The following is a 60,948-nucleotide window of genomic DNA, read 5'->3' as shown; positions in this document are numbered from 1 at the left end:
AACCATTTGAACGTGTTGATAATTTAGGACAAACGTAGATAATAAAACATTTCGTATTCATAAATTTGCGCCCGCCTTTATATGGTCGGATAAAAGCATTTCTATTTTTGAAGGTTCTATGGTTCCAAAACTTGGTTTTAGTTGGAAAACCCACTTCTCCTCTTATAGTTAACAAAGAAAGTAAACAGCCCTACAAAATGGCAAGCTGCAATTCCGCCTTTGTGTTTATATGAAATCTGGTCTAGAGATTAAGGTGGAGATGTCCGTCAACTCCCATCTAAATGTCGTTTACAAACAAAGTCTCAATTTATACCAATTGATGTCTGTACATATTTCACATACTCAGACAAGTACTCTTACCTTACAGCTTGGCCAAAAGAAACTAAAGAAGTGGTTGGTAAAGGAAATGGAAAATATAGACCAAATACATAAACAATCCCTAAGTTGTCCCATCTTTTCATTTAAACACCCTATATTATCTGTTGGTGATTAGACACCTACCGCATGCCCAAAATATGCTATTGAACAATCAGCTACTACCGTTTAAAATAAAAACAAAACAGCAGAAAAAAGCGTAGAGAGAAAAAGGAAACGAATCTATTAGAACCAGTACAACGACCGCTACATGTATGGAAGAAAAATCTTTCAAAATCCAGGTCCTAAAGAAGTTTATACTCTTCTACTTGAGATTTGAATTTGTCTAAAGATTAAGGCATGTGAGGCATGCCATGAGACATCTGTTGTATGTATTCAACCTGCGAAACAAATGAGAATAGCAAGCTATGATTCCAGAAGTTGTGCTTGCTCCTGCATGCGTATCCCAACATTTCATCATGTTCCAAGATGTCCATCGTTCAACTCTCAAGTCTTTCAAAAAAGTAGAGGTATCCCATGTCCAGAGGGGGATTTTTCGAGACCCCAACTTTGTCATCATTGAAAATCACCCACCGACCATCTTTGTGAATATGAGCGACATAATGGCCACACTGGGTGGATGTGCCGATGTGGCTCACAAATCCAAGGAGCCTGTATTCTGTTTATCATCCAAGAAAAACTTGGTCAGACCAAGTAACATAAAATAATATAGAAGTAAAACCCAAATCTCACCATCAAGGGTCGTGATTTTGCATTGGATGAAATATATAATACAAATTAAGTATTACAAGCCTTTGAAAGAGAATTAGGAACTTCTCTATCATCCTAAAAAGGTCGTGATATTGCATTGGATGAAATACATAATACAAATGAAGTATTAAAAGCCTTTGGAAGAGAATTAGGAACTTCTATCATCCTAAAACTTTGGGTTAGGTCAAGTCCCATTAGTCCTTACTCTTACACGTTCTGGATATACGCAGTTGATCCAAACAAATAGTGGTGACTTTTCTCTAAAAGAGGTCAAGTATCAACAACGCAAAACCAAAGAAACAGGAGCCATAAAATAAATAAATTAACTTTATCCAATCTAATTTGCAGCCCTTGAAAAGAATTTGGTTTAGTGAAAGCAGCTTGTGCCCCCTTCAACCAAACAACTACTCCTGTTTCCAAATAAGAAATTAGAAGTTCAGATCAAGAAAAGCATATGGAGCATCTATCTTGACCATTTTCCAACCACTAGAAAGTAAGAACCGATGGAATGAAGCTATATGGTAGAGCCGTCTCGTCAGACAGTTAATTGGAGGTTTGAGACCCCAAGGGGCAAAAAGTGAGAAAGCATGGCAAAGAGCTACCAAATCACAAAAAAGAGAAGAAAAATAAATGCTTAATGCATATGCGGCCCCCTAAAATTGCATTTTCTCTAAAAGCGTTGTTCTATGAACCACTGAAACCCCGGTCAAGTGTGTATCAAACACAATTCGACTTACATAAAACTTTGCAAAGAAACAGGATTTCCGTCGAGGGGTTCAAAATATAAAAAAGTAAAATAAAGGCCTAAGGGGGTTCAAACTATATATACATAAAAAATAAATAATGTTTTTTTCCAGTTCGGATGAACACCCTCGGAATATGGTTTAGTATGCGAAAGATATCCAGTTAGTTTCATTGGTCATTTTCATTACCAAACATGTGCCAATTCCTGATCATTGATTGAATTGACTAATAGGTGTTACTGCTTTGTTGCATTTAGGTAGTCAAATAATTGAAAATATTCTAAAGATTTTGTTGCGGGGTATCTGATTTTAGTAATATGAACTACATGGGATTTACACTTTACAAAAGACAATCCTGTCTGAAGAATCTGGAAAGAAAGAAAAATAAAAAATATATGGAATTTGGGTTTAAGATGGTCCATCGACCAGATGGACAGTTGTGTAATAGTATGCTTAGATAGTCAAGGAAATGGGTTCATATCTAATATTTGAAAAATGCTATGTAAGTCGGATTGTGTTTGATAGACACAAAGAGCGGGGTTCAATAGGAACAACACTTCAGGTGTCAAAATGGAAAAAAGGTGCAAGTTTAGCATATTCATTAAGCCAAAAATAAACCTACTTCTTCTAAGCAGACAGATTTAAAGAATTTTCAAAGAAAGGAGACCAGAAGGAAACTAAGCTCAAGTGTGAGTGACGTTAGACAGTAGACCATAGCATTCCACATCTAAAATCCCTGACCAAGATGATTAGACCAATGAAAAGGTGGGTCTATAATTGGAAGCTTAATGGAGAAACTTAAGCAGTAGAACTAGCATTCTATATATAAAATCCTAGACCAAGCTGATTAAGCAGGATCAGAAATATGGAGCTAAAGAAACATATTAGTAATACTCTACAGAGGCTCTTCACCTACACCACTTAAAGGATAATGTCCATTGCCTCATGGATTTGCTAAGAATATATCATCGGATCTACATAAAAGCAAAAAAGCTGTCTATCAACTAGTAGAACCAGAGATAGGGAACTAACTTCCTCCTCCATCAGGCATCAAGGGATCAACTGCAGCTTCACTACTAGTTGTAACATCCATGTCTGATGCAGTACTAGCACTAGGGTTGCTGAATATCCATTCAGTAGCTTTTTCAACATCACCTCCCTGTGAACAGATAGAAACAAGGAAAGGACAAACATTATATAATAGGCAGTGAATAGCAAGGAACCTTTCTTTTAGCTCTAAATGTCAGTAGAAGTGAGAGATTTACCGATGTCTTCAGGGCCTTACGGGCAAGTTTCTCTTCAAAACCAAAGGAAACTAGCGTATCAACTTTAGATTGATCAACGTCAGGATTTTGCGTGTTTTCTGATATAGGAGCATCAATATCTGGGGAGGAAATATGCATCAATATACCCTGTATCTAGTTAAAAAAACTTGGGCAAACCTTGCTTGAAAGGAACATCAATGACTACCTGGATCATTCATGTGATTAAGTAACCAATCCATTGCGGCCTCTACTCCACAGTTGGAGGTATTGATTGCAGCCTTCTGACAATGAAGTAGATTAAATCCCATTGAAACAAGTTGTGCAACAATATCCTCGTCAGCCAGAATCTTTATTGACTGCTCCTGCTCACCAGCCCCAGCAGCTGTACATGGACAAGTAACGAAAAATAGGAGCAATTTAGTACTTCTAAAAGATGAGACAAAAGTTTCAAACCCTAAAGGAACTTGACATAGAAGTAGCACCTATAGCTAAAAACTTCTTATGTTAATTTATGCGATGATCACACACCCACTAAAAAGCTGTTAAGACAACCACCCTCAAGCTTGCAGATCCCCAGAATTAGAACAATCATTAGCTGGGAAACTGAGCCGCGACACTAATTACTCGCTTACTAAAAGAAACTATTACTTAGAGCAGGAATTAGATTAAATGGTGACTGGAATTCTATTTCATAAACTATGTATTTCTGAGTATATACTGTCCGTTAAATAGGCTCTATGCATACACAACTTTATTCTATCGCTACTCCCGCTCATATAGAAAAACTAGGACATAACAAAATATCACCTTCCAAAACACTTAAAGTTGACTACATAACAAAAACAACTGACCAAAAAGTCAAAATAAAAAATGAATATGATGCCAAATCATTTTTACATGTATGATCAGACAAACTAAATAAGGCTAAGCGATGTTCAATGTTGTCTAAACAAACAAAAACTGAGCAAGCAATTCACTGATTGGTTGAGAGAAACTAACGCAAGCTAAAGAGCAAACTCATATGATTCAGAATTAAAACACATAGCAGTGTGCAAATAGAAACAATAGCCTCGAATACAGACAACAGAATAGAATCACAAACAAAAAAAAAAATGTCGAATGGGACACATACAAGTCGGATGCCCATATGGTACATCTTCCACACCAAAAAGACAACAAATATTTCTTATGAGAAAGATCCCACGCAATTACTTTTATTTCCAAAAGGTCTTTGCCACACTTTTTCTTCTCTCAAAAAGCCAAGACTTCATGTGCTCATCATTTAAGTATAAGAGTGACAGTCCTAATACTACGAAGTAAGAAAAATTCTTGAAATAATTGAGTAGCTACAAAAGGGCGGCAAGGCAGAGAATAAGAAATGTGACACAACCAGATAGACATGCTCATATTATTATTCGCGATACAGCACCATCGGCTGAAATGGAACAAGATCGCTATGAATTTAGTAAGAGACAAGGTGATTCATACCACTGTCAGGCAACAGCTCTTCTCCTGGTTGAAGACCATTACTTCGCATGCCGCTTATGTCAATGGTTTCAGGGACATCTATGTAGACATCTAGAAGGACCGTCACAGAAAAAGATTAGCAATTTAACAAGATGGAGCAGTAGGACTCATTAGAATTATTTCAATAAAGCAGAAGTAACATACCAAGCTTCTTTGGCACCCAGCCTTCCTCCATAACAAATTTCCGCATATGCAAAACCAGATAATCTGGAAAAGAAGTCAAACCTGCAGTTCTATTTACATACAAAATTAAAAAGGATAAAAAGAAGTAGCCTCATCAGGTACGACGGTCAAGCAAATAGATAAAGCTGACAGACACTAGCCATCCACTGCTTAGAACCAACAACAACAACAACAACATACCCAGTGACTGCTTACAAACAAGACATCTATAATTTCTACAGCCAACTGTATAAGTAGTATGGAAGCCAAAAAGATAAGGTACTGGGCACTCTCAACTTTTTAACCAAACCCTACTAAAACGACAGAAGAAATGCAGGTAAACTAAATTTGAGATGCCGTAAGCAGACTGAGAGGAAATTGAAGAAATTAACTTTACAGGGAGAATAACAAGCTTACTTGATAGCTGTTGTCTTAGCCGTTAAAGCTGTGCTGTAAAAATCATGCACCTCCTCAGGAGCTGAAAAACAATCTAGGCAATCCTTCAATGACACTCTTGGGCGAACAATTTCATCAGCAGACCTGCAAAAAACATACATTTAGCTAAAGTACAGGAAAGGCAAGCATGTATTAGTCACTCAAAACTCACAGTTCTTTTCCTTCTGCAGCTCTCTCAGCCTTTAAATTTTGGAACTCTGCTAGTTCTTCTGAAATTACATACAAAATGAATATAAGAAGAGAGGCAGTATTGGAAACTAAACTATTCGTTAATATCAAGCTCTGCTGGTTATAATTTACAAAATATAAGAACTAAGGTCAGGAAGAGAGCATTAGATAAAAGAGAAAACTCACTTTTATTTACAGCCTTTTCCAAAGGAATATTAAGAGAGAGAATATAATCATTCCTTTTGTTGTACGTAACTTTGCCTGAGGAACATTGTAGGCGTTCTTCAATACCGAACTTGAAGCTCCTCGATGGATCAAAATCAGGTGTCCCAGAGTTTATCCGTTCAACTTGATCAATAAAATGCAGGAAGAACTCTAAGGCATCCTAGACATAAGTTGCTATCAATAAACCATAAGAACAGCAATAGCCATGGCAAGGACAACAAACTAAAATGAACGTAGTCGCAAGACAGAAAGAACAACCCACTGGGTTTTAAGGGCAATGAAGCGAAGGACCATGAAACTAGTATGAGCATGCACAACAGTTCTGACCATATCGGTGGCGGACTAAAATGAAAAGAAATTTGGTAGATGTAACCATCAAGCTAGCCAGACAGTGCATCAGCTGAATGAAAAGAGCTAAAATGGAATTTTAAAGCGTGAAGCAGTACCGAGAGATTGCCGGACTTCTTTTAGTAGTGAAGGATTATCATGCATTAATCTAATAATCTTAAATTAAAAACAATCGTCTAGGAATAGAAGATTCCAAGAATGTCAGCGTACCTGTTGTCTCATTGTTGAAAATTCAGGGTGACTAGCAGCTATTACTGACTTGAACATTCGAGGGCGGATACCCTCCTGTTTCTGAAAAATGATGAGAGCAAGTACTTGTAAGAAGAATAGGGAGATAGATAGGAAGTGAAAAGACATGCGATGAAAAGAAAGAGAAGGGAAAAAAAAACTTGTATGAGTTGAGTGCTAAAATTATGAAATATGCATAAGAGGAATATAGAAAATGCCTCACACCTGAAATCCCATGTAACATTAACAAAGCAGCTAACGATGTTACAGTTCGACTGCACTATCTCTAAGTAATGAGAAGCATCTTAAAAATTATTTTGCAAATTACTTAAAAGAAGTTGTCAATGAACCAGATACCAGAAGTTCTGGGAAAAGATTTGCAGTCAACTTCCACTTTTAAGGTATTGTCAACTTCCACTTTTAAAGTATTGTCATCAAGTTCAAGGCAAAATACATCTAATTACTAAACGGGCAGCAAATTTATATCAAGATTTTAATTAAAAATAAATGCTATGGATCACTCTACAAGTCCACCATGTAAATGAAATCATCATATATAAGTTCATAGGAGAGAGTTTACCTGTGAGCTAGCAGCATTCGCCGTATCATCCTTCTGAATCACCAATAATTAACTATAAGCGATGACGGAAAAAAAGATGTGACAAAAAGAAACAAAATGCTCACACATACCTCCAGAACAGGAGCCGAATATTTACCAGAAAGCAAGCCATGAGCCAGCTTTGTTCTGCCAAAATACAGGTCAGCCGTCAACAAGTTGAGCGCGCAAGCAAAATTCATAAAAATAGCTGCTATAACGTGATCTCTACCAAATATGAACATCGAAAGGCTCTCTACAGGGATCAGTGTTTATACTAAGCAACTACGCCTCAATTCCAAACTAGTTGTGTCGGCTATACGAGTCCTCACCTAGGGATGAATATGTATTGCACCAGAAAATTCAGCTAACAGCAAAACTCTAACATAATAAGTATGGTACAGCCTGAATTGCAGTTACAGGGTATGATTAGAAGACCTACTGGATAACCCCCCCCCCCCCCCGGGCGCGTCCTGATAACAAAACCTAAACAGAAAAGGAAAAACGGGAAAGAAGGTGGGGGTTGGTATCATTAATTCAGTCAAATCTGTTTTGCTGAATGCATAGTGTGTGCAGTGAGTAGCTTCCTGTAACAATGGGAAACTTAAGCACAACTCAGTATCAAACATGACACATTTTGTTAAACAACGTATTTTGCTACAGCAGAGTGCACTAGATGAGATGTAATGGAAATGGTAAACTGGTAAATGAACAGATCCAAGTTACTCACAGCTGCATGTTAAGGTCTACAGTCGGATCAGCAGGAGCTGTACTGAAAGCTTCTTTCAGACGTTGATTCAAGTAGTATCTGATAAGGATATCACATCAGATGATAAGATGTAAAGAAGGAGGAAATCCTAAAACCATTTTAACTTAAATGACATTTTTCTCCAATAAATGAACATCAAATACAATTATCACGGGTATATTTATCTTACCTTGAACAAAAGGAACGCGTTGAGAACATAACCTGCATTGTAGCAGCCAAGTAGCAACTGTACGAATGATATACGAGACCAGAGAATTTCATATGTTTCTTTCTTCAAATGAAGGTAAGAAATGCTATGTTGGCTAACCAGCATTAATAAAAAGTTATCCGCACCTGTTACCAAGATTGACTAATCCAGTGTAACCGGGGCCGAAAAGTGGTTCAACATCTTCACCCGTTTCTTGAATCCGGTTCCAATCATAATTAATATTTTGGTCTAGTTCTCTCTCAGCAGTCGTCATTTCAGTCTGGGGAAGCAAAAAAGGATTAGTCATAATAGTAGGAAGAGAAGTAACGATGGGACTATTAACGTATTACTTGGTTTTCCATAAGAAATATTGCATAAGTTTTTTTTTTTTTTTTGATAAGTAAAAGTTTTATTAACATGGTACAGGACCAAGTACAAGACAAGGCTATCACATCTCCACAATCATACTACATCCCCCCCCACAAAAACCACCCAAACCAAACAGAAATATTGCATAGGTGATAGCTCAATCATGTCAAATAACAATGACCACAAAGTAATGTAACCCGTTAAAGGATAACTTTATTTAAATTTACATAATATGAACTGCTGTAAGGGAAAGAAATCACGCAAGGGAATGTCATTGAATTAGTTGGCATCTTACTCAGATTTGGGATGAGCAACTCCAAGTGAAAGACTCATAAAATGTTGACCTTACTCTAAGGCCCGATTATTTTGCATAAGAAATATAGCAGAATCGAGAATACACGTGTAACATTTGGTTAGGCTTTAGCCATGCACATCATGCACACTTCTTAGAAGAGTAAATACAAAATGTTCATCTATCATCTATGCAGCTGCTAACCTTTTGCAAAGATGAGAAGTCGATACCAAAATGTGCTAGATGTTGTGCTAAAAGTGGGTCAATAACGCTGTCATCCTCTGGATAGGAGAAAACATCTGAACTGCCAAAGTTTGCAACAATTAGTAATCATTCAAGAAAAAAAAGCACTACATCACATTATAAACAAGGTGCTATCACCAATGTAGTAACCGGTCCAGCAAAGTCCAGTTACAGGGCCACAGTCCATTACCAGGATCTTTAACTATATACTTCTGCATGGCACGTCTAAAGCACATGTACAGAGCAGTTAATTCCAATTCCATGGTGATGAAGTTAGATATCTACTAAATACATAGACAGACAAAGTAGCTCGGTCTTTAGATTCTTTTTTTTTTTTTTTTTTTTTGGGGGGTGGGGTGGGGGGTTGAATGTGGGGTTCGAAAGTCCACAATTTTGGGAACCTCCACCTTACAACAAAACTGGAAATCTCTACAAGAAATCAAAACCAAATCACATCCAGAATGACAAAATTTAAACAGTCCAGCAAGCTGTTAAGTTCCAACCCAATAACTAATGCCTTCATTTGACTATAGGCTAACTAGAAGTATATGACTAAAGGCATTGTCATACTTGGAGAGCAACTTAAGTCTTCAAAGCTCTCTTACTTTGAATTGCGATTGCAAGGACTACGCTTTCTTGACCAAACAACCACAAAGTAACATCAATCACAAATCATAAACCAAGCAGCTTTGCAGTTAAAATAATTGCAGTAGTTGTAGTTGTAGATGAACCAGGAAAACTCCGGAACAAAAAGAAACAAGATAGGATGATATTGTTATCATGATCAACCAAAACAAAAAATAAGAGCCACAAAGAAATTTCAGTCAACCAAAACAAATTAAGAGTTAAGATGCAACTGTGGTCAACCAAAAGAAAAAGAAGAGCTAAGCAGCGAATCCAGTCAACCAAAAACTGAAAGAAGCAGCAACTTTCTCAGTAAACAACTTCTGAGCATAGATACAACTTATAAGATAGCATTACCTGCCCCCTCCAAATCAGCAGCTATGGTCCCAAGCTTTACAGCAAGTGGATAACCAGTTTCTCTGTAATGGTTAACAGCATGGTCATTACCACCAGTCCCATCCCAATTTTTCCTACCACATAGGATAGTTCCATCAGTTAGATTCAGCCAAAGATTCTCAGTCTTATCACATTTGGCACATTTCCAGCCCACAGGTGGAACAGCAACACCATTGTCAAGCTGTTGAAGATCAGTGGCATATTTACTGACAAGCTTCTTGTCAGCAGTCCAGGAAGCAAGTTGCTCTTTTCTCTCAGCACCTTCAGCTAGTAAAATAGCATCAACAGCCAATCTTACCTGCAGAATTTAGATGAATGTAAGCAATATTTAAATATTTCACTTTACTCTAAAACAAATGGAAAACTGTGAAAAGATATTCAAGAGTAAACATACCTTTTCAGGCAATTCCACTGATGGGAAAGGAAGAGTGACATTATCAGGCAATATAACTATTTCATAGACTTCTTCGTACTGGGGTTCACTATTGTCAAACCCTCCGTCAAGACCTAGAAGGAGAAAGGATAAGCTAAGTCAATTTATCAACAAGCTCCAACGCCAAACTAGTTGGGATAGGCTAAATTCTGTCAATTGATAGATATAAGAAGATGGAAACTAATATGGTTCTTTGTTCTCTTCTTCTTTTTTTTTTTTTTTTTTTTTTTTTGGCCGAGTTTGGAAGCTTGAAGCTATACTACATGTGAAGTTTGTAAGTACCTATAGCCAAGAGAGTGGGTTTTTTGGAAGGTCTATCTTCAGCATCTGTCTTCTTTGTCTGCGTTATATGCAGATAAAGTGGGTTCCCAGTCTTCTCATAGTTCCAACCAACATAATCCCTTCCAAATGCAAGAAAAGTATTCATATCAACAAACAGCCCGCCCTCGGATTTCTGGAAAAACAACAACGAAAACGTTAACAATTGTAACTAAATCAATAGCAACTCCTTCATAAGTGAATATATATATCCTAAATGAGCATGAATGAACACAGATGTAAAGATCAACCTAATAAACACAGCACCGGCATGGCATTTCATAGCGACTATACCATTACTACTATGTGTCAATCCCAAACTAGCTGGGATTGGCTTTATGAATCCTCTATATCTATTCCACTATATTTGACCCTGTTCTACAACTTCATAGCTGCTTTACGAAAACAAATCACTCGCAGTACTTGACTGATAAAAAAAATAAAAAAAACACTCGCAGTACTAATCAATTGTGCAGCCGTCTAACCAAATTGAAGTGAACCATAAATTGTTGTTGTAAACCCTTAAACCTTAAGGGATTAGCATGCACTGACCTTCCGAAAAATGGCACAAGGTTACGAATTACAACCTTGAAAATTGAGTGGACGACTTCTATTTATTAGTACTAGTTAAGGACTATGCGTATGAATCTTCTATATCTATTCCGCTCTATTTTGACCCTGTTCGACAACTTCATAGCCTTTTCAGGAAAACAAATCACCCGCAATACTAATCAACTGCAAGCTTCTAACCAAATCTGAGTGAACTACAAACCCTAGAAAACCTTGAAAATTGAGTCGACGACTTCTATACACACTAGTTATTATGGACTATGCGTATCAATCTTCTATATCTATTTTCACTCTGTTCTACAACTTCATTTAGGAAAACAAATCACTCGCAAAACTAATCAACTGCAAGTTTCAAACCAAATCGAATGAACTATAAACCCTAACTCATACACTCTACGGGACTAACATGAACTAACCTTACAAAAAATAGCACAAAATTGAGTCAACGAGCGACGACTCCAACTAAACTCTATAATCACAACAAATTCCAGCAAATAAGCAAACGATAATGAAGTAAAATTAAAGCGAAATGATAATTTCAGTTAGGAATTTCAGATTACCGGAGTATCAAAAGAAATGCAGCATTCGTGCTTTTAGTGAACTATAAAAAAATCAGTCGCAATACTAATCAACTGCAAGCTTCGAACCAAATCAGATTGAACTATAAACCCTAGACGAAACTCATAAACTCTACAGGGTTAACATGAACAAACCTTACAAAAAATAGCACAACGCCAATAACTACAACCTCGAAAATTGACTCCAATTAAACTCTATAATCGTAACAAATTTCAGCAACTAAACAAACGCTAATAATTTAGTAAAATCAGAGCGAACTGATTATTTCATAGAGGAATTGAAGATTATACCGGAGTATCGAAAGAAATGCAGCATTCGTGCTTGTAGATACGAGTAGTTGGTTCAGGAATACGAACACGGGAAAGGTTCGATCGAAGGAGCTCCATAGGGTTTTCGATTTTTCTGTTACAATCGCAAAGAGTAAGGGTGGTATATAAGAGAAATGAATGAATTGTTTACAACAACAAGATTCTTTGCTTAAATGTTGAGTAACCGCCTTTCTCCCCAAGAATGAAGAAAGCAAAAGCTAAAGGAGTAATGGACTTTGTTATGTACTAGTCTTCGATTTATTAGGTGTCTCAAGACCCACTAAAACACTTGTGCCTTTCTCAGCCCCCAGAATTACCTAAGGTGCTTTGCATTTAAGCTAAGCTCAATTTAGCCAGGTTAAAATGGGGACTAAATTAATAATTTAACAAAATTTTATGGGTTAATTTTGGTTATACACTTAGCTCAAATTAGTTTAATTTTTAGATGAAGAGCTTAATTTAAATTGGTCAAAAAAGGCTGAATTAATATATGAATGAGTCAGTTTGAAGGGTTAGATAAATTATATTTTCATGAATTAATTTTATTTTCCGTAGATACGTCTTCGAGCATCAATTTCTTTTTCTCCTGAAAGATCTTTTTTTTTTCTTTTTCTATAACTATAATCTTAAATACTTTTGAATGTAATTAACATAAAATCTTGATTTATACTTTGTAGTATTTTAATGTAACTTATAAATACATAGACATTTCTTGTTTCGCTAATCTTGACGAGACAAATGTTGTTATTTTCATAATTAACTTTTTTTTTTTGGGCAATAAATTTGAAATATTATCATCCACAAATTATACTTTATACTTATATATAAGCAAGAATCTTAATTTTTGTCGACCTAACAGCCAGCCCATAGGAACCAACAGGGGTAATAAAGTTGCATAATTGGCTGTCGTTGTTGCTTTCTCACTTTTGCAAATTATCAGAGCATACGTGGCCTTTGTAATTGGTCATATTGATATCAAAGTAACTTTTTGTGAATCTCTTTTAAATTATTATTACTCTTCGTCTCAAAAATACTTACATGTTTCACTTTTCGAGAATTAAATTACATAATTTTAAATAATATTTTCTTTTAAAAATCATTATATTGTTAAAAGTATTGCAATTCATAGTATTATTCATATAATTTTTTAATATCTAAATTTTAAAATATTGAATTAATCTAATCCAATATAACTCTGAAGATTAGTCAAATTGCCTTCCAAAAACAAAACGTGACAATTATTTTGGGACGGTGGGAATATATTATTTATTTTTATATGTTTTAGAAAATATTAGGCAACTTTAGAGTCTTTTTTATTTTTTATTTTTTATTTTTTATTTTTTTTACAGTTAGAGCATGTATTAGGTCTTACTATATCTTTTATTAAACCTCCAGTATTTTGCTTCTTTAGCGAGCTCATATGAGGTTATAAACATCTGTCCTAAAATTATGTTTAAGTATAGTTTTAAAATCTTTTACTTTATTAATGTACTTTAATTATTATTTATTAATATTCTTGTAAGATCGTTAGGTTTATTTGTGTAAAAACTTGAAACTAAGATTATAAATATTGTAATATGAAATTGGAGTTATTGAATTTTTTTTGGTGTATTAGATGATTCTAGAAGATGAAAACATGAATTTTTCTAATACAGGTGAAAATAAAATACATTATTAAATCTTAAATGAGTTCAAGATAAACACGAAATGAGTTTAAAGAGAGAAGCGAGTTAGAATGTCGGCTACGGGTTTGGTCGGATTCGGTAGCGCTTTGGTTAAAAACTTGTATGTGTCTTAAAAATTCATTGAGTATGTATAGATTATTAATTTATAACTAAGTAACTTAAGAAAATTATGATTCAAAACTCATTCAAATTCTGGCTCCACATCTGATCTGAAGTAAATAATTTTATCAAAATGAAAGTTAAAGATGTTAAAAGGAGTTAAATGAAAGTTTTCCTTTTATATATTGAAAATATTTTTGTTTGAAATTTTAATTATTATACAGTAAGAAGTGTAACAAATATTATATTTTTTAATTAAAATATCTGTGTTTATATTTTAAGTTAAGCCTGGCCTCATAAAACTAATAAATTAATACACTTAAAGAGCACCTAAAGGCTAAAGTCATGACCACCTTCCAGGAAGGGTGCTATGAGCACTTAGGCCTCTAGAATACTACACCTATGAGCTTTCTTGAGCCCCTCAGAATACTAATTACAGATTTCTTAATTGGATTTGTCATCATTAGATTATTATGTAACTAGTGCACCCTGTCAAAAGATTCTTGAACGGAAACCTCTTCTTATATACTAAAATAATAAATATTAAGTTAAAAGAGACTAATTTGTGAAAGCTCAGTGAACGGATTTGAAATACTAATGATATCAAGAAGGCCATTGTTAGAGGTCTTGAACCCAAAACCTCTAATTAAAGTGAATTTTTTAAAGGCCAAACCCAAAATCTCTAATTAAAGTGAAATTTCCATTTAAAACTTCAGGTGGGTCATTCGTATTCCACTTAGACACTTTTTGCACCGTTATCGAGCAAAACCAACACCAAAGGGGGCGCCACTCAGCACATCCTAATTTTTAATGATCAAAACTCCACGAATTTACAAATTAGTAAATTTACAAATAAAATGAGGACACAATTTAATTGAGTTGGACTCAATTTAATTGGCCACTTATCCACGAGTAGGAGAGCGGTATTGGTTTTACTTCGCATATAATGGTCGCAAAAAAAAATGTCTTCATCAAGGCTAAATTTGCCTTTTTAAAATTATTTCACCACAGTCCTTGATAGTGATAGGGGAGGAAGGATTCATGATTATGGAGCAACTTCATCAAGGCTAAATTTGTTAGTAGCTCAGTCATTTGGTGTAAACTTGGTTGAGGCCTAGACACTATAATATTTGGGCAAAATTAATGGACATTAGAGCCAATTTGGAGGAAATGATTAGTATCCGAGTAATTGAACTTCTTATTTTGTTTTTATATGTCATGTTTTCTAGCTTCCTTTTTTTCGGGTTGATAATTGAACAATTTCATCAATTGTATCAGTAGTCATGATTCATGAATATCAAAAGTTGTAGACTATTGCTATGGTGGAACATATTTAAAAACAGTGTTGTGGCGAAGTTAACATATACCACAGCATAGAAGAAAACATTTGAAATATGAAAATGAGTGGAAGAACACAAAAACAAACACTGAGCACATTTTTTTTTATAATACAAACACATTCCGGTTTCAATACAACGTCAACCTTATTTTTCTATAAGCCGTCAAAATTGTGTATACATTGGCTTTCCTCTTTTTAATTTTTTCTCTACATCGTTCCAATTTTGTCGGATATCCCAAAGGAAACGCATATTGGCACTCTTTATCTTTCCTAAATTCGCGACATAATTAGTCCAGAGACCTTTTTGTCTTTCTATGCCTATCTCCTTCCTTCTTGCAACGCCCATCTCATTCTATATATGTTTTATACATTGGTCATGGGCAAATGGCAAAATTAACAAAAAATCGAGGAAGGAGTAGGTTTTTCAATTGTTGTAGATCACCCGTAGTTTTCAACGATGACACCACCATAATTAAACGGAGTCATGCATATAATTCAAAAGAGCTATCTAATTTGAAGCGTGTAAAATCACAAGAAAAGTTGGATACAATGTTGGGAAAAGATTTCACCAATATTTTTCGACAGAGTCGAAAGGAGAACGTCTTTGGCAGGAGTTTCTCTCATGCATTCAAAAATGTGTTTTCTGAAACATCATTGGTAAGTTGGAATAATAATAAGAAGAAAACATAGAATGAAACTAGAAAAAGTTAGAAAAACCTGTCCAGAATATGATGATATTTTTGAATATGTATGCACTTATTCTTGCATTCTTCTTTATTAACGATCATAATTGTATTTTTATTAGTATAATTTTTTGATAATTGAGAAAATCTCAAAGCGCGGTTTGAAATCAGTGGATAATGATCCGAGAAATTTCCAGGGATAATAGCTCACCGTTTGAAACACGGTGGCTAATGGCCCGACAATTTTCTACGACAGTGGCGCACGGTTCGAAACTCACTGGACAATAGACCTACTCTCTACCATTTTCCACTTAAATACCAAGTTTTTATCTGCGACAAGGTCCTAGCCTGTGACGTGTGCCGACTCCACAAATCATTGTTGCGCTTTTACCATTAGACCAAATTAAATGTTGTATCATTTTCGTTTGGTGAAACTTACAATTTGTATCATTGTTATGTAAGTTGTTACAAATGAAATTGTTTTACAGGGGAAGAAATGCCAGAGGCCTAAGTGTTCATTTGGATCATGTAAGAAGTTGTCAACAAAATTGGAGAAGTTATTTCATTCTATGAATGAAAAAAAGTCTTCATCAAAGGATTTATCAAATATTAATAGGATGTCCAGAACAAGCACGGATGATTTTTCCTTATTCACGACTTCAACTGCATCCTCTTCATTTTCTTCGTCTTCGTCTTCGTCTTCTTCTTGTGCATCTTCGAGATCTTCATCGCAGAGAAAACAATTCCCGTCTTTTCACAGATCGAAATCGGTGAACAATATACAAGTTTATGACAACATAAAAGAAAAAGAAATTGCCCTGAGTTACAACAAGAATGTTGGGACCTATTCTCTTTTAATTTGTTTAGTGGTTATGATCTTTTGCGGGAAAGTTTTTGCCATCATTTGCACTTCAACGTGGTTCTACTTTGCTCCTCGTTGTTTCAAACGCATTGACTCGTCAGTTAAAGGACTTCAGTACTCATGCTCATTGGATAATGACTCAGATGAGTACAAGAGAAATGCTATCGTGAAAGAGGTTTTTGAAAGAACTCATAATCGGTTGTTATAGCACAAAAAAGTAGTATGTAACTTTGTAGGGCTATTCTCCTATCCGTCCTATCCTTTTTTTTCCTTTTTTTTTTTTTTTTCTGCTTTTCTTTTTCCGTTGTGTCATGTAAGCCTGTGCAATGGAATGGCCTTATTTGTCATATCGTAAATTGTACAAAATGTTACACAATGACAAAAAGAAGAAACAAAAATTGCATATGTGATACTTCTCAATCTTTTCATCGCAATTAATCGCCCTCCGTCCCAATTTATGTTATATAATTTGACTAAGTACGGAGTTTAAGAAAGAAAGAAAGACTTTTGAATTGTGGTGTAAAACAAATCATAGATATTTGTGTGGTTGTAAATCATTTCATTAAGGATAAAAGGGGAAGTTTTAAGTTAAATTATTTCTAAATATAGAAATGTATCATTCTTTTTGGAGCAGACTAAAATGAAAAGTGTATCACATAAAATGGAACAGAGAGATTAATTAACTGCGTATTAGAAGAGGGGATATTTATATTATGCTCACTTCTTTATCGCAATTAATATGTTAATGAGTTGCGTGTTTCACGAGCACTTTTTTTTTATAAGTTTCAGAAAGTTACATATAAGTTATAAATACAAAATCATGAAAGATCGCAGTAACCTTTTTACATGTTGTATCTTCTTACCATAACCAACTCTAGGTTGATTAGAGTGAAGAAGAATCTGTTTTTGTACATCCTATGACTTCTTGCCTTCAATATAGAACACCGTGATCGCTTATATTGATGAATTATGTTATAAAATTATCACAAATTGTGGCGGACTTGCTCCATCACAAGCATACCATTACAAATTTGTATTTTTTTTTATTTTTTTTTTTGTAGTGCATTAGATGCTTCGATAGAGAAACTTTGTAATTTTAAACTAACGGGAGAAATTAAAATGTAAAACCTTTTGTTTCATTCACTGTTTTCTTTCTACGGAAGATAGTGCTTGTTTTTCTACTTTCTATGTGATCTTACTTAATATTTATGCAAGAGACTGTTTTCACGACTTGAACATGTGATTAGAAAATCACACGTCGACAACTCTTACGTTGCGTCAAGACTCCCAACAAGATAGCACTTGTTTATTTTAAATCAATTTATCAAATTTAAAAAGATTGATGGTGGTAATGCATTTCATTAATCTAAACTATCAAGTTTGCTGAGAAGTTCAAGGTGTTAGCCTGCGTAAATGTGTAGTAGTGGGCTTCATATTTCGAGCAAATGAACTAAGTTTAGGTGGCCCACGTCTCAAATCTGTTTCTAAATTCAGCTATGGGGACATTTTACCTTCTTTTTTTTAAAAAAAAAAAAAAAAAAAAAAGAGGCAGTTACACATTTAGTTGTATGCCAATTATTTTTTTTGAGTGGACGGCTATATATGCTTGCTTTAGTGAATCATGAGATACCTTAGTTTGTCTATTATATCTATCTTGCAAATGATTATGAAGGTGAAGGAAATTAAAATCACAATGTTTCTTAATTTCATGAAGAATTTTACTATGTAAAAGTTAATTTTATAGTGTAGTAAATTTATATTGATCTAAAATATCAGTGTGAATGTAGTGGCCATTAGGATTAACCTGTACGTCTGCAAAGAGAGATAGAGAAGAGAGAGATGTGCTGTACGGAATTGTACATATCATATATATGTGCCTGGACCACTTTTATTTACACAAACTGACAAAATTAGCATAAAAGGATCGAGATTGGGAAATTTTCTTGTATATTTCTCTGAATGTAACAGTGAACAGTGTAGTCTATTTATACATTTGATCCTGTGGACTGAAGTGTAATATTGTGAACTACTCTATGGATGGAAATGTAAAATATGAAACTATGTAACTAACTAAAACTTTACAGCTCATTAATAAAATATCTGTGCAAGGAGATATTTATCCCATGAGAAGGTGTGTATTGTTGTTATGATGTATTTCACGTGCTTAGACCGAGAATTATAAGTGGGAGTCCAATAATGATATTGGACTGATATTGTACGTTGTCAATATGGTCAATGAATCTAAAAGGACCGATAGTTGTAAACATAAGAGATCAACTTTAATCTCTTCCTTTCTTTTTCTCTTTCAGACCATGTCCTCTTCTTTCCTCTTTAGTACCATCGGAAACACCCCCCCTCAAGTAGGTATCGGTGATCGGATACCTAACTTGCCAGTGAAGAGGTCCGGCCAAAGCCTTGGTGAATAAATCGGCGATCTGAGAAGATGTGGGTACAAAGTTCAAGGAAATGAGGCCTTGAACCAGTTTTTCACGAACGAAGTGGCAATCAAGTTCGATGTGCTTCGTACGTTCGTGAAAGACCGGATTTTTGGCTATATGTATGGCGGCTTGGTTGTCACAGTGTAGAGAAACCGGCAACGATGGAGAAACACCCAGATCGGAAAGTAAACGAACGATCCACGAAATCTCCGCCACGAGGCGACGCATGGATCTATACTCGGCTTCGGCGGAAGATAAGGAGACAACCGGTTGTTTCTTGGATTTCCAAGAAACAGGAGATCCGCCTAAACTGAGATAAAAACCACTGACCGAACGGCGTGTATCGGCACAAGCTGCCCAATCCGCATCGCAAAAACCCACTAATTGAAGTGAAGGATCTGAATTAAAAAATATACCAAGTACTGGGTCATTACGAAGATAACGGAGGGTGTGATATGCTGCTTGAAGATGACCAGATCTTGGAGTTTGCATGTATTGACTCAAGGTTTGGACTGTATAAGATAAATTCGGGCGCGAATGGGTTAAAAAATTCAGTTTTCCCAAGAGATGCCTGTACATGGTAGGATCAGGAAGAGGGTCACCGGAATCGGCAGTCAACTTGATTGTGGGATCAAGAGGAGTAGTAGCATTTCGAGGACGATTGCCGGATGTTCGTAGATTAGATCACGAATTTGCGGCTCGAGTGATAATGATGCCTTCGGTAAGTGAAGAAATTCCATTCCTAAAAAATAATTCGCAATCCCTAAATCCTTAATCTTGAATTCATTGTCAAGAAAGAATTTTAATTCAGCTATCTCCTTTTAATTGTTCCCTGCCAATAGTATGTCGTCAACATACACTGCAATGATGGAAATGAGGGTGCCAGAAGACTTGAAAAACAAGCTGTAGTCATTCAATGAGGGAGAATACCCTCTTGCACCCAAAGCAGCTGAAAGCCGTGCGTACCACTGACGGGAGGCCTGCTTAAGTCCATAAAGAGACTTTCGCAGGCGGCAAACATGAGAGGGACTCGGAGGTGTCAAGCCAGGTGGAAATTTCATGAAGACTTCCTCACTGAGATCTCCGTGAAGAAACGCGTTGTTCACATCAAGCTGGAACAATGGCCAACTACGCTTGACTGCAATGCTGACAATACATCGAATCGTAGTCATTTTCACTACAGGTGAGTACGTTTCGGTATAATCTATTCCTTTGCGTTGTATATCCCCCCTTACTACCAAACGTGCTTTCAACCTCTCCAAAGTCCCATCTGACTTGAGCTTTACTTTGTAAACCTACTTGCAGGGTAATGCTTTCTTACCTGGAGGAAGAGGGACGACTTCCCAAGTAAGATTAGACTCCAGGGCATCTATTTCTTTCTGTTTAGCAGAACTCCACCCTTCATGAGTGGCTGCTTGGTGATAAGAAGTAGGTTCACTGATTTGTGCAATAGAATCATTTATGTGCTGATTATGTTTGCTTAGCAGAGAATAAGAAAAAGAATGTAGAGGAAAAATAGGAGGGTTAGGAGATAAAACTGAAAATACATGACCACAATAAAAATCAGATAAATGAGCAGGAAAAACAGATTTTCTAGCTGATCTACGCAAGCTAGTTTCTTGAGATAACACATCCATAGAAGAACTGAGGGGAGCAATAGGAATTGGAGGTGGTGGTATGGTAGGACTTGGACTAGACTGAGTAGAAATAGGTGAGGATTGTGTAGGTAAGATAACAGGAGAAGAGTTGGTAGGTGAGATAATGGGAGAAGAGCTGGTAGGAATAGAAGAGTGTGTAGGTGAAGTAGGAGAGGGAGATGCTAGTGAGGGTGAGGGAATTGTAGAGGAGGATCAGGGAAGATAGGAGCTGGAGACTGAAATGAACCTGGAAAAAGTTTTGACATGGGTTCTGATTTAGTGTATGGAAAAATGGACTCAAAGAATTTCACATTTCTACTGATAATGATTTCATTGGACTTTAAACTCAAGATTTTGTATCCTTTCTTGCCGAATGGGTAGCCTAAAAAGACCCCTGGAATAGCCCTGGGTGCTAACTTATCCCTATTAGATGAAAGGGTGGAAACAAAACATAGGCAACCAAAAGGTTTGAGTATGGAATAAGAAGGTACTTTCTTAAACAGTTTCTCATAGGGACTAATATTATTAAGGACCTTAGAAGGAAAGATATTTATTAGGTGAGTGGCTGTAAGCAAAGCCTCCCCCCAATATTTAGTGGGAAGGTGTGACTGATAAAGAAGTGCCCTACAAATTTCAAGAAGGTGTTTATGTTTTCTTTCAGCTACCCCATTCTGTTGTGGGGTAGCAACACAAGTAGTTTGGTGAATAATACCTTGGGAAGAAAAGAAATCAGAGGGAATAGATCCAGAACCTAACTCATATGCATTGTCCGACCTAATGATCTTTACTTTCTTGGTGAATTGTCTTTCAACATAGGCTAGAAAGGACTTTAGTAGGGGGAAAGCATTGGATTTAGTGGAAAGCATGTAAGTCCAAGTTGTTCTAGTGTAATCATCAACTATTGTTAGAAAGTATTTTTCTCCCCTGTAGGTTTGTGTTTTGTAAGGTCCCCAAGTGTCTATGTGAATCATTTGAAAAGGTTCCTTAGTAGAGATTTGGCTATTTGGAAAGGGTAGTTTGCATTGTCTAGCCATAGGGCAAATGTCACATGGAAAATCATCTTTATGTAATTGTTGAACTGGAATCCCTTTAATATGTTTCATAGAAGTAAAAGGTAAGTGACCAAGTCTATAATGCCATAACTTGTTTGAATCAAAAATTTGTGAAACTGCATTCTTTGTATTGATGGAAGATTCAGTACAAACAGGAGGACTCAATACATTTTCATTAGCAGAAACACAAGACTCTACATTAGACACTGCATGCTTGGACAGAGCATGTTTCTTAGGGAAATTTAAAACAGACTCATCAACTAAAGGCTCTCTAGGCTTAAGTAGGGACTGGATGGACTGGATGTGTCATTCTTCAAAACATATAAACTAGCAATAGTTTCACCAAAAATCTGATTCTCCTTCATCGAAAGGCCCTGCAGAAAACAAGCATACTCAGTGAACAAAATTCCAAGATGAGTTTGCTTGCAGAATTGATGAACAGAAAGCAAATTATGCTTAAAAGTAGGCACATATAAAACATTCTGCAGCTCTAAAGTAGGAGTTAAAGCAACAGTTCCTATGCAGTAAACAGTCACTTTGTAAGAGTTTGGTAAAGTGACAGAAATAGGTTTAGAAAGGAACTTGAGGTCATGTAGTAATGTTTTCTCAAAAGTCATGTGTTGGGAAGCTCTTGAATCTATGATCCAGGGCTGTGAAAGAGAAGAAGAGAAACAACACATAAATGAAATACCAGCCATGTTAGCAGAATGGTTCTCATCCGAACCACCAATATCCTTAAAATTTCCTGCCTGTACAGATTGGAACATTTGAATTAGATGATCACACTGGTCCTTAGTGAATCCGTGGGAATTCACCATAGCTGAGACTCTGCTTGCTTCAATATTAGCATTTGAAAACCCATCAGTGCTAGCATTTGAAAACCATCAGTCCCAGCATTTGTGCCAACATTTGCCTTAGGATTATTGTATGGTTTCTTAGACTTGTTTGTGAATTTGTAATCATCAGGATAGCCTATTAGCTTATAACACTTCTGTACTACATGGTTAGTTCTCTTGCAGTTGGTGCAAAATAAATTGTTCCTTGGAGCTGAATTTCCATAGTTCTGTCCACTTGGCTTCATTGCTGAATTTCCATAATTCTGTCCACTTGGCTTCATTGTAGTATTGTTTCTCTGCTGATTCCATTTTCCAGCAAAAAATGCTGCAGAATCTGGTAAAATCATTTTTCCTGCATGCACTTCTCTTTGTGACTCTTGATTTAGAATAATGGAATATGCCTGATTTGTAGAGGGAAGTGGCTTCATCATTAGTAAATTCTCTCTGCAGGCAGAATAACCTTCATTCAATCCCATGAGGAATTGAATCAGCTTCATATCCTCATTCATTTTGTGGTTGTGTGTCTTAGCTCCACACTTGCAATCACAGGTGCAAGTCATAAAAGTGTTGAGAACCTTCATTTGATCCCACAATTTTTTGAGCTTATTAAAATAAATTGCAACATCAGAAGTTCCTTGTGATATGTTATTCAAATCTCTTTGTAATTGAAATAACTTTGCTCCATCAATTTTCGCCCATATCTCTCGCAGCTCACTCCATGAATCTTTACTTGATTAGGCAATAAATGAGACTTTCAGAGATATCTTTACTGATGGAGTTTAGAAGCCAAGCAAGGACCATGTCATTGCACCTTTTCCATTGTTCATACAAAGGTGAGTTCTCATCTGGTACAGTAGCTTTGTTATTGAGAAAAACTAGTTTGTTTTTGGCTGAAAGTGAGATTAAAACACCTCTTTTCCAGTTACCATAACTAGATCCATCAAAAGTGACATTGATGAGATTGTTACCAGGTGAGTCTGAAGGTGTGAGATAGTATGGGTGAGATGTATCAACTACAACCTCAGTGGATTTCTCACCAGCAACAGGAGATTTATCAGATCCTGACATCCTTCAAAGAGTGTTTAAAAAAAATGGAAGCAATATATATTGAAGGAGATCCTGGGAAGAAGATGAAGAGAGAAAAATGAAAATCTCCACTAATTACTCGCTCGATACCATGACAAAATTAGCATAAAAGGATCGAGATTGGGAAATTTTCTTGTATATTTCTCACGAATTTAACGATTGAAGGAATGTAGTCTATTTATACATTTGATCCTGTGGACTGAAGTGTAATATTGTGAACTACTCTATGGATGGAAATGTAAAATATGAAACTATGTAACTAACTAAAACTTTACAGCTCACTATAATAATATCTGTACAAAGAGTCATTTATCCCATGAGAAGGTGTGTATTATTGTTATGGTGTAGCTCACTGTGCTTGGACTGAGAATTATAAGTGGGAGTCCAATAATGATATTGGACCCAATCTGTTATCAATATGGTCCAACAGAAGAAAAGGACCCGATAGTTGTAAACATAAGAGATCAACTTTAATCTCTTCCTTTCTCTTTCTCTTTCAGACCATGTCCTCTTCTTTCCTCTTTAGTACCATTGGAAACACAAACAAAAATACATAATATGTTTTCTAATTTCAGTTTTATTTTTATGTGTCTTAGTTTGACTAGACATAAAATTTTAAAAAGTAAATGAGGTATTTGAATTTTATGATATTGAAGTAAAGATATAATGTAATATATCAAAATACTATGTTTTTTATTTTAAACATGTCACAGAATAGCATTCTTTTCTAAAGAAACTAGAAATGAAAGAAGACCCATAATTTGAAACAGAGGAAGAGCATATAGCTATCGTTAACTATGTATTCCTTCTTTATTAGACATGAAATGAATATATGCCATAGGCTATATACTTTATTCAATGTTTTGCGTCACGTGAGGAGGGTCTTGATTTATGCTTCTTACTACTACTACTGCTATACTTATATATGTGATATAATCCTTTACCCCCATTCAATTTTTGGGTATTGCGGTCTTTGCTTCTTTAATAAAAAAAAATTGGTTTTTCACCATGTTTTCAGTACTCGTATTGAGGCACCCTATTTTCGGTACTCGTATTGAGGCTATCAGGCTATGATTGATCTGAATTAGCTCCGTATAATGCTTTAAGGATGAAGCACTTCTATCAATATTGAAGAATTTGCACGTTTTAGGTTAATCTTTAATTTTTACCCGCTGAAGAATCGTCGCATATGCAGTGAATATAAATTCTTTAGTCACGTCGAGCATAACTTGTGGTGTGTTTTGATGCAAAAATATAAATCTATGCCCTCGCAAAAGGTTATTTGTTACGAAGGGCAAAAATTAAAGATCAATATAAAATAGGGCATGAGTGTCAATGACCCATCAATTTTTTTTTCATACCCAAGACTTAAACAGATACCTCTAATGAAGGCGGAAGAAATGCTATCTATCTTCAATACAGTGTTGAGTGGTGCTTTTTCAACATAAATGATTCAATGTGATAGTAAAAGCCAATATTATTGTGCAAGAAAGAGAAGGATTTTGCAGATACAGATATGAATCTGAACTCAGATTGTGTCTCTTTATAAGTTGGACAAAAGAAACAGGGGAACCAGTACTGGACAAAACAAAAAAAGTGGGGTCTTGCGGCTTATTACATTCCATAAGTAGATAAGGGTTAAAGCAAGAAACAGAAGTACAGGGGCCAACAGTTGCTCTATTTCTGGCCATTCTTGCAAAACCACTAGGAAAAAAGCACAGCTTAACAACCCTCCTCTCTTCACTAGTATTTATGAAAGCCTGAAGTGTGGTGCAAATAAATAACACACCAATTTGTGTAACAGATTTGTTTCAGTGTGTCATGACCCTAGAATTGAACATGTAGTTTTGTCCTAAATAGAAGAGAGAAGGGTAACATAAGTGGTCCAGGGTTGGAAATTCCTTCTTTGTCCTATTCAATTTAATTACAACCGAGAATTATAATCTAGTGGTACAAGTAAAATCTTTCATATAATGGTTGTGAGTTCAATTTTACCCTCCCTAACCCCTATATATGTTATTCAAATCCTTTGAAAATGCCGCCACACTCGTATCAGATTCTTCAAAATGTAAGCGACATCCAAACACCCATCAATCAAGTTGAGTAGGAACTAGTAACTAGCAACCATGAATATTTTACTAAACTAGAATTAAAAAACAAACAATTTCACAGTGACCATAGATCATAAACTTAATTAAATAGAATTGAGTTAAATTACCTTATTGGCGATCCGTACCCTAACTACTAAAATTTATTAATGACGAATGACCTCTACATTCGCACCCATATCTGATACACCATTCGAATAATGGCAATACTTATCCGAATTCGATAAATCGTAACAACTTATCATAGCTAAGTAATTTAATAGGGTGAAAATATATGTCAAGTAACCATGACAATAGTCTACTAGCAAACACAAGTCATGCATCACCGGGTACAAATAAGTTTTACCTCGAGCAACATATCCATCTCTAATTTAATCAAGTATCTTACCTTTTTTTTAGTTTGTATCAAGAAGAATCTCTTTATTTACATTTGATAACTATCTAATTCCAACATTCTACATGACTTGCTTAATATCATAAAATTCAAAGGTATTTTTGATATATTACATATACTTAATCCAATGACACATGTTTCAAAAGTATTCCTTATATATTTAAACTTCGAATTTAAACAAATTAAAACGGGGGAATAACTCCCATGTGATTGGCATTAACCTTTTGTACAATTAGCATCTTTAAAACCAAGGGCAGAGAGCTCAAATTAGTTATATAAACTCAAACAGTGTGAGCTACCAAAAAGTATAGCTAGGTTAATTTGTGTGAGCAAGAAGAGATGCTTACTGATAGCGAAATAGATCTAGAGAACCAGATAAAAATTTCTTTTCTCATGGGCTTAGTACACAGCGCCGACAACTGACAAAGTACTGCATCTGTATTAACAAATAAAAACTCAACATGTCACAGCAAAATTAAGGTCTAGATGGAGCCAGCTTTCTAGATGTGCAGTAAAAATTTCATCATTTAACGGAAGAGAATCTTAATCTTATTAGTCCATGGTCCCCTCTATCTACATAGTGATCCATTTCATTATATCTTTATCGTACTACAAGGGTGAAAAAATATTCGATGTGTTAGTATAGGCGGCTGATCAATTTTTTGGAATAGCGACGTTGTGAAATGGATTTGGGTTTTGGTAACGAGAAACGGGTCGGGTTTAGGCCTAAGATGGGGGTACTGTTTAAGAACAGACATGGTGGATTTTGGAGGTCTCAGACCAAGATCTCTACCCCTGCAAGGAAATTGGAAATCTTGGGATTTGTGCATTAACCACAAAAATATTCTCCACTCTCTCTCTCTCTCTCTTTCCATAATGTTTTCTTCTTTTATGGCATGTCATCGTTGTCGATAATAAAAGAGATTAATTACTGTACAATATACTATATTAGCTAGCAGTTTGAGCAACCAAATACGTTAAAAGCCCTTAATAATAAGCTAAGTATTCGAATAATAAAAGAGATTAATTACTGTACAATATAGCCGTTCAAATCGTAATTAGAAAAGAAAGATTGTAATATAAGTTGACGATGAATATAAAAATAGATACTATAGCGAATTATTTGAATATTAAATTTAATAGACAGAGAGTTTATACAAATAATTTATTCCCTATGTTTCATTTTATGTGTGTTGGTTTGATTGAATGCGGAGTTTAAGAAAATAAGAGAGATTTTTTCATTATATATATATGCGATCTTAAATTAAAAATGTGTGTAAAAACTACTCCCTTACGTCCTCTTTTGAGTGACTTTTTAGGATGTTGGACATCCATTATTAATCAATTAAAAGGGATCGTTTGACTACATTGTCCTTTATATTTCCTCTTTAATACACTACTCCTAGAAGATATAAAAAAATAGTTGAAAGACCTTTTAGAAAGTCGTTCCACCAATTTGTAATACAAGCAAAAGTAGGTTATGAAAAGAAGAAATAATGCTTTTTGGATCATTGAAAATGACACTTATTTTGGATTAATGTTTTTATAGGCTAGAAATATATACACTTAAAGAACGGAGGAAGTACCAAATATGTATAAATATTAAAAAAAAAGGAAGTACCAAATGTATATATATATATAAAAAAATTATGTATTTAAGCCGACTAAAAAAGTAACTAAAACATTAACGGGAGGAGTAGAAAGGAAATTGGGATCATATTGATTGATGTCTATTAATTGTTGAGAGTCCTTCAACTATGATGTGTGTTAGATATTTAAGAATGAGGGCATGCATCTCATGTCAAAAAGAATTAGTACAAAACTTATAAAAAAAGTTGCTCATATTCTTCACTGCAGATGAATAATTAGCGTGATAAATTAAAAGGTTTAAAAAATAATGCTTTGTAACGTACTTGAAGTTAGTTGAGAGTTGTGAAGGTGTTCATTTTCTTTAAAGGTAGATAGGCAAGCAGAATACAAGGACAGACATGTTTTTTTGTTTTATTCCTTTAGGGGGCTATAAGAATTACTGCAAATATTACATGAACAAAGAGTAGACGGCCTTTTTGGCATTTCCATTTACGAACAAAGAATCAATGACAATCCCTATAACATAGCCTAATCTTACTCACAGTACATTATTTGCCTTTGCTTTTTTGTCCTGCTGTTTTTAATGTTCACCACACCCACTACCCTACTCATCACATTGGATTTTCTTTTTCATCTCTTTTTGCTTAATACTGTTGGTATGTTACAAAATATTTTTCTCAAAATTTCATTTCAATGAAATTATTTCATTTTATACGTTGAACTGTTGAAAATGTCCTAGAAGTGTTCTACTAAATGGAGAAATGTCCAAATTTAACCTTGTATCATCCCAAATTGCTATATTTTATTTTTCGTTAGACTTTTCGTTAGACTTTTGTAATACAAGCAAAAGTAGGTTATGAAAAGAAGAAATAATGCTTTTTGGATCATTGAAAATGACACTTATTTTGGATTAATGTTTTTATAGGCTAGAAATATATACACTTAAAGAACGGAGGAAGTACCAAATATGTATAAATATTAAAAAAAAAAGGAAGTACCAAATGTGTATATATATATAAAAAAATTATGTATTTAAGCCGACTAAAAAAGTAACTAAAACATTAACGGGAGGAGTAGAAAGGAATGAGATCATATTGATTGATGTCTATTAATTGTAGAGAGTCCTTCAACTATGAGAGTACGGAGAAACAAAAAAGGGTATAAAAATACGCGGTATAAACTAAAAAGGGCGGTCAAAAATTTTACATACCAAAGGGGTATAACGTGGATCAAACACGTTATACCCCAACTTTTTTTTTTTAAATTTGGATTCATTGAAATCGAAAAAAAAAAAAATTTAAGCAAACGTGGAGGGATCCACGTTTTACGTTTCATTAATTTTTTTCCGCACGGTTTTAGGGTTTAGTTTGTAAGACGTTGCCTCTATTTAAATCATATTCGGCTATGTTTTAATAAAAAAAATTTATTGATTTTTTTAATTTTTAAAGCATATAGTTAATTTTAGTGAATAACTCAAATAAATATTTTAATACATGCAATAATTAAATATGTGTTATATATGAACTGCAAATAAAAAATAAAATATAAGTTAAATAAACGTCACACATTAACTAAGTAAGTGATGAGCGCTAATCATATGATACACATCCTACCTCTCTTGCTCACTAAATCCACACGGGCCAAAGTAGTCAAGGATGCGAGGATGCAAAGGATGACGCTTCCGTTTCAAAATTCGGTATCTGCGCGCGGCGTGGAAATAGGCATCCGGTCGGTCTGTCGCGGCACCGTCACACGACTTGCGATCGTGCTTCTCCTGGTGCACACATCATGCACTTCGGCCCGGATGTACGCACCGGAAGCTCCATACCTTAGATAAAAAAAAAAAAATTAAAGTCAGCAAGCTATTTGGAGTAACTTACTATTAAAAAAAAATTACTATTCCAATTTTAGCAGGAACAAATATATCGGTTGTGATAAAGTGTTTCAATTCCTTCTATTTAGAAACCAACGATAGTGGACCACATTAATGCCTATAAGGTATAGAGACAAAATAATTATCCACCCACTTAGACTTAGGTCTCATATATAATAAAAGCATTATCATGACATTTTAAGTATCTTTATTTTTTAGCTCTTGAGGCATCAATTAAATTTCACTTTTCGACTATATAAATATCACATTAAAGGTATAACAATCCACAAAAATAATGTTGGACCGATGATAATGTTAGCCACTTAGAGTAGATCTTCCTAAAGCTCTTATGTAAATATCTAAGCGCACTAATTTTTAATTGGAGAAAACAAGTATTCGGTTGAGCATTGAAAAGGAAACACATGTGTGTATCGGATAAGAGTGTCAAATCAGTCAAATTTTATATATAATCCACATAAAAATAACGTAACAACAATAATTTCTTCAAAAGTGCTACTAAACAAATCGGACCTTTTTATATAATAATGCTTCTAACAATCATATCTTAAGTTCAAATTAAAAATAACACAAATAAGACAAACATATATCTTATACGTATTAAAATAACACAAATAAAAAATAACAATTAAGATATATAAGACAAACAAATATTCTACATCTACTAGAAATATACAATTATATGAGCTAGAAAAAATACCTTAATTTAGATAGCAACAAAAGATAAGGATGAATAAGTTGCTCCAAAAATTAGACTGTAACTGCAAGGTTTTAAAAGAAAATAAATGGAGGAGAAGGAGATCAAAATTCTGTAAGATGAAGATGGACGAAGAGGCGGAGGAGAAGATGAAAATTTTAGGGCAACAAGTGAATGAGAGTCGGGGAGGGATCCACGTTTTACAAAATATATTTGTAAAACGTGAATCCCTCCACGTTTTACTTAAATTTTTTTTTTTTTTTTTCGATTTCAATGAATCTGACAAATTTTAAAAAAAAAAAGTTGGGGTATAACGTGGGCTGATCCACGTTATACCCCTTTTGGTATGTAAATTTTTGGCCCCCCCCCCCTTTTAGTTTATACCGTGTATTTTTATAACCTTTTTTCCGGACCCAACTATGATGTGTGTTGGATATTTAAGAATGAGGGCATGCATCTCATGTCCAAAAGAATTAGTACAAAACTTATAAAAAAATTAAGTTGCTCATATTCTTCACTGCAGATGAATAATTAGCGTGATAAATTAAAAGGTTTAAAAAATAATGCTTTGTAACGTACTTGAAGTTAGTTGAGAGTTGTGAAGGTGTTCATTTTCTTTAAAGGTAGATAGGCATGCAGAATACAAGGACAGACATGTTTTTTTGTTTTATTCCTTTAGGGGGCTATAAGAATTACTGCAAATATTACATGAACAAAGAGTAGACGGCCTTTTTGGCATTTCCATTTACGAACAAAGAATCGATGACAATCCCTATAACATAGCCTAATCTTACTCACAGTACATTATTTGCCTTTGCTTTTTTGTCCTGCTGTTTTTAATGTTCACCACACCCACTACCCTACTCATCACATTTGATTTTCTTTTTCATCTCTTTTTGCTTAATACTGTTGGTATGTTACAAAATATTTTTCTCAAAATTTCATTTCAATGAAATTATTTCATTTTATACGTTGAACTGTTGAAAATGTCCTAGAAGTGTTCTACTAAATGGAGAAATGTCCAAATTTAACCTTGTATCATCCCAAATTGCTATATTTTATTTTTCGTTAGACTTTTGGTCCTTATATATCCTTGTTATCAACAACTCATTTATCGTATTTGTCCTTCTCATTAATGAAGCTTCAACATGATATAGGTGGTCGTGTCCAAATTCTTGGACTTTTGGTCCTTATATATCCTTGTTATCCACAACTCGTTTATCGTATTTGTCCTTCTCATTAATGAAGCTTCAACATGAAATAGGTGGTCGTGTCCAAATTCTTCAAAGAAAAAAGAGAGATCATATTTACCCTGTCAACTAATTTTGACTAATGATCTAAACTACTCTCAAGTTGGGGCTTTATCAAGGGTCAAGGACAGAAACGAAATTATTTCCAAACTCTGGGAAAAAAAATTAGATCTAAACTCTAACAGACGACGAAGTTACTCAATTTCGTGGTTTGTCTCATGGTAGCCTGCTCCAGTCCTGTTACAAAACTTTCGTTATTGGGTTAGCCATACACTCACTACAACACAATGTATCTATAGCTACGAAATCTAAGCTATGAATTTAAAAATCGTAGCTATTACTTAGTAATAGCCACAAAAATACAAATTCCGTAGTTGTCTACAAGTTCATTAAATTACTTAGCCACGAAAATCAAATTTACAAAGCTAATTCCTCATTTTTTTGCTATAATTGCTAAATATTGTGGCAATAGTTACAAAAATAGCTACAACTTTATTGCTAGGATAAAATTTTATAGCTAATCCTAAGTTCTTGCCACGCGAGAAAAGTTACTCTAGCAATAGTAACCTTTTAGCCACAATAATTTATTTGAAACAAAACATTGTAGCTAAATACATATTTTTGCTTCAAGCTATAAAAAAAATGTGGCAATAGTTAAATGATATAGCCACGGATCTTTTGCTACAATAAAATTCCTTAGCTAATTATTAATTTTTTTCCACGAGTTAAAACGTACTGCAGCAATAGTAACCTTATGGCCACGATAAATTATTTGAAGCAAAATATTGTAGCTAAATAAATGTTTTTTCTTCAAGTTATAAAAATTGTGGCAAAAGTTCAATGATACAGCCACAAATTTTTAGCTATAATAAAATTTCGTAACTAATTATTAATATTTGTCATGAGTTGAAACTTGTTGTAGCCATAGTAACATTTTAGTGACAAAATATTATTTAAAATAAAATGTTATACCAAATAATAATGTTGCATCAAGTACTAAAATGTCGTCGCAATAGTTAGCTTAATAGCTATATATGGCAAAATGAAATTGCCGCAAATTTATTATTTTGATAGATTTTCGTTGCTAATAATTATTTTTTACCACAATTTAAAATTTGGTGTAGCAATACTAATGTTTTTGCCACATTAAATAAATTTTTCTTATACTTGAAGTTACTATAAAAATAGTACTAATTATCCTATTCGATTCAATTTTAATGGGCGTTATTTGTAAGTTTACATTATAATTGAAATAAGTAGGTGATTATATCTATTTAATTTCGATTAACTAATTATATCAAAGTTAAACAAAATTTCACTAAGTGTCACTGGAGCTTCATCTTGATCAAGTGTTTTCAGAATTGTTATTTGACTCAAATATTTTCTATCGGAATAATATCTTTGATCTAGTGCAATTAGAGGCGTCAATAATTTGATCCGATTCAATTTTATAGGTTGTAAGATTCAATTAACTTATTATATTACTTCAATTAACTAATTATATCAAATTTAACAAAACTTCAATGAGTCTCACTCAAGCTTCATCCTGATCAAGCGTTTCGAAAAGTGTTATTTGACTCGGACATTGGAATAATACCTTTATCGATCTACTGTAATTAGATGTGTTCATCAATCGACTCGATTTAATTATGCAAGATCTTACTTGTAAGTTTCAGATAAAATTTCAATAAAGAGGTGACTATATCTAATTACTTTTGATTAATTAATTATATCAAATTTGAACAAAATTTCACTAAGTCTACTCAAGCTTCGTCTTGATTAAGTGTTAGAGAATTCATGTTATTTGACTCGGACATGATCTATCGTAACAACGCATTTATTAATCTAGTGTAATTAGAGGTGTTCATCATTCGACCCGATTTAATTTTTACAAGAAGTTTTAAAAATGATTTCACTAAATAGGTGATTATATCTAATTAATTTTGATTAACTAATTATATCGAACTTAAATAAAACTTAATTAAGTCCCACTAAAGCTTCATCTTGATCAAGAGCTTCCAGAATTGGTAATTGACTCAGACTTGTTCGACTCGAATAATACATTTATTGATCTAGTGTAATTAGAGGTGTTAATCATTCGATTCAATTCAATTTTATAGCTTGTAAGTTTCAATATTACTTAAATAAATAAGTGATTATATTAACTTCGATTAACTAATCATATCAAATTCAAACAAAATTGCAATAAGTCTAACTCAAACACTTTGATCAAGTGTTTTGAGAATTATTATTTGACTCGGACATGATTTATTGGAACAATACCCTTATCGATCTAGTTTAATTAGATGTGTTCATCATTCGACTCGATTCAATTTTACATGATCTTACTTGTAAGGTTCAAATATAATTTAAATAGAAAGGTGATTATATCTAATTACTTTTGATTAACTAATTATATCGAATTTAAATAAAAATTCCACTAAGTCTCACTCAAGCTTCATCCTGATCAAGTGTTTCGAGAATTCATGTTATTTGACTTAGACATAATCTATCAGAAAAATATTTATCAATCTAGTGTAACTAGCGGTGTTCATCATTTGACTCGACTCAGTTTTGCAGGGTCTTGCTCGTAAGATTCAAATATAATTTAAATAAATAGATGACTATATCTAATTAACTTTATGACCTACTACTAATTCAATTACTTAATGATTGGCGTAAAATTATAAGTAGTTGAACTAAGGATTAATAATTTGGTATAGTTAATATAGAAGGGTATCTATATACCGTAATTTATATCAAATTAAGTAATGTTGATTAATAAGTTATAAAATAAAATGGAAAAAATCTAATTACTATATATGGAATGTATAGCAACGTATTTTATTATGAGATTTCTTACCAAAACTTCTTTTTATTGTTATAATTATTAGGGGGGAAACATGAATCCACAAATTCAAGACTTAGAAAAAAAAGGAATTCCCTCCTAATTATTTCGGTCTAAAATTTTTGTGCCTAAATTATAGCCTTCTTCATCTATTAGATTGAACAATAAGATTAGAAAATCAGAAACCCTACAAGCCTAAAGCTTTTCAAAATCAATCATTTATAGAGAAGGAAAATTTCTCATTAATTACTCATGTGAATCAACCTAATATCCCCAGAAGAAAGGTTCCGTCTTCTTCTTCTCCTCTGTCTCAATCTCCAATTTCAACCTTTAATTTTTTTTTATTATTGCAAATTTTAATCTTAATTTAAAATTTCTCACTTTTCTTGTTCTTAGATTATCAAACGGAATTGGGTTACTCCAGCATCTGATGTTTTCTCTATTTGTCTTCTTACAGATTCGAGGCTTTATAGCGGATTCATATAGCTCAACGACTAAATTACTCTTACTATGGTTTTGGACTACACAGGTTCTTAAGGTCCTTATCTTTGACATACCATTTTGTTACACTCTCTCTCTGTGATATATATATATATATATATATATATATTGCTACTTGTCTCATTCATCATTGTTTTTAGAGAATTTTAATTGATTAACAAATGTTATGTACAAAAACAGGAAGCATATTTTTTGTAATTGAATTGTGTACTTTATTTTTTGAGTTTTTTTTTTTTTTTTTTAATTTTTAAAGATTTTGTCTCATACCCATAAGGAAAAAGAACTCACGCCAACTTCATTGAAAAAGATGTGGTACAATATCTCTTAAAATTCATACTCCATGGTATTATAGACTTTGTTGTTATGGACCATCTTTTTTAACAACAATCATTTAGTAGTACTAGTGTAACAGATTTATATTAATTACTCTAGAATGGTAAAATTTTCAATTCTACATTAATTATGAATTCATTTTAAGACAATGGTCACTACTTCAAAAGAAACAGTAACTATTGCTAACTTTTGAAATCATTTTTACATGACTAATACAGAATTGGACAAAGGAAGAAAACGTTAAAAGCCTGCAATATTGAATGATGACAATTTGAGCTTGTGATTTGATACTTGTATTTTTAAGTTGGCTAATTTTTGTATTCTCTTTGTTGGGAAATCTGTCAAAGGAGGGAGGAATTGAAGACTAAGAGGAAAACGATTTTACCTGTGAGTTTTACTGATTATTGCAATGGTTTATATATATATATATATCTGCTTTCTGATGTTAAAATACTTTACTACTGATAGGTAAATTTTTAGAGCAAAAATGACAAGCTAAAATCGATGTTGATCCAGCTAAGGTGCACTTGGAGACCGTGAGAGGAGAGAAAGAAGAAGACCATGCGACTCTGGATCTCAAAGAAGATGGTGTCATAGAGGAATTATGTATTGTGAATGTATTTTAATTGAAATTTAAAATTATGTGTAACTTGAAACATGTTTTGGAATCTAAAAACTTTTGAATTCATTGCATTTTGCATTATTAAGTTCTCAAAACTAACAATGCTTGTGGCAAATTCATCAGTTTGTAGCAATAAATTTTTGAATTCATAGCTAAAGGTATATATAATAGCTACGTAACAAGAAGTTTTTGAATTCGTAGCTAAAGGTATATGTAATTGCTACGTAACAAGAACATAGCAAGACATTTTTACTTTCAGTAGCAAAATGCAAAAAAACTTTAGCTATGATTCCATATATTTCATGGCAAATGGTATGGATTCTTAGCTACAATAGAAAAATATTTGTGGCAAATTCTTTTACTCATAGCTATTAATTTTTTTATTCGTAGCTAAATACGAATACTACCGCCACGAGATTAAGCTGTATAAATAGCCACAAAACATGTGTTTGCGTGGCAAACAAATCAAAAAATTTGCTACAATAAAACACTTTGTGGCTACAATATGAAGATAGCTACAACTTTTATCTGTCATGGCAAAAGAATACGATTACTTGCTATAAGTATATATTTCGTGGCAAAAAAGTTTTACCATCACAGCTATGACACAAATATATTCGCAGCAATAAGTATTAGTCCTTAGCCGCGGACCATGTAAAGTCTGTAGCTAACCTTTAGCTACGCTACATTTTCTTACGAATGCTACGGAAAAAAATATTGTAGCTAAAGTGTTTAGCTACAGAAATTTTCATGTTTAGCTGCGCTGTATTTCGTAGCTATATATGCGTAATGTTGTAGTGACTTCACATGTTTCTAGCGATTCACATGGCATCATAAAATGATACAAGTCTTGGATAAGAATCTACAACGCACTAGAACTCCCTTGTTGACGATCCTTTACTCCGACAGCATCTAGGGTTCCTCGAATAATGTGATCTCTCACACGGGTCCCCCCCCCCCCCTCTTTTTTTAACAATATTGCAAAAAACTTATTTTTAACTCTTATATTTCAACAAGCATTTAAACATGGTCAAACTTTACTACTCAAAATAACACAGAAATATTGTTCTTATACTCCATCCCCCACCTTGTATGATTGTCATTTTATACCCAACAAAATATATGATATAGAAAACAATTCATTTTCCATAATAAAGAAAATTACTAAAATGTTTTCGATCCACACCAAGTATATGTTTTAAATCAATGAAAACCATATAAATATATTGATAGTATAAAATTGACGTGCAAGAAAAGAGAGTAGCTAGGGTCAATGAGTACACACACATACCCTTCTTCTTGGTTTAGTATGTTATCTTCTCATGTTGAAAAAGAATGTTGAAGCAATATTTTGTTACTAATACAAGAGAAACTTGTGGGTTTTTCTCTTTCTAGGAGGATACACTTTTAGGTCTACGTATGCTATTTTTGCACCTTAAAAAAGAATATTGCTGCAATGATTTGTTACTAATTATATAAGATATAGTATAGTCATAGACTAGGGGGACCTCAATATCCCATAAGGTCTTTTTCTTAAGCTGCATTTATCTGATACTTGTTCTTTACTGACAATACACAAATCATCTCTTTTGCTGTTATAACAAAAGTAAAGTGGAGAATTAGAACTGTTTGTTTAGAGTACAGAGTAAAGGCAAAACTAGGATACGGAAGTGTAGGTTCTTGGCCAAACTTTCTTTGTTACCTTAGTGGCTATTTGACTAATGCCTGGGAAAAAAAAGAGACTAATTAATATCCTGTTTGACTCAGAGACAGATTTAGGAGTTGAGGTTAATGAGTTTTTATAGTAATCTCATATTAATTTATAATGATATCCGGGTGCACAATCAAATATTATAAATATTTGATAATTTTTTAAATACATATATATATGGTATAAGAAAAAATTATTGTGTTCATGTGAACCCGTAGATAAAGTTTTGAATCCGCAACTGGATTTTCAAGCTTTTAGAAATCCAAAAATAAACAAATGTTTATATTTTCTTTACAAAAATATTCACTTTAGAAAGTTGAGCTATTTAACTAAACTTTTAGGAAAAAAAAAAAGTGCTCTTAAGCTAGTACAATATGTACCAGAAGATGCTTTCTAAACATAAAAAAAGTAACTTTTCTCCACGTAATACTTTTTGGAATTTTGGCTGGACACAAATTGCTACTTTTTGAATTAAAAAAAAAAAAAAAACTTTTCAAAATAAGCGGACTTTGAAAGTTTGACCATTGATTATAAACTAATATTATGATGTTTTCCTAGCTACGTAACATTCTTATTTTAGAACTTAAGATGATAGTAAGAATTAAAAACAAGAACAAATAGCAATAAGTTAAGAATGATTTAATTATTTATCTTGAACCCCCAAAGTTATACCAACTTAATTTGAGACATGACGTGGTTAAAAAGAAAACTGAATGGAAACAATGGTTTTCTTCAAAAGTTCAGAACTCTTTAATCATTTGAGGGACAAGAAAAAATAATAACTCGTTCCTCAATAGTACTGTTGAATAATGATACATTTTTTCAACAATTTAAAAGCTAATCAGTACTATTGTAAAGGAAGAATTGAATTTCGATCGGACCATTTCCAAATTCAACTTACCATTACCTTTGTTAAGATTTTTTAATATAAAGAAATTTTGTTTAATTTTTTTTCAAATATGTATATATATATATATATATATATATATATATATATATATATATATATATATATATATATATATATTCTAATTGCTTTGAAATTAATGCAGTTACGAAGTTCTACTTTAACTAGTACTAGTAGTTACTTCTGTGCAAAAGACATCTTTTTGTAAATATCACTTCATTAGATGATCTAATCATTCATAAAAATTATTAATAAAAAGTGTAAAATAACAATTGTATTATTAACAACTGTTTAGAGGTAATGGATAATATTAACATGTTTTAAAATGAGAATTATATCCAGTTTTTGTTAGCTCGAAGGGGTTTAATGTGTTTCATTTAATAGAAGAATCAGGTATGTTTTAGTAAATTAACAATTTCGAAACCAGGTTCAGTAGTGATCATAAATATTTTAAGTTTTACAGTCAGTGTCAATAATTCTTAAATCATGCAAATGATAACTGCATGTAAAATTAAGCTCCGTTAAAATGTACAATAGTAGGATTTAAAATTTTAAAAATATAATATATTACCTGCAAAAGTAATAGATAAAATAACCCAATAATATAAAAATATTCTAGGCTAGCTCACAATATATCACCTTAAATAAAAACTTGAATCCACCAGAAATAACTGTTCATCTATTGTACTATATATCACTTTCCTAGTTCTGCCCAGAGTAAAAAGAAAAAAGTGGAAATATCACAGCTTATGTATGTATAAATACACAAGATCACTCTAGCAGATAAACACCATAACTAGTTGCATTTCTCATCTGTAGTCTCTAGTTTCTTTTCTCTGCACACAAAAACACTTTTCTTACTGCCCCCACCCCACCCCACCCCACCCCAAACACCAACTCCCAAAATTTAAGTACTGTTCCATTGAGAAAATGTCTACTTCATTTCAGTTTCCTTCAGATCATCATCCAATAAACCTCATTTCTCAAGATCATCAAACAAAGCCAACACAAAAAATGATCCAAACTGCTACTGGACGTAAAAGGTCCAGTAAAAACATCCAGAAAAAGAAGAAACAACCACAAAGAGGCATGGGTGTTGCACAACTCGAACGTCTTCGAATGCAAGACCACATCAAAAACACAACCTCTCATCATCAGTACTTCTCTACTAATTTTCTCAATTTCACTACTGCTAGTGCTAGTGTTGCTGCTGTTGCTGATCCTGGAATTTATAATTCCATTTTGAACTCTTCACCAGTATTCCCTCAGTTTCCTAAACTGTGTGTTAGCCCTGATTTTTTTGTTCAACAAAAAGTTGTAAATACTGGGGTTATTGGATCTAGTAATACTACTAGACCAGCTATGTCTTTTGGATTTGGAAATCAGTTGGTTTCTTCTCATGATCATCAGTTTCAATCTCAAAATATGGGTCTCTGTGGATTTCCAACTTCTTCTAAAGCCAGTGAAAAATCAAAGGAGCTGTCTTCAATGCCAAATTTCAAGAACACCAACAACAAGTCATGTTTCTTTGATCGTTGCCTTTCATGCAACAAAGTATATAAAACGCAAATTTTATTTACCCCTTGATTTTTTTTTTCATTTAAAATTTGATTTAATTTATTTATATTTTCTTTCTTCTTATTTATCAGAAGAAACGCATGATTAATGGAGAAGATATGAACATTCATATGGAAGACATGATCAGAGAAAACCAATCAGATTTTGGAACAAAGCCTTTGTTTCAACCATGCCGCCCTATACCTACTCGTCTTCAAAAGGTAATTATTAAAAAGAAAAAAAGAGCAGCCCTAATTTTTTTAAAGACAAAATAAAATGTTATTAATTCTTCTTCAAACTTTGTTATTCCTCTGAGACGATTTTAATGATTGGACTAATTGTGTATTATGTAAGTATATCTATCTCTTTATCTGTCAAAAGACTGAAATTCAATTAATGATTTTTTTTCTTCTCTTATTCAAAGACAAAATAAAATGTTATCAATTCTTCTTCAACTTTGTTATTCCTCTGTAGAGACGATTTTAATGACTGTAGTAATTGTGTAGTATTATGTAAGTATATCTATGTCTTTAATTATCTGTCAAAAGACTGAAATTCAATTAATGATTTTTTCTCCTCTTATTCAAAGATATCAATTCTTCTTCAACTTTGTTATTCCTCTGTAGAGACAGATTTTAATGATTGTAGTAATTGTGTACTGACTATGTACTAAGTATATCTATCTAATTATCTGTCAAAAGATTGAAAATTCAATTAATGATTTTTTTTCTCTCCTCTTTTTCAAAGACAAAATGAATGTTACAAATTCTTCTTCAACCTTGTTATTCCTCCGTAGAGACGATTTAGAGCCTGTTTGGATTAGTGCTTTTAAGACAAAATAGCTTTTATGTACTTTTGTAATGTTTGGGTATGATAAAAAAGTGTTTTAAGCCTAATAAAAATAAGCCAAAACCATAAGTTAGGATTATGGTTTATGCTTATAAGTGATAAGTTGTAAGCTCATCCAAACAAGCTCTTAATGATTGTAGTAATTGCATATTAATATGTAAGTATATCTTTCTTTTTTATTTGTCAAAAGACTGAAAATTCAATTAATGATTTTGTAGGGCGTAGAGATAGTGGCCATCCATCGAAAGGGAAGTTCATCGTTATCCGATGAAGGAGCAGTTGTGATGGAGTATGATTTCTTTCTAGACAAAAGTGGAAGCAAAATTAGTACTAACACAAGTTGTTTTGGGAAGATGATTAGTACTAAATCATCAGAATCTTCTTCAGTTGTTGCAGTGGGGAATAATAATGGTGAAGCTTCTTGTGTCACTACAATATCTTGGACTGATACTATTACTACACCTACCAGTTCTATTGATCTCTCACTTAAGCTTTCTTGTTAGGTTTTCTTACAGAATCATTTAAAATAGGAGTTAAGCATATGGTTTCTGAATTTTGTCTTTTCACACTTGTGTGAAATTTGATCTGATCAAAGACCAAAACACTACTTTATATTTACCCTTTTGGTTATGTTAGGTAGTACTTTACTTGTTATTACTTCTCCAAAATGGAGCAATACATTTTCTGGGTTTTTATTGTATCTATCTCTCTTTCTCTCTACTCTTGGTGTTGTGTCAGTGAGATGTAGATGCTTCAGCTTTTCAGATCTTATATTTACTGTTATATATTTTGCTTCCTTTTGAAGTTCATGATTAATTGTTTCAAACAGCAAATTAAATCTCATTTTTTTAAACGTAGTTTCTTTATTCAAAATTAATTGTTTGGACTGCTTTCACTACATAGAAAACCAAAAGAAAAGTGAGAGATGGAAGGGTCCTTTACATTTTAAATATGGATTTAGATTACATGCCGGCGTAAAATTTCTTTACTCTATCAGTAAATTTTAGCCTAATGATTTTAGTTTAGTTACCTTTTTAATTTATCAAATTATTAATTAATGCTTATTATGAGATCTACTTACCTCATTACTTAAACTCTTTACAAACCCATTTCCTTGATTTCTTTTTATTTTGAAACTATGAGCTTTGACAATTAAATCCTGTAACTATACTTTTTACGTCCAAAAAAAATAAATCCTGTTCAGTAGATGAAATGGATAGTTTGATACCCCCTTCTTTTTTTCCTTCTATTTTGTCTGTTAGACCTGTGTAAGTCTAAGGTTTCAAGGCGACAGCCTAGACTATTTTACAAATTAATAAAGGGAACAAAAATTAAGCTTATTAACTGAATATTTTCAGTGAAAGCTCCCAGTGCAAGCATAATCTACCAAAACCCTAGCACCTAGTATATGTGGTGGTGGGGTTGGAGAAGTAATTAATTAAGGGGAGAGAGTTTGTATGTTTCCTTAAAAGGAATGGTCACTAATTAAACCATGAGGAATGCAATTGAGGAGTATCTGTTTGTGGGAGTCAAGCAAAGCAAATATAGTACTGAGATACCAAAAAACCAAAAGAAGAAGTGCTTTATGGGAGTGTAAAAAGTGAGTGTGAGAAAAAGGAAGGGGAAAGAGCCAATAATAGGGAGTTCAGTAGACCGTATGTATATATATCCATGAAAGTAATGTACTGTATCAGCTTCTTGCTGGCTCATCTGTAGATGTGGCTGCTGCACTCTGCAGCTGCATGCTGCTTTAATTTGTGGCTGGATCTTAATTTTTCTGCAAGTCTAGCAGCTCTTGCCCCAAGTAGTACGTAGTACCCTCATGTAATGAGTGTTAATAATATGACTCTCCGTAAACCTTACGGTTGCAAAACTTTTTCAGTATACATGTTACAGATAGACTTATAGTATGAGTGTCACTTGTATATTGACCGTGAAAGAAGTTTTTACACTGTAAGGTAATTGACACTCATAACCCAAAAAATAATGTACTCCATTCATCTTAATTTATGTGGCACTTTTTGTGGGAGTCAATTTAACTAATTTTTGAAGTTTAATTAGATTAGATCAACTCAATATTTTAAAATTAGAATTTAAATATTCAAAAACTATACGAAAAGTACTATAGTATAAGTTGCAATTGTTCTCACGTCAATATAATGAAAAAATATATTAAAATGTTGGTAAAAGTTTATAAAATTTAAATCTCATAAAGCGAAAAATGCCACATAAATTAGGATCGAAAAAGTAGATTATTTGTTGCAACAGGTTAAAATACACTAATAATTAACGACAATTTTCTTTATATGTACCCGTGTATAAGTTAACTCCTATTTTAAGTCTCGAAAACTTTTATGTGTAGATACTTTGCCTAAGCTACTTCTTAACCACACAAGTTTTCCAGGTTTCGTTTTATATTTATTTGTCACACAGTTACAATTTGGAAAGTTAAAGAAATTTCTATTTGACCATAATGTTTTCAAATACTTTATGAATATTTTAAATTGTTACTATACTTCTAATAACTTTTGTGTAGTTTCTAATAATGTAAATCTTATTTAAAAAAGTTGAAGTTTCTATGTTGGAACTGACATAGAAAAGTAAGTAATTTGACACTCGTACCTTCAATCACGTCATATAAAGTGGAACGAAGGGAGTAATATGTATAATATTTCCCTTAATACTAATACTCATAATAATTTTTTCGGTTAGTCTAATTTGAATCTTCTTGGATTGGGCTCCTCTCCATTTCCCTTCTCTCCATTTTCCCTAAGTTCTACCTTGGATTAGAGACACATGGCATAAATTATAATTAATGGCTAAGATTTAATTGACTAAAACAAGGCCCTAACAATGATTTACATAATTAATAACTTATCCATAAATATATTAGAATATTTTCTCTCTCTTCCTATTTTACTTTTCCTACCTAGTAAAATATCTTTTCTGATTTACCCGATTATTTTTTGCCACTTTTTTTTTGGCTGCGTAGAAATAGACCCAATTATTCAATTGGTGATATTTTCCCTTTTTTTTCAATTATGATGCTTACTAATTCACATAATGTAGACCCCATTATTCAATCGGTAATGGTATATTTCTGAAAGAGTTGTCTATATTCTGAAAAATATCTCCATTAAAAAGTTGTCATAATTGAAAAAAAATAAATGGAATATTAAAATAGGAAGAGAGAGAAAATATTTTAATATATTTATGGATAAGTTATTAATTATATAAATCATGGTTAGGGCCTTGTTTTAGTCAATTAAATCTTAGCCATTAATTCTAACTCATGCCATGTGTCTCTAATCTATGGAAGAACTTGGGGAAAATGGAGAGAAGGGAAATGGAGAGGAGCCCAATCCAATCTTCTTCCACTCAGAGTCTTCTTACTCGGTCTCTTCTTCATCTACCTAGACAGGCTAGAGGCTATATTCAGTTAGACAAATGGCAAATGCCTAGCCTTAGGTGCAAATATGATAAGGCCAACGTTTTTGTTAGCTAGTATGATTTACTGTTTGGATATACCAGGAGACACTGTAATAATTTGTAAGCCTTCTGGTTCTGTGTGGTGATAGTATCACATGTGGCTATGTGTTGTATTGAGGTCAGGCCTAGCCCCCCTCTGCTCCTTTTTTGCTAATACAACACAACTCAGAGCTTATCTGGGTAATTGATTTTTTTTTTTTTTTAAATTCGCAAGATGTTGCATTTTCCTTAACATTTAAGGTATTTCCGTATAAAAATAGTGCTCCTACACCTTACTTTCATTTTTTTTTTTTGGTGAAATAGATACTACTGATATATATTCATATATCTACATCTTAGCTACATTAGAGTTTACAGCCCCAGGGCCGTTTAGTTGTCCAAAAACATCACCTCCATGGGTGTTAGCAAAATTTACAACCCAATTAAAAAAAAGTACCACACTGGTCATCAAAATATACATTTCTAACAAAAATAGGAGGAGCTTCCAATAACTTCACTTCATCAAATAAAAGTTGCTTCCCTCCCTCCTTGGCTAGCAAGTTTGCCACCTTGTTTTGTTCTCTGAAGCTATGCCTTAGCTCCGGATGTCCGAGCCTTTCTATTAAGTACTTGCATTAAGAAATAATAGACATGTAAGGTAAATGACCCTCTTTAATCATTTTGATTACCTCTGTTGAGTCTGAGTTGATTTTTAATGGTGCTAGGTTATGATCCACAGCAATTCTGAGTCCCTGCATAATGTACTCTAGTTAGTTCAAAGCTGTATTGGTAGTACGGGGTAATCCTTTCATGAAACCAATTACCTAGTTCCCACTACCATCTCTAAATACTCCTCCTATTCTGGGATTTTTTTGACAAGCCCCATCAATATTAAGTTTGAATATGCTCCTATTAGGGGGTTCCCACCTTACTTTCATTCTCACTTTTGTGCACTAACCAAATTCATTGTGCTATTTTTGTAATATATTAAGGATTTCTCGGATTTACTTCAAAAGATAGTCTTAAGAAAAGCCATAAAAGAAAAAAAGAAGTCGTGGTAAGCATAATGTTTTGAAAATGCTCTCTAAGCAAGGGAAAGCCATTTTTCCAAGGCAAGTATAACCTAAAAGGAAGCTTCTTCAGGGCTTTGGTGATTGAATTAACGTATAATTATATTCCATTGATTTAATATTAGTTGTCAACTTTTGATATACGGGATTGTTAAGTGAAAATACAGAAAAGATGAGTTTTTAGGGAGTATGTTTTTTTTAGAAAGGAATAAATTGCATTAAGAAGCGTGCAAGTGGATACCTTAAAGCTTTTTGTATTATTTTGTGAAAATGTATAATGAAAAATATGTACAACCCCAAGTATGACAAACATTTCTAAAGGGAGCAGGTAATGTATGCTAGGCGCTAGCAAATAAAAAAGTATCAGATCTCTTAAAGTTTTTATTTTCTCCTTTTTCTTCAGCAATTTGTGAATTACTATATTACAACAATATTTTGGAGGTTCTGCTTCAAAGATTGGTTCAAATTGGTGATCGGTTGGAATGTATTGCTACTGAAGCAGATTAGCCAATAAAATTCAAATAGTCAATATATAAACAAGGGATAAGGCACCGTTACCCCCCTGAACTATACCCGAATTTGCTACGTCACACCTTACCTTTCCCAGGGTCCTATTACCCCCCTAAACTTATTTAAAACGGAATAATTACCCCCCTAAACGCCGATGCCCACTCTCATATGGGAGAGTGACATACACACTCTCCTTGACACATGTGTATTTATTTGTTTTCTTTTTTTTTTTTTTTAATTTTTTCAAACTTACGTGTCAATTTTTTTTAAAATAAAAATAAAAAACTGAATTTTCATTAAAAAAAAATGAGTTTTAAAACCCGTCTTTTTTTTAATTTGAAAATTTGATTTTTTTTAAACCCATTAAAAAAAAAAACCTAAAAACATGGATTAAAAAACTGAATTTTCTTTTAAAAAAAGGATTTTTAAAACCCTTTAAAAAAAAAATTGAAAATTTGTTTTTTTTTTAAAACCCGTTTTTGAAAAAGAAAAAAAAAAATGAAAATGATTTTTTTTTTTTTAAATACGGAAAAATGGATTTGTTAAAAATATGGAAAACTTGATTATTTTTTTAAAATGTCTTAAAAAATCTTGATTTTCATGATTTCATTTTCTTAGGACACTTTTATTTTTCAAATAAAATCCGGAAAAGTGTTTTTCTTGCCAAAATGTGAAAAAACTGAATTTTTATAAAATTTTGAAAAAATTAATTATTTTCTTAACATGTGGAAAACCCGTTTTTTAAAACTAAATGTGGAAGACTAGATTTATTTTCAAATTTTTAAGAAAATGCAGATTTTTAAGAAAAAAATTAAGTTTTCCCCTTTTTTATGTTTCTCACTTTCAAAGAGAGTGAAACACACTCTCTTTGCCACATCGGCATTTAGGGGGTAATTATTCCGTTTTAAATAAGTTTAGGGGGGGTAATAGGGCGGGAAAAGGAAAAGGTGTGTCGTAGCAAATTCGGGTATAGTTCAGGAGGGTAATGGTGCCTTATCCCAATAAACAATCTACAATATTCTTATATAAGAAAAAATATCGATGCTAGTGTTTTAGTTTGAAGAATTATTGACTTGATCTTATTTCTATTTGACCATCTCAAACATCTACCTAAAGGTTCATTTTCAGTTTGACTAACCACAAAATTATAACCCCCAACTAAAAAATTTATCTTTTTTATTTTATAAAAAAGTCTATCCGATCAAAATTGTCATCCAAATGCGTATAAAGTCAATTCATATAACCTACTCCCCTACTATCTTTTCATGACATTTACACAGCTAAGGGAATATCCAATATCCGTGTTTCAACTATTAAAGGCAGTGGTAAGATAAATAGGATATGCCTACTCTTGATTAGAAGTTTTTCGCTCAAACCTTAGAAATGGAAACAAGAGAGCGCATCATCCTAAATTTAATTTAATTGAAATTTCAAAATTGGTATGGAGCAACAGGTGAGAAGTAAAATTAAATATTTGTTCCATTAATAAAAATAGTATTCTTAATCAGAAGTCTCGAGCTCGAGCCAGAAACATGAAAAAGATCATGGCAAGGAGCACTTCTTCCTTTTAATGATCTTATAATCTTACAGAGTGTGAATGGAAATTAGCCAGAATCTCTAAACAAATACTGAACATCGATTGGAAACCAAAAAAGGAGTTGTTTCATCAATAAAAAAATATCTATTCTTAATTAGAAGTCTCAGGTTCGAACCTTTAGAATAAAAACAATCCCGGTAAAGAGTTCTTCTCCCTCTAATAATCGAACCTTTAGAATAAAAACAATCCTGGTAAAGAGTTTTTCTCCCTCTAATAATCTTACGCAACGTAAATTCAAATTAATCGAAATTTTAAAATGAGTATCACATAAGCGGTTTAAAATTAAAATACATCTTTATTCATGAAAGGACACTCTTAATTAGAAGTCTCGGACTCGATCCACGAATATGAAAAAATTCATGATAGAACGTTCTTCCTTTTAGATCTTAAGAGCGTGAATCCAATTAGTCAAAATCTCAAAACAGAAACCAAACCCTCAATAGTCAATAGGAAACCAGAAAAGAGTTATTTCGTCAATGAAAAAGTGAAACCATGAGAAAAAGCGTGGACGGCAGGATTCGAACCTGCGCGGGCAGAGCCCACATGATTTCTAGTCATGCCCGATAACCACTCCGGCACGTCCACCTCATGCTCCTGAAAACAGTTTACTACTTATTAACCTAACCTTAATTTTAATTTTAATAGAACTGAAACAACACTCAACCAAGTATTCCTTGATCATCCCCATCCCCATTGACAAAAAGAGCAATATTCGCTCATAACCCCGTATAGCGATAAACAAGCATCAACCAAAACCCCCCTAAACACAAAAAAGGTCAACTCAACTCAACTCAAAATCCCCCCAAAACAATGCAACAACAAGATTCCGATCTCCCCATCCTTGCTAACATCAAAATCAAATCCTCATCCCCACGTTTCCCCCCACCCACCACCCCACCCACCGAGACCCCTACATCCAACGCTCAACGCAAAATCGGCATCGCCGTTGACTTAAGCGACGAATCCGCTTTCGCTGTTAAATGGGCCGTCCACCAATACCTCCGTCCAGGTAACCCTGTCCCCTCATCTCTACTATTTATAAATAAATTTGTACTCCGTGTCGAAAGTTAGGATTGAACTCATAACTAATATGCTACATACGCCTCTCCAGGTGACCCCCTCATCTTACTAGCATTATATATTTTAAAACTTATGACTTCATATCTAATACTATTTTGTAATTGGATTCACAATCAAATATTATAAATAGTTAGTAATTTTTTTTTTAATACATATACACAGTATAAGCAAAAAATATTGGGTTCACGTGAACCTGTAGATAAAACTTTGGATCCGCAACTGAGTTTCCAAGTTTTAGAAAATCCAAAAATGTTTATTTTTTCTTTACGAAAATTTTCACTTTGGAAAGTTGAGGTGTTTGACTAAAATTTTAGGAAAAAAAAAAGTGCTCTTAAGCTAGTACATGTTCCAGAAGATGCTTTCTAAAGCTGAATTATGGGTTCAATCTTAAGATTATTAGCACTGAACCCATAATATTTTTAATATTAATGGGTTCATATCTACTATTTATTGCAATTTTAGTAAATACATATAAATTTATACTCTGTGTCTGAGGTTAATTGAACCCATAACTATATATGCTACATACGCCTCTGCAGGTGACGCTGTCATCTTACTAGCGTTTAAACTCTATGGGTTCAATTTTAAGATTATTAGCATTGAATCCATTATATTTTTCACATTATGTTCATATCTACTATTTATTGCAAATTTTAGTACATTTTCTACACATAAATTTATATTTATTGCAAATTTTAGTACATTTTCTACACATAAATTTATACTCCGTGTAGAAAGTTAGGATTGAACCCATAACTAATATGCTATATACGCCTCTGCAGGTGACGCCGTCATCTTAGTCCATGTCCGTCCAACTTCCGTCCTTTACGGAGCTGATTGGGGTTCTGTCGATCTATCCATTGTCGATACTGAAAACGAAGAGAATCAACGTAAACTCGAGGTTGATTTCGATACTTTTACTACCACTAAAGCATCTGATTTAGCTCAACCTTTAGTTGATGCGAATATTCCGTTTAAGATCCATATTGTTAAGGATCATGATATGAGGGAAAGGTTGTGTTTGGAAGTTGAGAGGTTAGGGCTTAGTGCTGTTATTATGGGGAGTAGAGGATTTGGAGCTACTAAAAGGGGAAGTGATGGGAGGCTTGGGAGTGTTAGTGATTATTGTGTTAGGCATTGTGTTTGTCCTGTTGTGGTTGTTAGGTATCCTGATGATAAGGAGAGTGGAAATAATGATGTTGTTGAGCCGGTGGTTTCTGTTGCTTCGGGTGCTGTTGAAGATGATGATGAGGAAGCTGAGTTTCATGATGCTTCTGATGATCGAAAAGGTATGTCGCTTGTTACTTTTTCTGCGGTCTTTGTTTCGTATATTTGGATTATGAATGCTGTTATTTCTTCATTATTAACAGCTTGTTTGGATGGTTGTTACCTATTGTATTATATTGTGTTGTTAGTCTAAATACAATGTTTGATTGTTACATAAATTTTACTGTATTGTAAATCCATCATTATGTAAGGATGAAAAGTCCCATTTTATATAACGACCGATTTGGTGTGATCGCGTCGTTACTTTTTTTTTTTTTTTTTCCTTCTCATTTTATCGTTGCTTATTATCTAATAAATTCTATTTTATCCTTCAAGCTACCTTTTTATACTGTACCCTACTTTTCTTGTAGGTTTATCCTTCAAATTATTGATGTGTGGCATTATGTAATGACAAGAAACAATTACAATCTATCCAAACATTATATTCATAAAAACAATACATTACAATACAATACAACATAGTACAATATAATATGATACATTAGGAAACGATATGTAACAACCATCCAAACAAAGTGTTAGTGTTTTGTTTCCTTGATAATTTTCTTCTTTCACAGTCCCTCTGTCCCAAACGAATGATCAGGTTAGAGTACAAGGGCTAATTTCTTGTTAATTTTCTGCTTGATATCGGACGTTGTTTGCTCTATCTTTTGATGATAAAATTTAGTACTCTAAAGTTAGTTCAATTATTTAGGAGTGAAATATCAATTGAGAAGTTGAAAGGAAGTAAATGGGGATACTGAAGTCAAAATCAACCCTTGCTCCTTCCTCCACTCTAACTAAAAAAAATTCAGTCTTTCCCTCTCTGCCTGTTGCTAGTTCCTCCACCTCCTAAGCTTTTCTCCCCCATTGTCATCCCTATCTTTCAATAGATTTAATTTATGTTTCTTTTCCTATTACTTGTCCTGTTTGACAAAAAAATCCGTTATATTTTGGCATGGTGCAGGCTGTTTCTTTTAATTATATAAAGACGAGCTCAATGCTTCTATGATTCATAGACAAAATATTGTGAAATCTTCATAATAATTTTGGGGAAAATATAATTTGGTCATGATTGTTTTCTCTGTTTTTGACATCATACATCAGAACCCTGGGTTCCAAAATTAATAGAAATGCGAAAGGAATTTTATGGGATAGTCAGGTGCCTCCTTCTGAGAGAACAATGTTGAGTAAGCCTGTTTTAGAATGCTAACGGTCACACATGTTAAATCCTAAAGTCAATCTTCTTTTGAGTTTCCAAATGTGCTGTAGTACTTAAGGTTGAACTTTTGGGTCGAAAGTCCTAAAAGGAAAAAAAAAAAAAAAAAAAAGGGGTTGGAGTTCTGGTTCAACTTGAATCAACCAATCCCTTACCTGAGATCTCATGGGTGAAGAAGACATCTCCACTGAGCTTTGTTTAGGGACACACTATGAAAGATGTTTGGTGGAGGATAGCCGTGGCGCGCAATGTTGTTTCATGTGTGTTACCTAACATGACTTTAGACTGTCTATGAAGGGGTTGCCATCATTCAATGAGTGTTAAATGAATGAGCTGGTGGTAGAACTGATCAAAGTAATAAAAGAAGAAGAAAAGAGTAAAAGAAGATGACTGAAGTTGTGATGGATTAGATGCTAGGTTCAGAGCTGCTTTTTGAACTTGTTGTCTATCAAACGACATATGTGCTTACATTTGGCATTTCCTAGTGTGAGCAAAATCCAAGGCCTGATGTTTAATGACATTGCTCTGCTCTTGTCTGTGTTAATGACATTGCTCTGCTCTAGACCTCTAGTCTGCTAGATCCTGTTCTTCTTATTATCCACATCCTTATCGTGGAACTATTGGCTTACCTTAAGATTAGTTGGTACCAGTGTTGTCAAAGGTGCGCTTATGCTCTAACCATGTTGAGCGCTTCGCCTCGCTAGTGTCATCATCAAGGCTCTAAGACATACTTTTCCTTGCCAATGAGCCTCCCTTGAAGGGGTGACACTAGATAATTCATATTTCACTTTATCGTAATATTTTTACAATTCTTTTGTCCATATATTTGTTATTCATGCTTATTATTATTAGTCTTGGACTAAACATATATAGATTTGTATTTTGCACCATTGCGCCTTTTTTCATTATGCTTTATTTAGCTTTGGCTAACCTTACTTTTTGGCTTTTGATAACACTGGTTGGTACTTGGGAAAGAAAAAGTTTACATGAAGATGGTAAAGAGTGTTTTGGTTCCAGATGGTGTTGGAGATAGATGACCCCTATGGTGCATGTGCTTGTTAAGCCAGAAAGATCTCCTGTTTCACAATGAAAGTGGTAGATTTTTTTGAGGCTATTATAATCCACCAGATTGAGTTTACTCGCACAGAAATAACTGACAATTCTGATAAGCAGCAGGTTTCAGGTCTTTTAAGGATCTCAGTACTGCATACTGATTCAGAAAATGGCCGCTACATATGTTATTTCTTTTGTTTTTCTCCCTTTCAGGTCTTAGTCTAGGAGTTATTGAAATAAAATGAATGGGACCAATGTTACATATTTATGCACATTTTATATAATTTTAACTTCTTGAAGAGATGGCAAGTATGAATGGGACCAATGTTGCTTTTCTGAGAATACTTGCTTGTTGACCATTTATGATGCTATTGCATAGCTCTAAGTAATAAGACACTGAAAGTAACTAGGGATTACCTTTCTGAAATTTATTCTACTAGTAGAGTTGACACGGGAGTGAACAGTTGAAGGATTTTATTCAAATATCCCAAACTTGCATTAATTCCTGATTTTTAAGGAATTTGTTTTCTTAGAGAAACATTTTGACCAAACAAATATGGTAAAATTGATGGACATTTTTCCTCCATACCAAACACACCCTCAATGAGTATGTGAGATTCTGTTTAGAAATGAAAGGGGGTTTAGTCTGTTGATTGTCCTGCAAAGAGTTGCAACCTAGTTGAACACATCCTTGGTTCATAAATCAGTTTGTGCAGTCTATAACTTTCTCAAGGTTATTGAGCCCATTAATTAACTTTTGTAGCTCCTTCACTAGTTCTCAGCTCCATTCTTTTATTGCTGCAATTACTCCCGATTCCCTCTACTGATAAAAAGATATTCCCAGCCCTCTGTGCTTTGCTAAGATGTTTCTGGTTATTTGTGACAGATTCATAATGAAGGTGGGCGAGGTCTTCCCTTGGCTTGCACTAGCATTGACCAGCTTCCATGAGAACCAGTAGGCCCTTTGTGATGTCTGGAGTCATTTTATGTAAATGAACTTTTATAGCTTGTTTCCCTCTGCATCAACTTATTATGCTCCCCCCGTAGATGATTGTATCTGTTATGCTTGTCATATGCGCAATGTTGTTACTTGATTGTCTTTAGATACTTGCAGTGCAATCTAAACGTTTTTTATTACGTGTCCACTATATGCTTGTGGTCTTTATCCCAGTACAAGTCTAGTCGTGCAGTAAAAAATTTCCTGTACCGATGGATGCTGTAGTTTAATGCATCTATATATGTTGAGTACGTTGGACCGGCAAGACTAGAAGGAATTGGGATGGTTACTCTTTTGGCTATTCTGTACATTGAAAAAATTAGGGGGAAGGATGTTAGGACCTCTTATTGTCCAAAAATGAGGGATTGGTACACCTTATGAACTGGTGGTTTGATATATGAGATATTTGTGGACCTAGAATTGGATTGTAATTGATGCAACAAAAAAGCCCCAGAAGAGATTAGACTAAGCTAAAGTATAAATCTCCACACACAAACCGAACGGCGATGATATACGTTTCACACGGCGCACAATCCCATGGATAGTTTCGTTCGAAGTCCATCTTGGCCCTGGGGCCGTGGACTTCTTGGAATGGTCAATTCTGCGAAGGTGTGTACATACCCCGCCAAAAAAAAAAAAAACGTTTCCAAATACTTCTTTTTATTGCTAGTATCTTAAACAAGGAGTGTGCACCAAATTAACAAATGCGAAATACAACCAATGCATATAAACTTAATCATTGTTAAGTGATGTATTCTCACTTTGATTTTTGAAGGTCAAAGTAATGGTTTAGCGCAAACCTCGAGTGAACGTGATTATTTTCACCTTCAATCCCAATTAATATGTCATGTTTCGTTTATTGAACATCAGCTTGACCAACTTCTGAAAACCAGATTGGGTTCTAGAAAAAAAAGATCGAGGTGAAAGATTACCAATTTCGTGTATACTCTTCTTCATATCTGTTTCTCAGTCCCCTACTTTTTATATTTCAAGTTTCGACGGGAAAAGCTGAGATGGATAAAAGATGCCACTTCTAAACAGCTGGTCTAAACTGTATTCTTGTCTATCTTTATAGGCATATGGGCCAATTTGCTACTCTAATTAACTACTTTATTAATCCAAGTAGCAACTCCTCTGGATTCAAATGGTTTGAACTATTTAACATAGCACTTGCATCTACGTGATTAGTCTTTTACATCGTGTTTGCCCAAGCAAAGAATAAGTCTAAAGTTGAATAAAGTGAAAAGGACCCACTCTGAAACAAATCTGAATGGAATTAAATCGCATTGCATGTGTGATGTGAGATCAATGATACAATCTGTTCAAAAGGTCAAATATAATCTTAATTAGTTGAATTATTCTCATGGTAGCCCCTTAACATTAAAGAACCCATAAAAGAAAGTAATGTTTCATGTTCTCCAAAATGTTTCTATTTATCGTTCACAATTACACCAAGCAACAACACTACAATCATTTAAAACCCTAATCAGCAATATAATTTTTGTAGAAAAACGAAAAAAAATTCAAACTAGAAGAGTTAATCTCGATATCATATCAGGGGCAATATACGTATAAGCAATTGGGTTTTTGAAGTACAATATGTGCTTCACAAGGCCACAAAATGACCTTTAAAAACGACGAAGACACTTGTCGAATATTAGTGTGTATGTTGAAAGAAAAAGAATACAAAGGGTTTCAAGACAATGACATTTGTATCTATCAGTTTGTAACTTTTTTAGTGTTTTGGATGGTAATTCTACACGTGCTTTTCTTTGTTCTCTTACTACAGATAACATTATTTCAAATTCAGTCCAGTTTGCATTAATTGATTTCTAAACTCAGTAGTTTACAAGTTTAATAATACCCTTCACTCAGCTTCGAAAAAGAAGCAAAAATCGAGCTATTGATATTTGAAATTCTTTCCGCTCAAAACATGAATCAAATTTAAGAAAGAACTCCTATGAGAGCTTTCTCACATTGTCTGTCACAAGTGCAAATATAAAAAGCGAATAATTGTTGTAGGCTGACAGTCAATATAAAACTAATCAATTTATGGTGAGAATTTATATAGCCAACATTAAGTGTAAAACTTTTGAGGATTCTATTAAGAGCAGAGTTATTTATTAGGATTCATACCTTGCCATGATTGGTGGTTTTCGTTTAAAGTGATTCGGATAAAAAAGGCCAAAGGGGATTGAATTATAAATCTATGTTGAAACCAATAAAACCTCCTAATTTGCTCCTTCTCATTGCGCTATCTTCCTATTTTGGTCAACTTGTGTTGCGACTCTTTATCGCTTGATATTTTGCTTAACATAACAAGGTCTCTCTCTAATAATGCATGAGCAATTCTCACATGTTTGTACATTCAGTCAGATGAACTTGTACACTTTAATGACAAACCTTAAAATCTATGAAGAATATCTAATACTCCTTTGTTTCAATTTGTATGAATCTATTTGACTGAACATTGGGTTTAAAAAAGGAAATAAGACTTTTGAAACTCGTAATTTTAAACTTGTTCTGACACTTGTGTGATTGCAACTTTTTTGAAGCTTTTGGTCTTAAATATGCTATTATAATATTTGAGTGACTATAAAACTTTGTCATTAAGGATAAAATAAGACATGTACATTAAGTTATTTTCAAATTTATAAAGAGGTCATTCTTTTAGGAACAAATCGAAAAAAGAAATAGCCCACAAAAATGAAATAGAGGCAATATTATCCAAATTTCTTGGTGATATACTGGCATTATTCAACTGCAAGTGAAACTATTCAGATAAGAATATTCTTTCCTGATAAATTCTCCAAAAACATGCTTTCTGAAACAAACGTGAGAAGATGCTTAAAAAACAGAAGCTTCGTTTGTTAGTACTGCAATATATTTATGCCTTGTTCTTTAGTTATATACTGTCATTATTCAACTGCAAGTGCATGCAGTTTTGGGAGACATTTTGGCATCACGTCACCTACTATAATTAATATGAACAACTTCTATAGATTAACATGAAGTGATTTTTAACCATAGGTACAATCATTAGTATTTCTCAAGGACGTTGATAGAAGATGAACTTATAACAGGATTTTTTTTCTCCCCCAACTCACTTTCCCTTTTAATTTTTTATATAATTAACAATCATTGCAAAGACCTTCTTATGGTATTATTCATCATTAACTCCAAGTCCAACAGTAGAAAATGTGTCATGGATTTAGGGTTTTCTAATGAAGTGCTATAAAATTGTACTTATGTGCCCCAGCTCATCCTAGAAAAACTTGGATGAGGCTCATCTCCAGTATGTGTTGTCTCCAGTTGGTCTAGTGCATAGGTAAGACTATGACATCTGGACATTTTTAAATTTAATGGCCAGCGCTTATTTAACTAAAGCAACCCGTCAAATCATGGTTAAACTCCCTAATTACTATCTGATTTATCCTTCCATATGCAGCATAAAAAAGGGCGAAAATCTTGCTAAATAAAACAAGCATCCGAAACAATAGCTGGAAAATATTTTGGTTGAAAAAAATATTGTCTTATCATGAAAATCTGGAGAAACGGAACAATCAGCAAGGACATAAGTCCAGTGATAAGCTAATTTAGCCACCAACTGAAGATCCAGTGAAGACATGTTAATCCATTTCTTTATATTCTTTGCTATTTACCTGAATTATAACTTTCTTTTATATTTCTATCACCGAGAAATTAACCTATGAAAATATCTCCAATCGGGTTTAACTTATATATATACATCGATAACGTAAAAGAAATTTACAATATCAAATTTTTGTCTGTTGTACTTGCAGCAAATAACCTGCTTTATTTTCAGAATAAAAATTCCGGAGATTTTTTTTTTTTGAGTGACATGATATAGTGTAAATGTTCTTTTACACGATTGGCGTTTAAAAATTAAACTACGGACCGATTAAACTAAATCAAAAGCAGCCGGGAAGATCAGGTGGATTCTTTAACTTGGTTGACACTTTATTTTCAACTATTATGTTTAGAATTCCTTTTTGTTGTTTGTTTTTGGTGAAAGGTAACTAGCTATATAATAATGTGGATTTTTTGTATAGTTAACCTAAAATAATGGAGCGTGTGAAAGAAAGCAATCCCCTTATAAACTCCCTGCAAAAACTTTATTTAACGAAACTGAACGTATCATTGCAATAATTTATTCACTTTCAACCAAAAGATTTTCCAGCTATTATTTCATATGCTTGTTTTGTTTAGCAAGATTTTGACCCTTCTTGATGCTGCAAATATGGAAGGATAAATCAAATAGTAATTAGGGAGTTTAACCATGGTTTGAGGGGTTGCTTTAGTTAAATAAGTGTTGGCCATTAGATTTAAAAATGTCTAGGTGTCACAATCTTACCTATGCACTGGACCAACTGGAGGCAACATGTACCGGAGATGAGCCTAATCCGAAAAACTTGACTATGAGCATAGACAACAAATTAATTAGTTTTCAGCAAATTAGATGTTTTCGCACCTTCTAGTCGACCGAACAACATGCATATAACAGATCCCCTTCATCTCTTTTTCATTTAATAGATTATCCTTCACTATTTTAGTGAACAACAAAAGCAGAAGAGAAACATCATGAAGTGGACTACCTTATATAGTAAGATAATTAATTATCACCCCTCACTCCCCCCCCCCCCCCCAACCCAAAAGCCCCAAAGAAAAAAGATTAAAATTAAGAAATAAGCTGTTTTTCCATTCTTTCAGCATTCAATTTTGGCTAAATATTTCTGCATTTTCTATACGACATATACATATCCCCTTCCATCTTTTTTTTCCCGGTTATTAATGGAGTATCCTTCACTATTTGTTCAAGACATAATTAAGTAAATAAATGACGATCCTTCTAATAATTTAAGTTATTAAATGAGATGGTCACAAATTTCAAACATTATTTTACTGAAAAACACAATAGCATAAGAGAACATTAACATAATGAAATAGAAGTACCTGATGTAATATGATAACTAAATTATCACTCCTTCCAAATACGTACGTAGATAGATATACATGGAGAATTATTTATTTGGCATAAGATATCTCTCATGATATTAGTACAAGATATACCAATCAGACACACAGAGAAACATAGAAAATTAGAAACTAGGGTTGGAAATCAATGAGCCCCAAATCGTCCATGTACTGCTTAGATCCATCCATTAAACCAGGACTCAATCTAAACATGAGAATACAAAATTCCATCTGATTAAGTGCTCCATCACCATCCAAATCTCCTTCAGCCAACATGCAAATTAACTCATCATCTCTTAAATCGTTTAAACCAAGATTCATAGTGTTCCTCTTCAAACTCTCATAAGTAATTAGCCCTATACTCACATCCATAAGCAAGCAGAATCCATTACAAAGTTCCCTCATGAACCCTTCGGCGCCTAATCTCTGCATCATCGAGGGAAAATAATCGTCGAAACCAAAAGGGTTTTCGTGAGCCATTTTTTTGCCACTAAAGAAAGAATGGATTTAGGAGTAAGCTAAAAACTAAGGGTACGGGTTGATGTGTGAGTGTATTTATAGAAAAATGAGAGAAATTAATGTGTGGAGGTTGTATAATTGTTGGCTTGTAAAATTCTCCTTCCTGGAAGTTGCATTGGGAATCATTTGAGAAGCACACACTTGTGAAAAAGGAGCTGTTTTTTAGTGAGATTTACGGGAAAACCTGTACTGTTTCTTGATTTTCTTGATTTGAATGATAACGATGTGTCTGATTTTAGGGTACATATGTAAAGGGATATCATTCATATGATTGCTTCTAGGGCTAGGGCAACTTCTGCCCATTTCGATATGTCCAACCCTAAATCTGAATCAATAATTAAGTTCCTAATTTGTTTGTTATTGCATTTTTTAAAGTTTCTTCTTAAATGATAGTTGATCTGCACCCTCTTATAACTAGTTATTGAAATTTACACCTAGAGATTTATCTACTCATTTTTTCGAGGGCAACTTTCAAAAAAGGACTATAGTTTGGTAGTAAAATCAGTGGACGTAGCTACACTTTCAATATTTACATTTAGTAGCTACTTTTACTTAGCTGGCCGGTTGTATTTCATTGTGGGCATGTATTCAGTTCGCATGTATTATGAATAAAGTGCAGTGAATTTTTTGTTTAATTCATTGTATTCAATTCGGCTGTATTCGAATAATAATTTTTTTTTTTTTAAAATACAAGGATATTCAGTTGTATTTAATCCACTGTATTCATTTGTAGCACTTTCACAATGTATTCAATTTACTCTATTGAATTCAGTTGTATTCAAACAACAAAAATCCAAAAAATACATGGATATTAGACTGTATTCAAATTCAATTGTATTCAAAACAATTAAAATTCAAAAAGATACAAGAATTTGCTAGAAAAATCTACTTCGAAATATAGAAATACGGATGAAAATACAAAAAATACATTATATTTATATTTAAAAAATGAAGAATACATCGAAATATAAAAAATAAAATACAGCGACAAAGGTCGCCGACGTTACGCACTCAAATACAACGACCACTCGAAATACATCACAGTCGCCAGAAACTCAAAATACATCACACTAAAAAATACATGCTCCGTCACTAATGACGGTTGGGCCGATTTTCTCCACCAGCAAAGATTGGAATATTATCGATGAGTACAGATCCCTAAATGTCTGGTCTGTCGGCATACGCTCAGATCTGATGGCGCCCAAGAGAGTTGATTGGTGGTGGTTGATCTGATATTTTTGCTCCGTCGAGTCTCCCGCGGCGATACGGCGGAAATACACACACCGCAAGCGCAACAATTTCTTGCCAGAGTGAGAGAGTGGAAATGGAGGAGAGAGAGAGAGAGAGAGAGAGAGAGAGAGAGAGAGAGAGAGAGAGAGACCAGATGTGAGAGAATGGCTGAATTGGGGATACACCGAATATTTCCTCTTTTTACTGTATTTTACCTTATAGTTAATAATTGTCATTAACGTACAAATGTTAGCTATGGGAAGTAACTAAGTCAAACTATAGCTACTAGATATAATTACCTTTTAGTGTTTGTCAAGCCACGTAGGTTTCCCTTTTTTCAACTTAATTAGCTCCAGGCCCGGTTTATTTTATTAAATTAAGACGCTTGAATAATTCATATCTGATTAAAGAAGAAAAAATGACAATTTGATTGCTGTTGAGAGAGCGCATTTTTTTTTTAAAGTTGAAATTATGGTAAAGAAAAAAAAGCATGATGAACTGGAGAGAATTTTTGATACTATAATAAGCATTTGAAGAATGCGCTTACGTTTTCACATGTAGCTGCTCAAGGTTTACTAATTGAAAATTATTCTTCAATGTGTTTATGAAGACTTTAAGCGTAGTAACTCCAAAGTTGGAATAAAATTCAAGGAATATGTCTCAACACAATGTAAATTCTGAAATGAAGACTTGACACTATCATTTCAATGGCCTTAAGAAGTTTGTTGTGCACAATACAAGTGAGATCGATTGATATTTATAATATTTTAATTAGGACTAATAGGCAAAATAACTGTTACATATTTTCTCCTCAAGGACTCCACCATTGAGTAAGTACAAATGTAATTAATGCCTTAATCCATATCTGGTTTTCTGTCTTAAGCATTTTTTCTAGATTTTTTTATGTATATTACTTATATATTCGTTTTTGTTTTGTTTTTGGTATTATAATAATTTAATATCTCATTTTTCTGCTAAATTTTCGGGAAGATCATTTCATAAATTTGTTGAAGGTGTATAAAATGCGCCGCGAAGACGA

General features: G+C 33.5%; 5 protein-coding genes and 1 non-coding gene across 7 annotated transcripts; 3 read left to right on the top strand and 3 right to left on the bottom strand.

The window, feature by feature from the left end:
* Positions 1-560: 560 nt before the first annotated feature.
* LOC132035794 (ubiquitin carboxyl-terminal hydrolase 14) lies at positions 561-12,222 on the bottom strand. Of its 2 annotated transcripts, none has more exons than XM_059425911.1 (20): positions 11,913-12,222; positions 10,438-10,609; positions 10,117-10,229; positions 9,684-10,020; positions 8,664-8,758; positions 7,945-8,078; positions 7,781-7,837; positions 7,573-7,650; positions 6,938-6,992; positions 6,828-6,860; positions 6,230-6,310; positions 5,633-5,831; positions 5,430-5,487; positions 5,240-5,362; positions 4,805-4,893; positions 4,622-4,711; positions 3,339-3,515; positions 3,134-3,252; positions 2,901-3,027; positions 561-1,033 (listed from the first exon to the last, which is right to left on the bottom strand). In XM_059425911.1, exons 1-20 carry the CDS (start codon positions 12,006-12,008, stop codon positions 855-857), a joined length of 2,412 nt encoding a protein of 803 aa, XP_059281894.1. In that variant the 5' UTR covers positions 12,009-12,222; the 3' UTR covers positions 561-854. The 2 variants fall into 2 exon arrangements, with proteins under 2 accessions (XP_059281894.1, XP_059281895.1); XM_059425912.1 differs by having other exon boundaries at positions 6,828-6,857.
* A 3,078-nt stretch (positions 12,223-15,300) lies between these two features.
* On the top strand, positions 15,301-17,026 carry LOC132037441 (uncharacterized). The gene is made up of 2 exons (XM_059427960.1): positions 15,301-15,710; positions 16,225-17,026. Exons 1-2 carry the CDS (start codon positions 15,438-15,440, stop codon positions 16,804-16,806), a joined length of 855 nt encoding a protein of 284 aa, XP_059283943.1. The 5' UTR covers positions 15,301-15,437; the 3' UTR covers positions 16,807-17,026.
* Positions 17,027-39,329: 22,303 nt separating this feature from the next.
* On the top strand, positions 39,330-41,600 carry LOC132038656 (uncharacterized). Its single transcript, XM_059429339.1, has 3 exons — positions 39,330-40,053; positions 40,149-40,277; positions 41,124-41,600. Exons 1-3 carry the CDS (start codon positions 39,430-39,432, stop codon positions 41,406-41,408), a joined length of 1,038 nt encoding a protein of 345 aa, XP_059285322.1. The 5' UTR covers positions 39,330-39,429; the 3' UTR covers positions 41,409-41,600.
* A 6,453-nt stretch (positions 41,601-48,053) lies between these two features.
* TRNAS-AGA (transfer RNA serine (anticodon AGA)) lies at positions 48,054-48,135 on the bottom strand. Its single transcript has one exon. It is a non-coding gene; the product is annotated as a tRNA-Ser (tRNA).
* A 124-nt stretch (positions 48,136-48,259) lies between these two features.
* LOC132036073 (universal stress protein PHOS32) lies at positions 48,260-53,303 on the top strand. The gene is made up of 3 exons (XM_059426301.1): positions 48,260-48,559; positions 49,413-49,919; positions 53,055-53,303. Exons 1-3 carry the CDS (start codon positions 48,361-48,363, stop codon positions 53,060-53,062), a joined length of 714 nt encoding a protein of 237 aa, XP_059282284.1. The 5' UTR covers positions 48,260-48,360; the 3' UTR covers positions 53,063-53,303.
* A 4,758-nt stretch (positions 53,304-58,061) lies between these two features.
* On the bottom strand, positions 58,062-58,702 carry LOC132036425 (calcium-binding protein KRP1-like). Its single transcript, XM_059426766.1, has one exon. The coding sequence runs from the start codon at positions 58,638-58,640 to the stop codon at positions 58,293-58,295; it is 348 nt and encodes a 115-aa protein (XP_059282749.1). The 5' UTR covers positions 58,641-58,702; the 3' UTR covers positions 58,062-58,292.
* Positions 58,703-60,948: the final 2,246 nt, after the last annotated feature.

This window comes from Lycium ferocissimum, chromosome 11, assembly GCF_029784015.1.
Source record: "Lycium ferocissimum isolate CSIRO_LF1 chromosome 11, AGI_CSIRO_Lferr_CH_V1, whole genome shotgun sequence".
In the NCBI taxonomy this organism is placed as follows: Eukaryota; Viridiplantae; Streptophyta; class Magnoliopsida; order Solanales; family Solanaceae; genus Lycium; species Lycium ferocissimum.
The sequence above is the reverse complement of the archived record's forward strand: the minus strand, read 5'-3'. Positions and strand labels throughout refer to the sequence as shown.

Bases quoted from the DNA above. Each gene is read 5' to 3' on its own strand.
- LOC132035794 (XM_059425911.1), bottom strand. From the start codon at position 12,008: ATGGAGCTCCTTCGATCGAACCTTTCCCGTGTTCGTATTCCTGAACCA. The intron at 5,488-5,632 runs GTGAGTTTTCTC...ATGTAATTTCAG, and splicing joins GGAAAAGGCTGTAAATAAAA to AAGAACTAGCAGAGTTCCAA. The intron at 3,516-4,621 runs GTATGAATCACC...GTCCATGTACAG, and splicing joins AGAGCTGTTGCCTGACAGTG to CTGCTGGGGCTGGTGAGCAG.
- LOC132037441 (XM_059427960.1), top strand. From the start codon at position 15,438: ATGGCAAAATTAACAAAAAATCGAGGAAGGAGTAGGTTTTTCAATTGT. The intron at 15,711-16,224 runs GTAAGTTGGAAT...ATTGTTTTACAG, and splicing joins TGTTTTCTGAAACATCATTG to GGGAAGAAATGCCAGAGGCC.
- LOC132038656 (XM_059429339.1), top strand. From the start codon at position 39,430: ATGTCTACTTCATTTCAGTTTCCTTCAGATCATCATCCAATAAACCTC. The intron at 40,054-40,148 runs GTATATAAAACG...CTTATTTATCAG, and splicing joins GTTGCCTTTCATGCAACAAA to AAGAAACGCATGATTAATGG. The intron at 40,278-41,123 runs GTAATTATTAAA...ATGATTTTGTAG, and splicing joins TACCTACTCGTCTTCAAAAG to GGCGTAGAGATAGTGGCCAT.
- LOC132036073 (XM_059426301.1), top strand. From the start codon at position 48,361: ATGCAACAACAAGATTCCGATCTCCCCATCCTTGCTAACATCAAAATC. The intron at 48,560-49,412 runs GTAACCCTGTCC...ACGCCTCTGCAG, and splicing joins CCACCAATACCTCCGTCCAG to GTGACGCCGTCATCTTAGTC.
- LOC132036425 (XM_059426766.1), bottom strand. From the start codon at position 58,640: ATGGCTCACGAAAACCCTTTTGGTTTCGACGATTATTTTCCCTCGATG.